Source organism: Phaseolus vulgaris, chromosome 6 (genome assembly GCF_000499845.2).
Source record: "Phaseolus vulgaris cultivar G19833 chromosome 6, P. vulgaris v2.0, whole genome shotgun sequence".
NCBI classification, from domain to species: domain Eukaryota; kingdom Viridiplantae; phylum Streptophyta; class Magnoliopsida; order Fabales; family Fabaceae; genus Phaseolus; species Phaseolus vulgaris.
Window position 1 is genome coordinate 15,991,015 of NC_023754.2, and position 61,344 is coordinate 16,052,358.

The 61,344-nt window shown below is 35.8% G+C and overlaps 4 protein-coding genes, 1 long non-coding RNA gene and 1 pseudogene across 10 annotated transcripts; 3 read left to right on the forward strand and 3 right to left on the reverse strand.

The window, feature by feature from the left end:
* Nucleotides 1-6,438: 6,438 nt before the first annotated feature.
* LOC137831329 (uncharacterized) lies at nucleotides 6,439-20,511 on the forward strand. 4 transcript variants are annotated; one of them, XR_011084409.1, is made up of 3 exons: nucleotides 6,439-6,617; nucleotides 7,504-11,180; nucleotides 11,286-12,971. It is a non-coding gene; the product is annotated as an uncharacterized lncRNA (long non-coding RNA). The 4 variants fall into 4 exon arrangements; XR_011084408.1 differs by lacking the exon at nucleotides 6,439-6,617 and adding an exon at nucleotides 20,272-20,511 and having other exon boundaries at nucleotides 6,629-11,180; nucleotides 11,286-11,634; XR_011084407.1 differs by lacking the exon at nucleotides 6,439-6,617 and having other exon boundaries at nucleotides 6,629-10,690; nucleotides 11,101-11,180.
* LOC137831325 (cytochrome P450 71D11-like) lies at nucleotides 19,050-26,361 on the reverse strand. The gene is made up of 3 exons (XM_068638967.1): nucleotides 26,267-26,361; nucleotides 20,331-21,349; nucleotides 19,050-19,787 (listed from the first exon to the last, which is right to left on the reverse strand). Exons 2-3 carry the CDS (start codon nucleotides 21,231-21,233, stop codon nucleotides 19,164-19,166), a joined length of 1,527 nt encoding a protein of 508 aa, XP_068495068.1. The 5' UTR covers nucleotides 21,234-21,349; nucleotides 26,267-26,361; the 3' UTR covers nucleotides 19,050-19,163.
* LOC137831328 (uncharacterized) lies at nucleotides 22,190-42,628 on the forward strand. 3 transcript variants are annotated; one of them, XR_011084404.1, is made up of 2 exons: nucleotides 22,190-25,882; nucleotides 35,297-37,665. XR_011084404.1 is itself a non-coding variant. In XM_068638969.1 (2 exons), exon 2 carries the CDS (start codon nucleotides 39,375-39,377, stop codon nucleotides 40,275-40,277), a length of 903 nt encoding a protein of 300 aa, XP_068495070.1. In that variant the 5' UTR covers nucleotides 22,190-25,882; nucleotides 37,675-39,374; the 3' UTR covers nucleotides 40,278-42,628. The 3 variants fall into 3 exon arrangements, 1 of the variants encoding a protein (XP_068495070.1); XR_011084405.1 differs by lacking the exon at nucleotides 35,297-37,665 and adding an exon at nucleotides 26,278-26,631; XM_068638969.1 differs by lacking the exon at nucleotides 35,297-37,665 and adding an exon at nucleotides 37,675-42,628.
* Nucleotides 26,685-28,893, reverse strand: LOC137831327 (cytochrome P450 71D11-like; annotated as a pseudogene).
* A 2,695-nt stretch (nucleotides 42,629-45,323) lies between the features above and the next one.
* On the reverse strand, nucleotides 45,324-47,444 carry LOC137831326 (cytochrome P450 71D11-like). Its single transcript, XM_068638968.1, has 2 exons — nucleotides 46,511-47,444; nucleotides 45,324-46,140 (listed from the first exon to the last, which is right to left on the reverse strand). The coding sequence occupies exons 1-2, from the start codon at nucleotides 47,411-47,413 to the stop codon at nucleotides 45,517-45,519; spliced, it is 1,527 nt and encodes a 508-aa protein (XP_068495069.1). The 5' UTR covers nucleotides 47,414-47,444; the 3' UTR covers nucleotides 45,324-45,516.
* A 7,023-nt stretch (nucleotides 47,445-54,467) lies between these two features.
* Nucleotides 54,468-59,541, forward strand: LOC137833458 (uncharacterized). The gene is made up of 10 exons (XM_068641806.1): nucleotides 54,468-54,626; nucleotides 54,723-54,914; nucleotides 55,018-55,154; nucleotides 55,227-55,332; nucleotides 55,426-55,430; nucleotides 55,583-55,715; nucleotides 55,792-55,946; nucleotides 56,138-56,258; nucleotides 56,343-56,437; nucleotides 59,397-59,541. The coding sequence occupies exons 1-10, from the start codon at nucleotides 54,468-54,470 to the stop codon at nucleotides 59,539-59,541; spliced, it is 1,248 nt and encodes a 415-aa protein (XP_068497907.1).
* The last annotated feature ends 1,803 nt before the right edge of the window (nucleotides 59,542-61,344 follow it).

The following is a 61,344-nucleotide window of genomic DNA, read 5'->3' on the forward strand; positions in this document are numbered from 1 at the left end:
AGGTTGATCGAGTGAATGTAGGACAGGAGTGGGTAAGTCAATGTCAATAGTGGGCAAAATACCTTGTAATGGAGGTGAGGATTGTGTCTGTGACTGTTGGCAGAATGAGAAAACACTTTCACAGAAGATGACATCCCGACTTGTAAAAAAAGTGTTTGCATCTATATCAAATAATTTGTATGTTTTAGGTGAGAAAGTGAAGGTGGTTGATTATATAGTAGCTCAAAAGGTGATTTGTTTTTTAGTAAAGGTGATGGCAAGCAATTAATGATATATGTGGCGGTTAAAACGCATTCTCCCCAAAATTCTAATGGTAAATTGGACTGAAATAGGAGGGCTCGTGTTGTGTTTAAAACGTGTCTATATTTGCGTTCTACTACTCCATTTTGTTGAGGAGTGTAGATGCAAGTGCGTTGACATTCAATACCTTTTTTGAGAAAAAAATCATACATTGAAATAAATTTAAGTCCGTTGTCAACGTGGATGGTTTTAATGTCTGAAATTGATTTTGTGCAAATGTAATGAATGACTCTAAGAAATGTTGGGTTTCAGATTTGTGATTCATAAGAAATAGCCAAGTACATCTAGTATAGTCATCGACTATAATGAGAAAAAAACGTTTTCCAAAATGAGTTGGGGTTTTATGAGGACCCCAAATGTCACAATGCAATAGATTAAATGGAGAATGAGATCTTATTGTGCTTAAAGGAAAGTGTAGCCTTGTCTGTTTAGCTTTGGGACAAATACTACAATTATTATGAATGCGAATGAGATTTTTACTGATAGGGATAGGTAGTAAGGAAGATACAAGTTGTAGACACGTCGGAGAAGGATGTATGAGGCGCTTGTGCCATAAATTAGGGTCGGTCGATATTTGAGATGCGTGGGCTTGGTTTGGAAGAGGGGACATGTAGTATAAGCCTGCGTGTTGTTTACCCGAGCCAATCATCCTCCCCGTAGCCAAGTCCTGTAAATTAGTGAACTATAGGAGTAAAAACGACACAACAATTTAGTGAACTGGTTATCTTACTAATGGACATGAGATTTAAATTAAAACAAGGAACACAAAGAACATCTTTGAAAGTGATTTTGTCATTGAATTTAATTGTGCCTGTAGATGAGATGGGCGCAGTTGAGCCTGTGGGCAGATTAACATTTGAAATAAATGATGATGAAGTGTGTGTGAAAAATTGTGACTCAGATGCAATGTGATTGGTTGCTCCGCTATCCAAAATCCATGGTTTCGTAAAAGTAGAATTAGAATAGGAGTTATGGGCAAGCAGACCTGCAGAGCTAACAAACGTGTCACTTTTACCGTTATTGTTGAGCGAGTAAATAGCTTTTGCCAATTGCTGAATTTGCTCGGCACTGAAGCCTTGTACGAGGTTTCTATCGGACTCGTTACTGATGCTTTTTTGCCATACATGATTTTTTATTTAGGGGATAAAAATGGACAGGCTGTCAGGGCACCAAGATCGGTGCTCTGATACCAATAAGAAAATGATAAAAAATGGTAAGAAGAAGAGATGTTTCTTATTGTCTTATGTGTATGGTTACATCACTTCATGTATATGAAATATATATAAGGAGTTTCTCTCTCCAAATTACAATCTAATTAGGTAGGGATACTAATCATGAGATTCTATCATTATTAAATTAATTGCATATAATTGAATACAATATCGTACAATATTACATATAATTTGATAATTATTATTTCCTTAATAATGCTTTCTTCTAACTGTGATTCCAAACTCTTCACTCGTGTTCAATTCTTCACTTATCATTCCACTTGGAAGCTTCCAATCAAAGTGATATAACAACATTGCAAGGGTCACTTCGACAACTCTGGATGCATATATGCTTCCAGGGCATATCCTTCTTCCAGCTCCAAAAGGAATGTACTCAAAATTATTCCCTTTATAGTCAATAGTGCTGTCAATGAATCTCTCGGGATAAAATCTCTCTGGTTCAGTCCAATACTTTGAATTTCTTCCAATTGCTCAAGCATTGACTATGACCTTGCTTTTGGCTGGTATGTTATAACCATGTATCTCACATGTTTTACCATATTCTCTTGGAAGCAAAAAAGGGAGTGGAGGGTGTAATCTCAATGTCTCTTTCACAACTAGTTTCAAATATTTGAGTTCGTTGATGCAATTTTCATTAACCCTTCCTTTCAAGGTTATCAGACTCGTGAGAGTCCAGTAAACTCGCAGACTCGTAAGAGTCTACTTCACATAAAAAATTTAACAAAAAAAATAATTCATGATACCAATTTCATAATATTGAAATAAACAAGTTCATACACCAACAAAATAAGTAAAACAACACAAATGTTATGAAGTTTAAAAGTCTCATTCATCTAATCCTCTAAGGAAATCCTCTCTAAGATCTTCATGATCATCTCATCATCATATTCATCACCATCTTCATCATCATCTTCATCACCATCAACATCATCATCAAAAACTATATTATCAAAATCAGTTGCATCTAGAATTGAATCATTTAAACTTGTTCCTCCAACTAAGTCAACATTCACACCATCATCTTCAACTTGAGTTTGCTCAACCTCAACAACATTATCTCCTTCTTCAGTTATACATTCATTATCGAACTTAATGTCTTCAAATAATTGATCTTATAATTTGTTTGTTTATCAACTTCGAGTTATACATTAAGTCATTCATTTTCTTCTGATGCAAACAATTTCTTCTTTTTGTATGAACCTATAATTAAATATGAAATTTTTGTCAATATATAAATGAAATCAAGAAAAACCTTAAATAACTTCAAGTACTCGAATTACCATTTCAAATGAGTTCCAATTACGCTCACACTCTGAAGAACTACAAGTTAAACTCAAAACTCGAATAGCAAACATCTTTAGTTATGGAGTTCTATCCCCAAATATCTCCCACCATTCTTCAGGGAACATAACTTTCTTACACACCTTTGCATTTTCCGAAGAAAATGTTCCTCTTGAATAGTGAAAAACAGTAAGTTGCAAATTTATTTTTGTTCTTTCTGAAACGTCATTAACCAATCTTCTCATGCATATGTACAACCCTTCCTTCACCTCAGCATCATCATTTCTAGAGTTTGGTTCATAGTGTAATTGGGGGTTTAGGTAATAGGCAATTGCATGCAAAGGCCAAAGGCCTATGAAGCTGATTTTTCCACCTCTAATCAATGATTTTCCAAACATGTTCATAACTACGTACCAATTATGTTATATTAGAAATATTTCACAAATAAATAAGTATTTAAATTTAAAATGGAAGAAAGTTAGAAATGGTACCTTTTTCTTGATATTATTAAAGTTGTTTTTAATCTTCTCTTTGGTGCAATCCATCTCCTCATATAAAAATAATCCATCTCCTTATATAAAAATGCACAGGATTAAATGAGCCTTCAAATAAATGCATAGGATTGAACATTACACTGAACGAGACTTGAGGCGTATTTATGACCTTTTCATTCTTTTTTAAGTAACAAATGGCATATATCAATGCACCACCTTTTAACGAATGATCTAGATTAAAAGGGCCTTCAAATGAGAGCACAAGATTGAACGTCACATTGAACAAAACTCAAATGCATTATGACATTTTCACACTTAGTCAACCTCATAGAGCGCATAAATCAATACACCACCTTTTAATGGATGATCCAAATTAAAATGCCTTGAATGTTACATTGAACAAGACCTCATATGCATTTATGACCTTTTCACACTTTTTAATCCTCATAAAGCATATAAATTGATGCGCCACCTTTTAACAGATCGTCTGGATTAAATGAGCCTTTAGATGAACGCACAAGATTGAACTTAAAATATTCAACTTATAAAGTCAGACCATGTACTTCGACATTCTTTTATATATAGGTTTAATGTTCATGTTACACACTATTTACTTCATAATCAATACTTACAAGCGAACCTAAATTTCACACTTCAACTATATTGTTTGCAAGTTCCTTTAACCAGCGTAATATGTTGTTATGGAAGCAAAAGATCAACCTACATCAGTTCCATGGTAACTTAATCTATGTGTCATTGACTTAATTATTAAATACTTTGACATTTAAAGTTTGGCTAATTTCTTTTGTGAAATTAAGATTTAAAAAGAAGCATTGTGTTGTCTTATTGTCATTGTGTCTGAGTCACACCCTTTAGTAGTTCCTAAACTAGATCGCAAAGTTGATGCATCTAAATGTTGATTATGATTTGGTGACAACTCTAGTATTGGAGGTGGAAACTAGAAACATATAAATTTTATTTCCCAACTAGAGAATGCACAAAATCCTATAAGATGTAGGACTTCAGTTGGGAGTGATTGAATGAAGCCCTAATTATTACACCAACCTATTTGATTGGGAAGATATGTGTGCTACATTTTTTGGCATAACACAAAGTGGAGTCTTTAGTTAGGTCAATGGTGAAGTTGAAGTGGTTAAGAGAGAACATGTTCCCACTTCAAGAACAACCATCTGAAGAGGAACTTAATGCCCATTAAAGGACATATATATTAGGATTAATTGGTAGGGTGTCAATGTCTGACAAAATAGGTAACAAAGTGCCCATGTACTTAATATTTTTAATCAATCTTCGAAAAACTAACGATGTAGTTGAGGATTTACTTGTTTAGTTATTTTGTATAGGGAAATGTGTAAAAGCATTAATATGCGTGCAAAGACATAAGTCGTGGTTGTGCATCCCTTTTGCAGTCATGGGCGCAACATCACATGCCCTTTATGGCACCAATTTCCAAATGTGATTTAATGTACTTGTTGGTTCGCAAGTGGAGTGACAGTAGTTCTGAATTTCCAAAATGTCCCATGCAACAACTTACTACAAAGCTAGAATAGGTAATGTTAAAAGCAACAACTAAATGTTCCTATTCTTGCTGCCCTTATTTATAATATTTTGCTTTCCTGATACACACGAATGTACTTTAATGACTTTTTTTAAGTTTATATGGGCTCCATATGATGGGTTAGAGGCATCAACACCAACTGAAGCCTTTAAGGATCAACACTTGTGGACATCATGCACAATGTTAATTTATTTTGCAGTTGCGGAGTGGCACTAGTCCGACAAGGTGAAGTTACATTTTCGTCTATCACAAGAAGTAATAGAGCCTTCCAACAAGCTTGATCACCAACACAAAATTGACATGAGAGAAAGTCAAGATGAGAATTGGGTGACCAAACATGCCTATTGGGTTGATTTCTGAACAACAAACATCAACTTAGATTGACAGATATTCCAATGCTTGGTCCTCTCCACCACACACATGAGTACATGGGATGGTACATAGCCAATTCATATATCTTCTTTTGGTGCCACAAATGTTGCAGAATTAGAGGCTCAATCATCAAATAAAGAGTTCACAGTGACCATTTCACCATAATTGTTCCTCCTCGCAGAGGATCCACATTAATAATTCAGCAGTTTTTAGCAGTTTGGGACACCCGACAAGAGCCTACCATGGATGAAAGAAGATATTCATTTTTGGCATTCTTTGAACATGACATGCAAAAATATGTTTAGAACATATGTGACAACACCATTATTTGCACAAATCTTCATGTAATCCACTTACTCTGCACAACAACATTATGAACTAGGGTCATCTTCAGCTTCATATTGGGGGTTTGCAAAAATGGTCCATGACTAACCCCACTCCAAGAACACACAATACCACCCGAACAACCTAAATGAAAAAATCAACACATAATAAACATTGACCTCATTGTGATATTTATCATCCGTGACGAAAATTGAAAATATTGTATTTAATGAACGATAATATGTTATATATGTTTCATATTTGTGTCATAATTTTAATAATATTTTTTTAAAAAAATAATGAAAGAAAAAATTAAATGTAGTACCTAAAAATTAAATATGTATCCTAAATAATTGGAAAAAGATTAAATTTCCTTACCCATCACACAATTATAAAAAGATTTCATGAATAAATAAAATATTTATTAAAGTTGATTGTTTAAATAACAATACTCACTCTCATTATTAAATATTCTTAATATTTATTTATTAATTTGTCTATTTAACTTGTATAAGTAAAAAAAATAAGTTTCTTAAGTTTTTCTAAAATTCTTTATTATTAAAAAAAGACTTTAATATATATTTCTTACAAATAATATTATATTTTGGAACTAATACAAATATTTTCATAATTAAAAATATATTTAAGAAACTTTTATAAAAGAATCGTGCCCTTTGTAATTAAAACTATACAAGTTGTCTGTAAGTCGTTTCAAACTCCTTCTATCACTTTTATAATTTAAATTTAACGACTTACGAAATTTGATGATTTACAAAATTTACAAAAAAATTATTTAATTTAAATGCATCCATAATATAAATCTTTTTTACTCTGACAGTAGGTTTTCTCTTCATCCTAGTCTTTTCTTTCTACAGTACAGTGCAAAGGAAGTTTTGTTCATTCAAGCATTTAAGAAGGGTTATAAACCTTTTCTTGTTTCTATCGTTTCAAATTTTTCATTTCAGATTCTCAATATCTTTAGTTCATCAACAAAAGGGTCTTGATTTGAGGGAGTGTTTTACTTCAATTTTTTCTCTGGTCTGCTTCTTTCTTTTCTTCGTTTTCATGGGGTGGTTTCTTTCTTTCTTGTTTTCCCTAAAGTTTTGCTTTTTCTTCATTTAGTTTATGAGTTTTGCATTCTTGTTTTACTGTTTTGTGCTTTGCATGTTTATGTGGAGGGCAAGTTTGTTCTTTCAAGTGTTCTATTGAAGTTTTTGTTTATGTGACTTGTTGAGGTACCATTGATAGATATCTGTAACATAAAGTCTCCTTTTGAAAGTCCTATTGGAAAAGACATGGAGATTGCTCCGTAGCACTTTGCCCCATTTTTCTTTAGTTTTGTACCTTTGGACCCTGTGGTACCTTGGTTTATGAAGGTCAAGGAGGAAATCCTAATGTTAGGAGAAATATTTAACTTCGTGATAAACAAATTGGAACGAGGAAATTTGGTGCTGAAAAATAGCATGCAAGCTATAAGTCCCATGTGGGTTATATTGAAAGTGATGGAAAGTTTGATGGTGCATTCAGTTACAATAGGAGCAGTTCTCATTACTCATATGTTTATGATGGTTTGTATTTGGTGGATACAATGAAAATAGAAAGAGTGAGATATGGAAAGCTTGTGTTCTTGGATTTCATGATTTCATAGGGTGGTTTCTTTTCTTGCTTTTCTTGGTTTTCATGATTTCATGGGGTGGTTTCTTTGTTTCTTGTTTTCCCTAAAGTTTCACTTTTTCTTCATTTAGCTTAGGAGTTTTGCATTTTTTTTTTACTGTTTTGTGCTTTGCATGTTTCTGTGGAGGGAAAGTTTGTTCTTTTAAATATGTTTACTTTTTATGAATTATTTTTCTACTGTTTTGTGGTCGTACTTCTCAAACACCTCTTTTTTCAACCTCCGCTGCTTGGCACTATCTGTGTTTTCAAGGTATGAAGTTCCTCAGCACTTCGACTGGCAAAGAATTAAGGAAAGTGTTTGTGAAACAGTGGACAGTGGACGGTGAATCGAGCATTGGTGACATTTAAGAACTTGTTTGATAAGCTAATGCATCTATACAAATTGTAAGAACCTGGGAATTCTAAAGTAATGGCCGCAAACGCCGTCTTAACGGATTGCTATGATAATGGTAGGAAATCCAGTGGTACCTTGGCTTATGAAGGTCAAGGAAGAAATCCTAATGTTAGGAGAAATATTTCACTTCAGTGATAAACAAATTGGAACGATGAAATTTGGTGCTGAAAAATAGGATGCAAGCTATAAGTCCCATGTGGGTTATATTGAAAGTTATGGAAAGTTTGATTGTGCATTCAGTTACAATAGCAACAATTCTCATTACTCATGTTTATGATAGTTTGTATTTGGTGGATACAATGAAAATAGAAAGAGGAAGATATGGAAAGCTTGTGTTCATTTTTGTCCTAAATAGAATTTTAGGACAACTCCAAACTTGTTTTTCCCTTAAGGATCATGGTGAAAATTCAAGATTTACTTCTAGGAAGAAACGCAACAAACCGAAAGGTTGTGTTGTTGAAAAGGAGGTTGTCCGTGTTAAAGATCTTTAAAATCGTCAGAAGAGGTTTAGTATTAGGGTGGTGACTTCAAGAGATTGTGTCCAGCTACCCACATCCTTTGATTATGTCGTAAATAAAATTCACTCAATGAAGTTCAAGCAGGCAATTCTTTGTGGCTGTGAAGAATGGTAGCAAAGGTTGACGTACAAAAATTGTCTTTCATTCCCTTCTGGAAGCTTTCTATGTGAGTATATTGGAGAAGTCAGTGGCTATAGATAATGACTATATATTTCACATGGGTATGTTCATGATGGATACTTTCTTTTGTTGTGTTTGGACTTTATTTAACAGTTTCAGTCTTCCTTTGTAGGTGTTGAAAAGGTCTTCACTAATGCAAGTAAATGTGTATACGTAGGAAGATTTACTAATCATAGCTGTTCTTCAAATCTTCGTGTCAAAGATGTTATGTATGATCACAATGACAAGAATCTTCCTTACAAATTGTTGTTTGCTGTAAAGGATATTTCGGCTGTTTGAGAGCTGACTTATGATTATAATTCCTTCAGTGGAAAATTGATCAATAGTAGTAGTAATAGTTGCTATTGGGGAACACCGAAAGGCAATGGACAAATCTACATTTAAAGGTGTAAATTATAAACTGTATTTTTTTATTACATTGTTGAATAGAGTACATATACTCACATCATTGTTTGATATGCATTGGTTGTAGTAGTCCATAAGCCTTTGATGTAAAAGATATGTACAATATGCATAGCTTATGTGGCTTGGTCTTGGATGATGGATGGTGGTTTGTAGGTTATTGATTCAAGACTAATAACCTTGGTCTATGAGTTATGCCTAATCATGCGTAGGGGAATTATCAACCTCTCTGTAGCAAAACCAGTTTGTGGGTGTTGATTGCAAAACCTCTCTTCATCAACCTCTCTGGGCTGTGGTAGGTCTGACAGGAGAACTGTTGTCAAAGGAAACGAGGAAAAGGAGGTGCAGGCAATGCAGGTGTCATGGTGGCCATGAGAAGGAAAACGAAGAAGGAATACTCTCTTAGTTATCATCATGGAGCCTGCAGCAACCATAGAAGGGCTGTTGAATGTCTATCTCATTGGTTGAGGTAGCAGGACTAACACCTCTTTCAAGGAGTGTATATGGCCACTGAAACAAGACCCAAGGAGGTCTCCTTGTGTGGAACTTGCGGTTTGTCTGGAGAGGTTTATCTGGTTTCTGTCACGAAGAGCCATGATAGAGTCTCTGGAAGTAAAATCCATGGTAATAGGATGTCTGGAGCGGCTGTCAGTAGTGATGGGTGTTAAATCAGATGGTCTTTAAACCTGAAGTGGCTGGTTTACCTTGTATGGAGCCTCACTTCTCACACCTGATGTGGTGCCAGTATTGGTTTACTGGGTCTTGTTGGAGTTGCTGGCTGGTTTGTTGGTTTGCTGGTGCTGCCAGTACTGGTTTGCTGGTTTTGGTGGAGCTGCTGGCTGGTTTGTTGGGTTGCTGGTTTACCTTGTGTGTTGGAGATGCTGGCTGGATGCAAGTGAAGCTCACTGTTTCACAGTAAAGGGCCATAAAAAGTAGGGGGTTTTATTTATGCTGATGAATTTGTAGCTTGGATTTCAAAGCATTATTCAAGGGGTATTATTTCTTTGGTCCAAGTGGTGCGCTAGATGCAGAGCAGTTTTCAATCAATTGAAGTGGACTGGTGGCCTACGCACGGAGCCCTGGATGGTGCATATGTTGTGATGCCAAAGCTGGGTTGGGAAAGGGTTGCTGGTTGGTGCTTCCAGCGTGGGGCAATCAAGTGAAGCAAGCTCTTTCATCCTATGCTTGGATGCTTTGTTGGTGTGGTGTGGACCTCAAACATGAGCTGCTGGTTCTCTTTTTTATGGTCTGTTGGGTCTGGTGGATTTCTAGTGAGTGGGGGGTTTGTGGGTTAATACTACAATAGGTTTGCTTTGGTAGTAAAATGTGGTCCTTTAATTTAATTAATTCTTTGTCGATAAAAAAAAAAAACTAAAACCATTTTTGAAAATAGAACTTAAACACATCCTTTTTAACTAATTCATTCCACTTTCATATCAAGTATGGTAAGGATTATGATCATAAAATGTATTTGCAAGAGGTTATGATCCATACCAGAATTATAGCCTTGATGTTTTTCCTTGTTAAATAAAAATCTTGCTTGCTAACATCCTCATATTGTATGAGAACATCCACAAGATCTTCTGCTTCCCTTTCGTAATCTTTGGTCTTTGACTTTGCCTCTTTATGTTCATTATGATGTTTTCCATTATGTGATCGGTTTGTTGATGTAACCTCTCAAGCTTGGGCCTCAGGCCAGTGACACGTTGCAGCCAAGTAGCAGAAGGAAACAAATCTCCAATGTTAAAACCTCCTGCAACTTTTATTGATTTTTTAACCACTGATATAAAGTTTTCTTGGTCTTTATATTTCTTGCCAAAGGCAGACCTGGAAACAATTGTATAAATAGATGAAAGTAGAGCTTGAGTGAGATTGATGGGGGATCCTTTCTCCGAATCTATCCATTTGACAAGATTGGAGAGCTCCTCTTCTTTAATTGGCTGGTATGAGTTGATACGTTTTAAAGCTCCAATATGCAAATTTTTTCTAAAATTCTTTATTATTAAAAGAGAATTGAATATATATTTCTCACAAATAATATTATATTTTGGAACTAATATAAATATTTTCATAATCATTACAATATAATTTAAGAAACTTTTATAAAAGAATGGTATCCTTTGTAATTAAAATTATACAAGTTATCGATATGTGTTTTAAAACTTCTTCTATTGATCACTTTTATAATTTAAATTTAATGACTTACAACTAGTGAAATTTGATGATTTAAGAAATTTACAAAAAAATTATTTAATTTAAATGCATCCATAATATAAATCTTTTTATTCTTAACGTTGCATTCTAACTCTTATCAATTTTATATTAATAATCATCACAACTCTGACGTGAACAGTAGGTTTTCTCTTCATCCTAGTCTTTTCTTTCTCCAGTACAGTGCTAAGGAAGTTTTGTTCTTTCAAGCATTTAACAAGGGTAATAAACCTTTTCTTGTTTCTATTGTTTTAAAGTTTTCATTTTCATTTCCAATTCTCAATATCTTTAGTTCATCAACAAATAACAAAAGGATCTTGATTGCAGGGAGTGTTTTACTTCAATTTTTCCTCTGGTATGCTTCTTTTCTTGGTTTTCATGGGGTGGTTTCTTTCTTTCTTTCTCTCCCTAAAGTTTTGCTTTTTCTTTATTTAGTTTGAGTTTTGCATTCTTGTTTTACTGTTTTGTGCTTTGCAAATTGCATGTTTCTGTGGAGGGAAAGTTTGTTCTTTTAAATATGTTTACTTTGTATGAATTCTTTTTCTACTGTAACTGTACTGCTCATACTTCTCTTGTTTTTCAAGTGTTCTCTTGAAGTTTTTGTTTATGTGATTTTTCAACTTCCGTTGCTTGGCACTATCTGTCCTTCAACTTTTATCACTCTAAAGCTTCCAAGGTATGAAGTTTCGTCTTCATGGCTTTTCAATTTTCATTTTGCATCATTATTATTTTATACTCCAATCTCCCATTATTCTATTTTCTACCTTTGAACGCTTACATCACTGAAAAAGCTTTCAGCATTTGAATTCTTGGTTGAATGTTTTTTTTTATAGTTTGGTTGTTGTTATTTGTTCATTCTAGATGGTTTGTAAACTGTTGTTTGACTTGTTGTGGTACCACTGATGGATATCTGTAATACAAAGTCTCCTTTTGACAGTCCTTTAGGAACTTGTTTGACAAGCTAATAATACTTCAATACAAATTGTAAGAACCTGGGAATTCTAAAGTAATGGCCGCTAACACTGTCTTAACGGATCGCTATGATAATGGTAGGAAATCCATTGTTACCTTGGTTATGAAGGTCAAGGAGGAAATCCTAATGTTAGGAGAATTTTTTTTCTTCGTGATAAACAAATTGGAACGAGGAAATTCGGTGCTGAAAAATAGCATGCAAGCCATAAGTCCCATGTGGGTTATATTGAACCTTATGGAAAGTTTGATGGTGCGTAGCAACAATTCTCATTACTCGTATGTTTATGATAGTTTGTGTTTGGTGGATACAAAGAAAATAGAAAGAGGGAGATATGGAAAGCTTGTGTTCAAGTTTGCACTAAATAGAATTTTAGACAACTCCAAACTTGTTTTGCCGTTAAGGATCATGTAAAAAATTCAAGGCATCTTACAAGATTTACTCCTAGGAAGAAACACAAACCGAAAGGTTGTGTTGTAAAAAAGGAGGTTGTTCGTGTTAAAGGTCTTTCAAATGGTCGGAAGAGGTTTAGTATTAAGGTGGTGACTTTAAGTGGTTGTGTCCAGCTACCCACATCCTTTGATTATATCGTAAATAACATTCACTCATTGAAGTTCAAGCAGGCAATTCTTTGTGGCTGTGAAGAATGGTAGCAAAATGTTGAATGGTTGACGTATAAAAATTGTCTTTCATTCCCTCTGGAAGCTTTCTATGTGAGTATATTGGAGAATGGAGAAGTCGGTGCTTAAATGGAGGCTAGATAATGACTATATATTTCGCATGGGTATGTTCATGATAGATACTTTCTTTTGTTGTGTTTGACTTTATTTAACAGTTTCAGTTTTCTTTTGTAAGTGTTGGAAAGGTCTTCACTAATGCAAGTAAATGTAGAAACGTAGGAACATTTACTAATCATAGTTCTTCAAATCTTCGTGTCAAAGATGTTATATATGATCACAATGACAAGAATCTTCCTCACAAAATGTTGCTTGGTGTAAAGGATAATCTTGCTGAGAGCTGACTTATGATTATAATTCCTTCAATGGAGAATTGATCGAGAGTAGAAGATATAATGGCAATGGACAAATCTACATTTAAAAGTGCAAATTTTAAACTTGTGTTTGTTTTATTGCATTGTTGAATATAATTTAGATATGCATTATAGTACATATACTCACATCATTATCATTGTTTGATATGTATAAGGTGGTTCTGAGTATGTCAAGGATGCAAGTATATCTAATGAAGTGTCAATTATAAACATACTAAGGAACATAGAAATAAACATACAAAGGGAACTTAGAAATAAGAATTCTGGTTGATGATTTTACATATAAAGTTGTCATTGACTCTTGTATAATGGTTATGTCCAATTATCTTGACACTTACACATCATCTTGTATGGTTGGTTGATGATTTTTGCTCTAATGGCCGAAGTTTTTTCTATTATTCTTGCTCTTGAAAGAGCAAAATGAAAGATTGGGCTAGAAAATTTTGTGCCTCGTAGAGTGAGTCTTGCTATATCTCACTTCTCTCTAATAGATTATGTTTCGACTCCTTCTTATGGTTTCCTTTCCAACATACCCACCTCCTCCTGTAAGTGAGGTTTGGGGCCAGGCCGAGCCGAGCTACATGATGTGAGTTGAATCAAGCATAAACACTTTAGGAACACAATAAGAAGGCTTAAGGACAATTCAATGGAGGACATTGCCTTCCAAATGAAGAGTCAAACTCATAATCATGAGTGACATATCTTTATACACATATATATGGCGGAAATGGAAAGGAAAGCAAGATCAAACACATGAACACAAGTAGAAACACAATGTAGAACAATTAAAAACAGCAACTAACACATGATCTGATTGAAAGGAGAATTAAGTGTTGGAAATAAAAGGAAACACAAAAGAAGCAAGAACCATCGGTGGAAAATGAAGAACAACACTAAAGGGACAAAAGCAATCGATTGGAATTGCTAAAACATGAGTCTAAATGGAAATGGAGATGGAAGGAAGAAGGAACATAATTGGATGAAGACTTGAAGGAGATGGACACGCCACTTGGATGGTGAAAGGTCCAAGATGAGTGCTAAATGCCGCCACTTGAAGCCCTCCAAAACTCACAAGATAAGAATTAGAGAAGGAGATCAAATCTCTCACAATTCTCTCTCATTTTGTGTAGAGTTTCCTTTCTTCTATTTTTATATTCTGGATTACATGAGCAATGCCTCTCTATTTATAGTAGAAGAGGGCTGAAAAATGAAAAGACACAATTGAAATTCAAGAGATAATTGTTTTCCTACTTTCGCACCTGCTAAAAATCCTATCTACACCTACTCGTATGTCACATGGAAGGTGTAACTTGTTTTGTACATTAGTACCCCTTATTTAATATCTACACCTCCATTTTAAAGTTATACTAAAAAACTATACAAAAGTAATTACAAAAAATCATCAAATGTTCATCTCCCAAAGCTTTAGCCATGTTTCTAGTAATTCTTTGAGGCAAGAAAGATGTTGAGCTCATGGATTGGGCTTTGGTCCCCTCTTGGGCTTGGGCCTCATACGCCTCCTCTACTTGGTCTTCATCACTACATATCCCGCAAACTCTTCAATTGAAGGTAGGATGAACCTTCTTAGCTACCACATTTTCACCTTTGTCACCTTTAACAATGATGTTACTAGTACCACCCTGCTCTCTTCATCTAACAAATGTAGTCAACACAATCGATCTGGGAACCTTATCCTCATTGACCATGCCGCGCTCCATATATGTTAATAAAATTAATATTTAACAGCTAAAAACAATCATACATAGAAAAAAAAAAACCCAAAGAAAAATCATATTTCTAGAACAAGCTTTCCAAAATAGTTTTTTAGAATAGTCTTTTCAGAATATGTTTCTAAAATTTCCAGAAAGTCTATTTCGAACAACTATTCAGAAAATATGTTTTAGAAACATATTTTGGAAACCTAATTTCAGAAGTAATCACATTATGCACACCTCCCCCTTTTCTCGAATCCAAAGTCTATTTTTTTTTTTGGATTACCCTTTCCAAAAAGAAAAAATACGCGAACCTGTAGTTTTTTAATGACGATTTACGTACCATAGCGGTGTCAATAACCATTGGAGACAAGACAGAAACGAATGTGAATCACCAACCAAATGCAAGTACTATAATTGCAACAAATTGAACGAACCACAGATCAGAACAGTGCAATAAAGATAGGGGAATGTGTACTTTTTAATTATAAACCCCGACATTGATGTCATTTTTTAAGGTGATGGGGTGAAGGTTCAAAAATTGAAGGGTGTAGGAAGCAAAAGCCATTAAATGGTATCAATAATTCTACATCATGAATTCAAAAGCCATAATCTTTACTTCCATGACTTTTATCCATTCTAGAACTTGTATAACTTCTTTATAGGATTGTGGCTTGGTTCGAGATAAAGGAGGGAGAGTGTATCTAAGTTGTTTATTGAATAATATTCTATATGATAAAACTAGGTTAAAAGAATAACATACCTTATTGGAATTCTGTAAGTTCTCTTCTCAAAGTGATATTATATGTTGATAATGATAGTCTTCTACGAAAGATAGAGATTTGTGTATCCTATAAGACCTTCTTAAGTTCTCGGTCTCAATGTGTTCATTATTTTCAGTGTTACTATCTTATGTAATAACATGATTTTCATCATGTGTGTAATCATATATGTGTTCAAAGTAATTCTCACGATGTCCTGTATCAGTCTAAATGGTTGTATCAACAATTAGACAAAAGCCATACTTAAGAAAAATGACATTTCAAGATACAAAAATTTCTAGTATTTGTATCAATAACAACATATCTTTTAGTTCCAGCTATAAAACCGAGATATATACAACGTTGAGATCAAGCTTATTTATGTTATTTTCAAAGGTTAAAACAAACCATAATCATCCAAAATTTCTTAATTTGTAGAGGTCAGGAACACATTCAAAAAACATTATGAAAGGACTCTTATTATGAATAACAAGTAGGGGGTGCAGGAAGAAAAATATAGGGGTGCAGGAAGAAACTGCCATAATACAATACGTAGAAAAAGAAGAAAACAAAACACTACTTATATTATCTGCATGCATATGTTCAGTATATATAAACTTATATAGACGAAGGGACTGTTTCTTCCTGCACCTCCATACCTTCTTCTCTCACCTTCATAAGTTTTGAAATTTCCAAAAATGCCCCTTTATAATATTCCGAATTACGTAATTCGGAAGTCATTTTTCAAATTTGTAATTAGCTACCGGATTACGTAATCCAGAAACCATTTTTCAGATGCATGATTATTCTTTGGATTACATAATCTGGAAGTCTTAACTTCCAGATTATGTAATCCGAAAGTCTTTTTTTAAATGAGTTTCCAAATTACATAATCCGGAAACTACTCTATGGGGGTGACACAAGAAGGACAAAAATGTATTTTCATGTTGTGTATGGAGGTGGCAGAAGAAGATATGGAGGTACAGGAAGAAACAGACGAAGGATGAGAGGAAAGCCCAAATATAGTGGACTGGCAAAAAAAAAAACTCAAGGCATTAATTATGTATTCTTTTTGTAGTTTATGTTTGGTTGTTTCTTGCATACCCATAGTTTCTCTAGGCTTTGGTTAGGCGAAAAGACCATGTTGTCCTTAAAAAATTACTTCTGGATTTTGCAAAATGAAAATGTTATCTTTTCTATTAACACCTCATGGATTCCACAATCCATTCTAGATTACAAAATCTAGAAGGTAATCCCGGATTCAGCAATAGTTTCCGAATTGTACAATTTGCAGCATCCTTTTACTATAATATGTATTTCTTTGGATTATATAATATGAAAAGTATACAATTCAAAATGTCTTTTAGATTATACAATCCAGAAGATATTTCTAGAATGAAAATTATCTTCCAGATAGTACAACCCGAAATACATATTATAGTAAGGGGGTGTTACGAATTTTACAATACAGTATACACAAAAAAAATTGAAAAAAAAAGAAAGAGAAAAATCCTAACATATACTCATAAGAGTAGGGTTTGAATTAAAAAAAATATGAAGGTGTAGGGGGAAGATATGGAAGTATACGGAGAATTTACCAAACATGAAGGTCCATGTTATCAATTGCTTGTTTTAATTGTGGGATAAAAATAAGAAAATTCCCCCTACACCTCAACGGGTTCTTCTTGCACCTCCATATAATTTTTAATTATCAAATCTACAATTGGCAGTATATGTTATGGTTTTAGTTGAGTTGATGAGTTGTTCTTCATTTTGAAGGTTTTCATTAATTGCGGTGAGTGTTTGTGGGTGATTCTTGAGGGTTGTGGTTGGAGGTGGTTGTTGGAGACGGTGAAGGTTAGTTGGTGAGTTAAGTTGTGCGTTTCTTTATATGGTTTCTGATATGGTGATGGAGCAGGGAAAGGGAAGAACATAGAAAAAACTAGAAAAATAAGTGTTGGGATAGAGATATATCCGAATAAAAAAACAACTTTTTAGGATAAAAGTAACATAACCAACAACATGCCTACTCTCCTAGTCTAGTGGGGTATATAATACCCTTTGAAAAACTATTTGTCCTAATAGACAGCTGTGCTGAAAATACTGAAAAGCTATAACAGAAAATCCTAACAGAAAAGGGGATCCAATCCCTACAAAAGACAAAAGAGATCCTTCTAGATATAATCCTTTAACCAAATGGGCCTAGATATCCTTCTAATGGGCCTTGTGCTTGTGAGTCCCGTATCAATAGTTGGCCCCTGCAAAGCAACCTTTTCCTCAAGGTTTTGGATGGATGAACTTGGCAGAGGAGTTGTGGTGGATGACACGGTGGTATAGGAACTAGGGGTGCGGGAGGTAAAACGGGGTGGTCTGGTTATTGTAAAATGTTGGACTATTTGATGTGGGTGGTGGTTGGTGGGCCAAGGTAATTTTTGTGGTGTGGGGGTGGATGTGAGAGTGAGAATAAATTGGGAAAGTGTGGTGCGGGCTTTTGGGCCACGTTGGGGTGTGGTGTTGGCAAAGGGGGTTGAGAGTGGGTTGTAAATTGGCATGGGAAACCCAAAGGGCAAGGTTTGGAAAGAGATTGGTTTTGTAACGTTGGAATTTGGTGTGTGTCAACTACTTGTATTGAATGCGACACAGAGTCACGTGAAGGTGTTGTAGGGAGTCGGTGATGTGACACAATATGGGTCATTGATGGAAATGAAGTGGTGTGGGTAGATGGTTAGGTGCATTTACTTGTGGAAGTAGATGGGTAGGTGAAGGTAGGTGTGAGAGTAAATGGGCACGTGAAGCAGAGGTTAGTGGTTGGTGAAGGGGTTTAATGAGGGCTGCTGATAGAGGACACGTGGCGTGTGTGGATGGCATCAGAGCTGTGTTACGTGAGTTTGAAGTCTCACTTAGGGTTTCACTTAGGTTTATGTTGGGAGGGTGCAAAAGGTACGGGTTTATTTCCTGGTTGGGAGGGTGGTGGGGTAGAGGGGGTTTTGGTCCATGATATGGTTTGAGGAGAGATATGTGAAATACTGGATGAACTTTGGAATCTGGTGGGAGAGCTAGTTCATAAGTCACTTCACCAATGCGTTTGGAAATAGGGTATGGGCCATAGAATTTTCGGGAAAGCTTGTGGTGAGGGGAGCCGGTGAGGGATGTTTGGTGGTAAGTCTGTCGTCAGAGGAGTACCCAGTCGTAAGGAGCAAACAGGGGGAAGCCAAAGACAAAAAAGAAGCGAATGGAAGATGTTGCATTGAAGTGATTAATTCGGTGACAAGTGCTACAATCGTGCCACTGCAAGCTGGGTAGAAGGAATGTCAATGAGGTGGTAGAGATAACGAATATTTTGGTGTATTTTGATGGTTTTGTAGCTGCAGTTTGCAGTGCTTATAGCATTTCAATACGAGCACGGTGCTAGTTGGAATAAGATGTCTAGGTTATGCACTTCTGGGGTGTTTGGTCATCTCTTTATTCTTGGAGATTCTTAATGTGGTTTGGTTTATGTAAAAGGGTTGGATACCCTTTTTGTATCCCTCTTAATTTAATGTCATTCTTTGCTGATAAAACAAAATGAAAAATAATATAAAAACTTAAATCATCCACTAAACGCAAAATGACGACTTTTATCTCAAGTTATTCAAAGATTAAAACTGCTACTATAGCATTAGAGTGCACAATCTCAGCATCACCAAGGGTTTCAATTTCTCAGTCTGAAATTCATGGGACAGGCAAAGGAATATAAGGAAAAGGAACCAAGAACAGATCATGCTTTCTTCTAACTGTGATTCCAAACTCTTCACTCATGTCCAATTCTTCACTTATCATTCCACTTGGAAGCTTCCAATCAAAGTGATATAACAACATTGCAAGGGTCACTTCGACAACTCTGGATGCAAATATGCTTCCAGGGCATATCCTTCTTCCAGCTCCAAAAGGAATGTACTCAAAATTATTCCCTTTGTAGTCAATAGTGCTGTCAATGAATCTCTCGGGATAAAACCTCTCTGGTTCAGTCCAATAGTTTGAATCTCTTCCAATTGCCCAAACATTGACTATGACCTTGCTTTTGGCTGGTATGTTATAGCCATGTATCTCACACGTTTTACCACATTCTCTTGGAAGCAAAAGAGGAAGTGGAGGGTGTAATCTCAAGGTCTCTTTCACAACTAGTTTCAAATATTTGAGTTCATTGATGCAATTTTCATCAACCCTTCCTTTCATGTTGAATACCTCTCTAACCTCAGCTTGTGCTTTTTTCATTACTCTTGAATCATTCATTATTTCAGCCATCGCCCAATCTATGGTTGTTGCTGATGTCTCCCCTCCAGCACCAAAAATGTCCTTAAAAATATCAATAAAAAAGGTTACAAGTAAAGAAACAAAGAGACTGCATGCTTCTAGAGTTATTAGGCAAATGTTTCACTACTTCAAAGATCTAGTGAAAAATAAGATATAGAGGGAAAAAGTGTTAGATATTTATTACCATTTTGATTTCCTACTCTCTTTTTGGTTTAAAAATTGTTTTCCAACATGCTATTCAATAATCAGTTTCTCCCCCTGAACGTGTTATGTTTTCAAAATTGCTTCCAAAAAAGAGGGTTTTAAAAACATAAAACAGAAACATCTAGGAGATGTTTTCTCATTAAGTTCTCCTGTTTTGGGATCCTAGCTCATAAGAGCGAGTCCTCTGCAGAGGTACTGTTTGTGTTGAGGTATGAACTTGGTGTGAGTGTCTAGTTTCTTCATATTTTTAAAACTAAAAGCATTTTTGAAAATAGAACTCAAACTCATCCTTATTAACTAATTCATTCCACTTTCATATCAGGTATGATAAAGATTAATTCATGATCATAAAATGTATTTGCAAGAGGTTATGATCCATACCAGAATTATAGCCTTGATGTTTGTCCTTGTTAAAGAAAAATCCTGCTTGCTACCATCCTCATATTGTATGAGAACATCCACAAGATCTTCTGGTTCCCTTTCGTGATCTTTGGCCTTTGACTTTGCCTCTTTATGTTCATTGATGATGTTTTCCATTATGTGATCGGTTTGTTGATGTAACCTCTCAAGCTCGGGCCTCATGCCAGTGACATGTTGCAGCCAAGTAGCAGAAGGAAACAAATCTCCAATGTCAAAACCTCCTGCAACTTTCATTGATTTTTTAACCACTGTTATGAAGTTTTCTTGGTCTTTATATTTTTTGCCAAAGGCAGACCTTGAAATAATTGTATAAATAGATGAAAGTAGAGCTTGAGTGAGATTGATGGGGGATCCTTTCTCCGAATCAATCCATTTGACAAGATTGGAGAGCTCGTCTTCTCTAATTGGTTGGAATGAGTTGACACGTTTTAGGCTTAAAAGCTCCAGTGTGCAAATTTTTCTTAGCTGCCTCCAATAGTATCCATAAGGAGAGAAAGCTATATCTGTGCAATTGTAACTGAATACATCCACAGTTGGGAGTTTAGGCCGTGTGGCAAAGTTAATATCATGGGTTTTCATCACTTCCTTAGCACACTCAGGGGTTGAAATGACAATAGTAGAAACCTCTCCAAGTTGAAGATGCATCAAGGGTCCATATTTTAAGGCCAGGTCTCTTAGTTTTCTATGTGGCTGAGAGGATAGCAGATTGTGTATATTTCCTATAATAGGTAGCTTTGTTGGGCCAGGAGGTATTTTAGAAGTTGTTTCATCTCTTTTCCTGGGTTTGTTTCCAATTTTTTGTACTATAAGGGTTAAGAAGATAAAGAAGAGAAGAGCTGAAAAATAGAGAACTAGTTGAGCCATGGAGAAGAAGCAGATTTCTAATGTGAGTATGATGCTAGTAGTGTCTGTTTATATTTACACATTACTCAGCATTCTTAACTACGTCATCATCTTGGTTTGTCCTCTGGAAGTGCCTGCTGTTTTAAATTTCACAAAGAAAGCATTTAACCTTAGTTTGGCACAAATGGAGTTGGTTTCGTTTAGTTCAATGAAGTCAATAGCTTTGAACCGAAGATGTCCTTTTCATGAATAATTAATTGGAATCAGTTAATTTAATTGACTTTTATCCATCCAAGGACACAAAATACCTGTTGGGAACTAACAGACTAAATCACTTCGCCTAAGGACTCAAAATAGACATAAGAAAAAATATGAAAAGATGCAGAAACATTACCAACACTTTAAAGATAGAAACCTTTTTTTTTTTTACATTTGTCTGGATAATTTTTTCTGTAAACATTTTTATGAAAAAAATGAAATAAATTTCTTTAAAAGATAAAACTACCTTGTAAATAAATTAAAATTCTAATTTTGAAAAAATATTCAACGAGATAACTTGTACAAGTTAAATCATAGATAATAAAAAAATCATTGAAAGCATAGTTGTAACGTGAAAAGAAAAAAAATATCAGAATCTAATTTGGCAAAATATCAGCGCTACTAAAAATAGACTATATTTAAGGCTGAGAATAGACTATATTCTGGTTCAAACATTTGGTTACATTTTTTCTCTACTGCCAAACTTCTTATAGTTGAAGTTAAAGAAAACAATTTTTCTTATAGTTGAAGTTAAAGAAAACAATTTTTTTTCTAACATAGCACTGTTTGTGCTTTTATTTCCCCCATATATGGTTTTGCATACAAATTCATTGAATTAGTTGAGTTGAAGTTTTATAATCATAGTTTACAGTTATGTAACAAACATAAGAGTTTAGATAGTTATAACTTTAAAAGAATACAAAAATAATGAAAGAGATAATCATAACTAATAATTATATTATGTCTAAAAATTCTAATAAGAATAACATTAAATCAAAACATCACAAATTTCAAGTTCAAAATTTAAAATAACAACAAAACACAAAAGAAATTGTCTGATGTTTCTAATCATCTGACTCTCCTTCAATCCTAACACAATTGTCTTCAATATTATCTAATGGGGCATATCACCCATCCTCTTTCCCTTCAAAGAAACTCTTATCAAAGTTAAATAATTTTTCAAATTTAGAATCAGAGCTATCATGTAATTCATTCTCAACCCCAGTTTGAATCTTCTCTTTACCCTTCCTTGTTAGGATGAAGTTTCAGTTGGACCTTTCTTAGAAGTATGGGAAGATCCAATGACAATACCACCACCACTTGATGGTAGTTTTATTTTACTAGGTGCTTGTCTCCTTATGTAATTTATTGGTTCTCCAATACGTGAATCATCATAAACAACTGTCAATTAAGAGTGAGATCTTCATAAAAAAAAACAACTCATTTTCCCCTCTTTAGTATCATTATCATCATCAATTTGTCCCATTAACCACTCATTACTCATCATGTCATTGAGTACAATAGGGTTCATTTCATTCCTAGTATTGTATCTTTGAGCAAGTTGTTGGTTATACTACGTAAACCAAATCATGCAACATTTTGTCTTCCATCTTATTCTTTTTTTTAATAAATTTGCAAGTATAATGTGAATAAATTTCTTTCTACATTCTACAAGATAATAATGAAATGAGTTATGTCATGAAAAATAATTATTACTTGCTCAAATACCTTCAACTACACTCCCATCTCAATGAACTACATGTCAAACTTAAAATCTTGATTGTTAACTTTTTACAAGTTGGGAACTACGTACCCATAATTCATCCACCATTCAACTATAAAGAAAAAAAAAAGTAACTTATGATGTTATCCGGATAAAGATTGTCGGTAAGTCTTTTAAAACTTCCTCTATCACCTTTATAATTTAAATTTAATGACTTCGGACTAGTGAAATTTGATGATTTACAGAATTTTTTTAAAAATATCTAATTTAAATGTATCCATAATATAAACATTTTTTATTCTTAACGTTGCATTTCATTCTAACCCTTATCAATTTTATATTAATAATAAATAGTAGAATTGTGCACAACTCTGACGTGACAGTAGGTTCTCTTTTCATCCAATTCTTTCTCCACTACAGTGCTAAGGAAGTTTTGTTCTTTCAAGCATTTAACAAGGGTAATAAACTTTTTCTTATTTCTATCATTTCAAAGTTTTCATTTCAGATTCTCAATATCTTTAGTTCATCAACAAATAACAAAAGGGTCTTGATTTCAGGGAGTCTTTTTCTTCAAATTTTCCTCTGGTCTGCTTCTTTCTTTTCTTGGTTTTCATGGGGTGGTTTCTTTCTTTCTTGTTTTCCCTAAAGTTTTGCTTTTTCTTCATTTAGTTTATGAGTTTTATATTCTTGTTTTACTGTTTTGTGCTTTGCATGTTTATGTGGAGGGAAAGTTTGTTCTTTCAAGTGTTCTATTGAAGTTTTTGTTTATGTGACTTGTTGTGGTACCACTGATAGATATCTGTAACACAAAGTCTCCTTTTGAAAGTCCTATAGCAAAAGACATGGAGATTGCTCCGTAGCACTTTGCCCCATTTTTCTTTAGTTTTGTACCTTTGAACCCAGTGGTACCTTTGTTTATGAAGGTCAAGGAGGAAATCCTAATGTTAGGAGAAATATTTCACTTCGTGATAAACAAATTGGAACGATGAAATTTGGTGCTGAAAAATAGCATGCAAGCTATAAGTCCCATGTGGGTTATATTGAAAGTGATGGAAAGTTTGATGGTGCATTCAGTTACAATAGCAGCAATTCTCATTACGCATATGTTTATGATAGTGTGTATTTGGTGGATACAATGAAAATAGAAAGAGGGAGATATGGAATGCTTGTGTTCAATTTTGCACTAAATAGAATTTTAGGACAACTCCAAACTTGTTTTGCCCTTAAGGATCATGGCGAAAATTCAAGATTTACTCCTAGGAAGAAACACAACAAACCGAAAGGTTGTGTTGTCGAAAAGGAGGTTGTTCGTGTTAAAGATCTTTCAGATGGTCGGAAGAGGTTTAGTATTAGGGTGGTGACTTCAAGTGATCGTGTCCAGCTACCCACATCCTTTATTTATGTCGTAAATAACGTTCACTCAATGAAGTTCAAGCAGGAAATTCTTTGTGGCTGTGAAAAATGGTAGCAAAGGTTGACGTACAAAAATTGTCTTTCATTCCCTTCTGGAAGCTTTCTATGTGAGTATATTGGAGAAGTCAGTGCCTATGGATAATGACTATATATTTCACATGGGTATGTTCATGGATATTTTCTTTTGTTGTGTTTGGACTTTATTTAACAGTTTCAGTCTTCTTTTGTAGGTGTTAGAAAGGTCTTCACTTATGCAAGTAAATGTGGAAATGGAGGAAGATTTACTAATCATAGTTGTTCTTCAAATCTTCGTGTCAAAGATGTTATGTATGATGACAATGACAAGAATCTTCCTCAAAATGTTGCTTGGTGTAAAGGATATTCTTGCTGGAAGAGAACAGACTTATGATTATAATTCCTTCAATGGAAACTTGATCAGGTGTTTTATTGCATTGTTGAATATAGTACATATACTCACATCATTGTTTGATATGTATAAGGTCGTTCTGAGTATGTCAAGGATGCAAGTATATCTAATGAAGTGTCAATTATAAACATACTAAGGGAACATAGAAATAAACATACTAAGGAAACTTAGAAATAAGAATTCTGGTTGATGATTTTATATATAAAGTTGTCATTGACTTTTGTATAGTAATAATTATGTTCAATTATCTCTTGACACTTACACATCATCTTGTATGGTATGGTTGATGATTTCTGCTCTATCGGCAGAAGTTTTTTCTATTATTCTTGGTCTTGAAAGAGCCAGATGATAAATTGGATTAGAAAATCTTGTGGCTCGTAAAGTGTCTTGCTAGCTTTTAGATTCTCCATATCTCACTTCTTTCTAATAGATTATGTTTTGTAGAGATAAGAATCATCTCCTTTACTTTGGATTCTCCTGGTTTTGGGGTTTTTCTTTTTTATCATGAGTTTTAGCTTAGTCCACTCATGATTTGTATTTCTGTATTCTTAATGTGGCTTTGCATGTCAACCCTGTTTAAAAAAATCATATGGGCCACGGTAAAAAAATGTTTGTAAGGTCAAAAGGCCCAAATAAAAAAAATTGGTAGGGCTAAAACGCCCACAAAAGCCCCATGGGTGAGGGCCAACCCATGATCATTTTTTTAAAAGTGAGTGTATAGTTAAATATATGATCAATCCAAATCCAAAAAAAATATGGAGTGTAGGAGAAGGTATGGAGGTTTAGGGAGAATTCACCAAACATGAAGGTTCATGTTATCAATTGCTTGCTTTAATTGTGGGATAAGCGTACACAAATTCTCCTTGCACCTCGACAAGTTCTTCCTGTACCTCCATATAATTTTTAAATACCAAATCTATCCTTGGCAATATATGTTAGGGTTTTGGTTGAGTTTGTGAGTTGTTCTTCATTTTGAGGGTTCTCATTCATTGCAGTGGAGTTTGTGGGTGGTTCTTGGGGGTTGTGGTTGGAGGTGGCTGTTGAAGGAGGTGAACGTTAGTTGCAGAGGTGAGTTGTGCATTTCTTTTCATGGCTTTCGTTCGCATTTTTAATTTTCGTTTTCTTCTTGTATATTGGATTGCAAAAGTCATAAGTCATAACACCTCCAATTATCTGCTGAATTGTGCAATCTGGTATACAATGTTGGATCCGGTTGGTGCTTCCGAATTGAACAATCTGGTATTCATTTGCTAATAACATACCAAATTGTTCAATTCAATTTGTATACCTTGAGTCCAGTAATACATATACAATCTGATATGTTATTGAAAAATGAATACCAAATTGTACAATTGGATATGTATACCATCCACATTCATACTGAATTATACATTACTGTTTAAACAAAATAAAGTTAAGCTACCACCAGAATAGAAAAAAAAATGAACTTACATTCACTGTAGTGCTTCCTTCAACCTGTGTCAAACCTCGCCCTCCATCAAATTGACTTGAAAAATGAAAGCTCTTGGACAACAATGGAGGAGGTGTGACATCTGTGAAGAAATAAAGGGTGCGCCGGTTCACAACAATAGCAAATAAAAGGGTGCAGTGTGAGGTTAAGAGAAAAGTAAAGTTTTTAAAATTTTAAATAAAGGCAAAATTGGAATATCACATAGATGAATAATGGAGCTGCATGAGCACCCATTGAGGTGCAGGGAGAATTTGCCCAAAAATAACAGCAGTAACTTGTATTTTTATATACTGCAATTCATGTTTAAACACACTTAAATAACAGAATAAAAGATCATGCTTCTTGACTTTATGAACTCCTACTGATCATGAAAAGTAATATAAAAACTTAAATCATCCACTACACACAAAATGACGGACTTTTTTCTCAAGTTATTCAAAGATTAAAACTGCTATGATAGCATAAGAGTGCACGACCTCAATATCACCAAAGGTTTCAAGTTCTCAGTCTGAAATTCATGGGACAGGCAGAGGAAGATAAGGAAAAGGAACCAAGAACAGATCATGCTTTCTTCTAACTGCGATTCCAAACTCTTCACTCATGTCCAATTCTTCACTTATCATTCCACTTGGAAGCTTCCAATCAAAGTGATATAACAACATTGCAAGGGTCACTTCGACAACTCTGGATGAAAATGTGCTTCCAGGGCATATCCTTCTTCCAGCTCCGAAAGGAATGAACTCAAAATTATTCCCTTTGTAGTCAACAGTGCTGTCGATGAACCTCTCGGATAAAACTTCTCTGGTTCAGTCCAATAGTTTGAATCTCTTCCAATTGCCCAAGCATTGACTATGACCTTGCTTTTGGCTGGTATGTTATAGCCATGTATCTCACATGTTTGACCACATTCTCTTGGAAGCAAAAGAGGAAGTGGAGGGTGTAATCTCAAGGTCTCTTTCACAACTAGTTTCAAATATTTGAGTTCGTTGATGCAATTTTCATCAACCCTTCGTTTCATGTTGAATACCTCTCTAACCTCAGCTTGTGCTTTTCTCATTATTCTTGAATCCTTTATTATTTCAGCCATCGCCCAATCTATGGTTTTTGCTGATGTATCACCTCCAGCAGCAAAAATGTCCTTACAAATAGTTTATCAATAAAAAAGGTTAAAAGTAAAGAAATAAACAGACTGCATGCTTCTAGAGTTATTAGGCAAATGTTTTACTACTTCAAAGATCTTTCGAGTGGAAAATAAGATATAGAGGGGGAAAAGTGTTTATTAGATATTTAGGAACATTTTTATTTCCTACTCTCTTTTTCGGTTTTAAAAATTGTTTTCCAAAGATGCTATTCAATTATCAGTTTCTCCTCCAGAGTGTGTTAAGTTTTGAAAATTTCTTCCGAAAAAAGTGTTTTAGAAACATAAACCAGAAACTTCTAGTTTCTTTCATATTTTTAAAACTAAAACCAGTTTCTGAAAATAGAAATCAAACTCATCCTTATTAACTAATTCCACTTTCATAGCAAGTACGAGAAAAATTATGATCATAAAATGTATTTTCAAGAGGTTATGATCCATACCAGAATTATAGCCTTGATGTTGTTCCTAGTTAAAGTAAAATCCTGGTTGCTACCATCCTCATATTGTATGAGAACATCCACAAGATCTTCTGTTTCCCTTTCGAAATCTTTGGCCTCTGACCTTGCCTCTTTATGCTCATTGATGATGCCTTCCAATATTTGATCGACTTGTTGATGCAACCTCTCAAGCTTGGGCCTGATACCAGTGACATGTTGCAGCCAAGTAGCAGAAGGAAACAAATCTCCAATGTCAAAACCTCCTACAAGTTTTATCAATTTTTTAACCTCTGCTATGAAGTTTTGTTGGTCTTTGTATTTCTTGCCAAAGGCAGACCTCGATGCAATTGAATAAATCGATGAAAGTACAGCTTGAGTGAGATTGATGGGGGATCCTTTCTCCGAATCTATCCATTTGACAAGATTGGAGAGCTCGTCTTCTCTAATTGGTTGGAATGAGTTGACACGTTTTAGGCTTAAAAGCTCCAGTGTGCAAATTTTTCTTAGCTGCCTCCAATAATTTCCATAAGGAGCAAAAACTATATCTGTGGAATTGTAAGATATGATTTCACTAGCTAGGATTTTAGGCCGCGTGGCAAAGTTAATATCATGGGTTTTCATGACTTCCTTAGCACACTCAGGGGATGAAATGACAATAGTAGAAACCTCTCCAAGTTGAAGATGCATCAAGGGTCCATATTTTAAGGCCAGGTCTCTTAGTTTTCTATGTGGCTGAGAGGATAGCAGATTGTGTATATTCCCTATAATAGGTAGCTTTGTAGGGCCATGAGGTATTTTAGAAGCTGTTTCATATGTTTTTCTGGGTTTGTTTCCAATTTTTTGTACTATAAGGGCTAAGAAGATAAGAGCTGAAAAGTAGAGGAGTAGTTGAGCCATGGAAAAGAAGCAGATTTCTAATGTGAGTGTGATGCTGCTAGTGTCTGTTTATATATTATACTCATTACTCAGCATTTCTTAACATCGTTTTTTGGTACCTTGTGATCATCTGGGTTTCTCCTATATTGAGATTTTTGTGTATGAATCCTTTTCATGAATAGTTAGACTAATAGACATAAGTGCAACTTGGTGGTTTTACATATCACTCTTTGTGCTTTTATTTCCCCATATGGTTTTGCATGCCAGATATTTGAACTAGCTGACACGTTATGTGAGTGCCATAAGAGTTTACGTAATACTGTGAATGGCAGAGAATCATGTGTTTGACATAAGAGTTTAGCGGTGGCACACTTTTGCATACAAATCAGAATTTAGTTTCTAGACAACCTTGGATTAGCTGACTCGAAAATCATTCAGAATTTGGGTTCTAGAGAATCGAATTTTGAGCTAGGTTTTTATTATTTTTTTACGTTTTGATTTATTAAATAATATGAAGAGGAAATTTTTTGTGGAAAATGTAAAAATAATTAATTGAAAATAATTTTATTTAAAGAAAGTTTTAAAATTAATTTAATAATAAGAATTATTATTATATACTTAGTAAGTGTATAGAATTTAATTATTTAGAGAAGTAAAATGTGAGATAAACAAATATTTAGAAATCTATATTTTAAAGAAATATAAAATAAGCAAATTTTTTAAAGAATTAGAAAAAGTAATGGAATGTATGTTATATAATTGCATTGGTTGAGTTAAAAAATATATATTAATTTAAAATAATAAGTGTATGTAATATATTACTTTAGAGAAAGATAGTAAACTAGTAATTATGTAGGTTTATTTTATATGTAAACTAATAATATGAGTAATTCTTTGTTTATATATACAAAATGTTATTTAGGAAATATTGAAAATTATAAAATATAATTGGATTTGTTTATATATACAAAATGTTATTTAGGAAATATTAAAAATTATAAAATATAATTGGATAAAATTTGGAGTTGATAAATGAATGAATTAATTTTGATTAAGGGAATAAAGTGTTTTATTTCATGTCTAGGAGGGTTTTCTACATATAGAAATGTGGAAAAATAAAAATTGTATGTGAAACTAAAAATTGTAATATTTATTTTTGAAGAATTTGAAGTTAAAAAAAATGATAAAGAATGCTAATTTGTAGAACTTTTCTTCATCACAAAGATGAGAATTTTTACATATTATTTTAAGGATATTGGTCTGACCCGATTCTGGGTGCATCAAGGTTGGCCATCGATCATGATAAGGCGGGCGTTATGGCATGGGACTTGGGATTTAGAGTAATTAGTCTTAAATACTCAATTAAGACAGAATCATAACAGTAAGGTATGAAAGTTAGGAATGCATCCATATATACTATGTAATATGTTGCTGGAAGGAGATCACAAATTAGGTTAAGAGCACACTTGTTCTTGACTACCTTGAATGTTCTGGGTTTAGGTCTCCAATTGGCCTGTCTAGAACATTTTGGCGCCCACCGTGGGGCAGACAATTTTTTCCTGCACCACAAATTAAGACAGACAAAAAATGAGGGGAGGAAGAAGAGCAGTAGTAGAGGAAGAGGTAAACGTTGTACCAAATGGAGAGCATACTCCAGATGTAACTAGAACTTTGATGGAGACCATGAGGAGACAAAACAATCAATAAGCGAAGGAATTCAGGAGGAGACAAGGATGAGAATGGAGGAAGCATTAAGGGGTCAAGAGCAACTCGTGAGGCAAAATGAGGAGCTTCAAAGGCAGATGGACGCTCGGAGTGTGGGGAAACGAGTAATGAAGGACGTGGAGCCAGATTTTCAATCGTTTTCGTTGGAAATTTTGAACGAACAAATTCCGGCAAATTATGTTTTTCCTAAGATTGGCTCGTTCAATGGGAAACAAGATCTAAATGCCCACGTAAAGAATTTTAGGACGCAAATGCTGATATATGGAGGTTTGGTGATGTGAATGTAACTACAAGAACACATGATTCTTGACATTCTTAGGAACAACTTGAGCTGGATTTAAAAGACACTTTACTTTAGAATTGGACCAATGTTCTAAATTCAAGAACTCACCAAAACTAAGCACCAACCAAGACTCATATTGAAGTCCATGTATTGTCAAATTGAATCAAAACAAAAGGAAAGAAGAACAAGAATTAAAACTGGACAGAATTTAAATGATAGCTACTGAACCAAAACAGAATTAAGAACACAATGCTGGAAACACAAAAATAAACGGTAGAAAAAGAAGTAAACTCTAGGAATCAAAACTACCGAATGGAAAATTGAAGAAAAGGGAAGAAGAACACTTATAGAAGAAGATGCTTGCTGGATTTTGAGAATTGGAAGAAACCATTCACGCCACTTGGAACCTTGAACCAAGATAAGTGATGGAGTGCCACCACTTGAAGCTCACCATAGCTCACAAGATAAGGCAAAGAAGAGGAAGACTCAAAACTCACAAATTCTCTCCAAAATTGAGTATAGTCTCTCTACTATAAAATTCCAATCTGAATTGTGAAGGACCTAAGCCCTCCTTTTATAGGAGTAAGGGCTGGTCATTTACATAGCTTATTCCCTAAGCTACCCAAAAAAGTCCTAAGATCACACCCCCCTTACTAAGCTCACTCCCCAAGCTTCTAGAATTTGCTAAACTAAAGCCTAAAGATGCTTTTACAAAAGAGGTGTCTCATGTTTCCCTCTAAGCACCTTTCTAAACACTATTCTATATTATTTACAATTTAAAAGAAACTATAAAGAGAGATATTTAATATGAAGCCTATTATTTGAGAGTTTGTAGACTTCTTTATCTTTAGGCTTGATCTTCTCTTTGACTTCTTTTAATTTGTGAGAAGACTAGAAGGAAGAACTTCAAATGTGTAGGTGAAAATCCTCTTCCTTCATTAATAAAATCCTCTCCTAGTGGATATCCATCATTTGGACTCTGTCCGATGTAAAATGCTGGCGAGATCCTTGACAAGTACGACATTGGATTGGTTCAGTAATCTGCCAGAAAGATCGGTGACATCATTGGAGGTTTTTGTTAGGTTATTGGTCGCTCATTTTGCGGCAAATAAAACTAAACCTCTAGACACAGCAGATTTATTTGATGTAAGGCAGGCTAGGGGAGAGACGGTAAAACAATATTTGCGTCGATTTAACGAAGTGGTAGTTCAAATTTCCCAGCCTAATGTGGAGGCTTTCATTAGAGGATTGAGGTTAGGATCGTTTGGAGAATCTCTAGTGAAGAAAAGACTGGTGGATATGGCGGATGTTAATCTTCGGGCGGTATCGTATGTTAAAGTGGAAGAGTTTTCTAGGAAGAAGAAAGAGGAGGAGAGAAGGGGTGAAGATGGGTCGCGTTCAAAGGCGGAAAAAGAGGTATGGAGCATATGGAGGAAAAAAGAGGTATTGAAGATACGAAGGGAGGAAAAATCAGGAGGAGGTTCATATGGAGGAAGAACTGCAGGAGGGTCTTATACGTATGGAGCAGGAAAGCCTTATGAGAGGAGGGAGGAAAGAGCGTGGTTTCCATCGAAATTATCGATATCTCAATGGGATATTGTGAAAGACGTAAATACAACACGACTTCTGCGTTTTCCTGAGAAGGCCACCATGAACATGGGAAAAAATTCGAGTGCTTGGTGTTGTTTTCACAATGCCAACGCTGAGTTTCACTAGGGAAGACTTGGAAGATGTCTTTCCCCATGATAATGATCCCATGGTTATTTCGGTTGTAATGAAAAGTCGACGTATACACAGGGTGTTGGTTGATCAAGGGTCTTCAGTTGATGTACTTTTTTGGGATGCTTTTGTGGCTATTGGTGGATCGTTAGAGGAGCTGGAGCCGTATGAAGGGGTTTTGGTTGGGTTCTCGGGCGATCCAGTTCAGGTGCGAGGATACATACAAGCGCGGACCACTTTTGAAGATGATAGCAATACCAAGACATGTAATAAGGGTGGATCAAAAGACAGCAAGGAAGTGTTATGAGGGGAGTTTAAAAATAAAAAAAAATGTTGGCAGGTAGAGAGGGTAGATGAGGAAGTAAAATTGGACCCACAGGTAGATTATGAGGGGGAAAGACCACAACCAATGGAGGAAGTAAAAACTGTAGTAGTGGGGGAGCATAGGTCGTTAAAGATAGGAAGTTGTATGGATTTGGAGCGGGAAAGGGAGTTGATAGAATGTTTGAAAGACAATTTAAATGCTTTTGCATGGTCGGTCTGGGATATGTCAGGGATTGATTCTAATGTCATATGCCATAGGTTATCAATGAATCCAAACGCGAAACCTGTGGTACAAAAGAAACGAAAATTAGGTGAAGAAAGGCGACAGATAGTAGACGAGGAAGTGGAGAAATTGAGGAGTGTTGGGTATGTTCGTGAAATACAGTACCCATCTTGGCTAGCCAATGTGGTTTTAGTGCAAAAGAGTAACAAAAGATGGAGAATGTGCACGGATTTTACTGATTTAAATAAAGCATGTCCTAAGGATGCTTACCCTCTGCCTAATATTGATGTCTTGGTAGATGGGGTGTCAGGTTGTGAATTATTAAGTTTTATGGATGCATATTCGGGTTACAATCAAATTCGAATGCATCCTGATGGAAGAGGCCCCAACACCTAAAAGAGCGTCTAGGACCAACCTTGCATGAAAGGCAACCAAGAAAGCGTCTAGGACCAACCTTGCATAGAGGGCACCCACAAGAAGCGTATAAGAGAGTTGACATCCAAGAAAGTTGGCGTCCAAGAAGGCCCAACAAAGTGTAGCTTAGTCTTAATTGTGGTATAAATAACATAGCCTTGTGAACCTTTGTTTAATTTCTGCAAATTAGGATCAAGGAGGAGTTAACCTAGATTAGCTACGGTTTCTAGAACCTCCCCACTAATCTAGGACCGGTCATGTGCAAGTTAGAAGGCCATGTGCACCCATGTGCCATGTGCTCCATGTGCTACTCTTTTACATTTCATTTGGCTTGCATTTGCTCATCATTTAGGTCATCATTTACGGTCCTCCTTAGCCTATAAAAGGAGGAGCCAACCTCATGTATTGTAAGATTAAATTGAGTATTGTTATGCTGTCAAATTTGAGTCATACATTACTCCTTGCCTAGAATCTAGGTTTTAGTCTTCAATCCTTACACCTTCAAAGGGGTTGGCCGAACCTCCCTAATCTCACACTCTTCATGCACCTTCAAGGCATCCACACTTCCTAGGAAGGCCTTGTTCCATCAACAACCATAAGCTTCCGCAAATTCACCCCAATTTCCAACAAGAAGAAGACCTCAATGCCATCATTTGGTATCATGAGCTATGGTCTTCAAGAGATAAGTTTCTCTTCTCATTTTTGTGTTTGTGTTCTTCTTATTTCTGAGTTGTTCATCTCTATTTCAAGTTATCTTGCTGTTTTTTTTTTTAATATGATTTGAATGCTTTTCTATTCAATTCAATCGGTAGTTTGTGTTCAAATTGTGCTTGAACATCTAATTTTAATTTTGTGTAGGATTCTTGATACTTTGTGTTGCTGTTTTTAATTTTTTAGGTTGCTTGAGTCTTGTTTGCAATATTGTTCGGTTCATATTAATGAGTTTGAGTCTTTTCATTTTATGAATCCATAAGTTTTGTCTAGTCATGTGTTTTCCAAATTTGTTAACAAATTCTAGTAGTACTCTTCTTGATTTAATTGTTTCTTGTTTTGGTTTGAATGCTTGATCTGAAATCTATATTGTTTTGATCCTTTGGTGCATTTTTCTTTTAGTTTGAGTTCATATTTGTGTGTTAGATCCACACAAATTCCATTACACTAATTCCATTATGTTTTTGAAGTATATCTTTCTGTTTTGACTTTAGATTTCAGAATCCTCTGTTTTTCACAATTCTGTTTTGGCTGTTTTACTTTATGAAAATTAAATACATCATAAGAAAATTATGAGCCTATGGATTTCACTAGTTTGAGGTGCTAGCAAAAGAACAAAAAAAAGAATTAGTTGAAAAAAAAGAAATAGAAAAAAAAGACAAATCACACAAGAAAAGTGTGTATTCTAGCGCTGGAACTGACAGTTTTGGACACTGATTTTAAAAAAATTATCATAATTAAATGGCGCATGTGATTTAAGTGAAACCAACGCCAAAAGTTTGTTCAGAAATTGAATTAAGTGTGTTTAAATTTTCGGAAACAAATACAAAATAGCCAGCTCAAGATAAATCTTTGAAGTCACGCATTCTGGATCACAATATTTTTCAGTGGTGTTGTTTTTTGTTTTTAAATCAAATCTAGTACTATTCCTTAGTTTCGTTTTGTGTGCCATCCATTATTTGAGTGCCTATTTTTATTTGCTTGTCCATTTCATTCTGAACTTCTTCTAGTTGTGTCACAATATTAATTTCAATTGTAGTGGTGCTGTTTTCAAATTTTATTTGTTTTCTTGCTTTATTTTCTTAACCTCTAAGCTTTGTTGGTGGATTATTATCAATTGGTGTTTGTTGAGTGAGATTTGACTTGAGGAGAGTCTAGCTTTACTTAATAGGTGCTGTATTGAAGAATCTAATTACCTAATTCCAAGAGGATCAAGGCAAGGAACAACAACAAACACCATATCAAAAATACACCATACACTTTTGAAGGTCACAAGCAAGAAAATCAACAACAAGGCAAGGGAGTGCACTTTAACTTGTGCAACTTAATTTCTTTGCAAATTACTTTTGTTAATTAGTAGCTTAATCACACAATTAGACGGTGAGTGTGTCTTCGAAGGCTCCAAGTGTCTAAGAAGCCTCACCTAGGATCGCCTAGTTTAAACTTTCTAGCTTAGCATTTGTTAATTGCTTTAATTATGCCATTTGCTTTTGTTTAACTTCGCTTAATTGCTTTTGTTTGGTCTTGTTTAAAGCTTTGATAATTTGCTAGATAGCTTGCATTGTTTTTGTTGCATAAAAATTTGATTTTGACATCTTCATGGTGTTTTAAGTGATTTACCTAAAGAAAGATTTGTGTGAAGATCTTGAGGGATAGTTTTTGGCTAAGGCAAAGACTTGGTATTTAAGTAGTCCATTGTGACTCACCTCTCTTACCTGGAAAACTATCTTCATTAACTTCCCTCATCTTTCTTAAAGTAAAACATTTCTATACACAAAGTTCTAGTCATGTCTTCTAATTCTGCAAAGTCTATGGAAAGTGATGTGAAATCCATCAAATCCCTTTTGAAACAACTTGCAAAGGATGTTCAATTAATTTCCTATAGACAATTGGAGAATGAATCTAAAATCAATGAATTAACTAGAGCAAAGGAAGAGAAATCTCAAAATTCAAAAAAGTCACACACTCATGCATCTCACTCTAAATATAATGAGTCTATAGGGGAGGAAAGCCTTAGAATCAATGATTACTACCAACCACCCCCTAGAAGAAATAGGCAAAGAGAGCAAGAGAGCTCAAGGGAGGTTAGGGTAGACCTACCCCATTTCTATGGTAAGGAAGACGTAGAAGTATATCTAGATTGGGAGATGAAGGTTGAACAACTTTTTACTTGTCATGGGGTAAGTGAAGAGAGAAAAGTGCCCTTAGCCACCCTTACTTTTCAAGGGAATGCCATGTATTGGTGGACCTCTTTAGAGTGAGATAGACGTCTTCATAGGGAGCCTCCCATAGAATATTGGAATGACCTTAAGGGAGCCCTAAGACGTCGTCACATACTTTCCTACTACAATAGGGGGTTAATGGACAAGCTCCAAAGATTCCAACAAAGAAACATGAGTGTGGAAGAGTATAGGCAAAAAATGGAGCTTTACATGATGAGAGCCTCTATTATAGAGGAAGAAGCCACTACCATAGCTAGATTCCTAAGTGGGCTCAATCTTGGGATAAGAGATAGGGTTGAACTTCTACCTTATCAAGACTTGAATGATTTGGTTCAACTTTGTATTAAAGTTGAACAACAAAATTTAAGAAAAGTTTCAAGTCTAAGGGAAGGTTCATATCCTAACTCCTATCCCAAGAGAGATTATAAAAGGGAGGAGAGTACATCTAAGGAAACACCAAGAGAGGCTCCTAAACCCTTAGTCAAGGATACCTTCACTCTACCCATTCACGCTAGGGATGTTAAATGTTTTAAATGCTATGGAAGAGGACATGTGCAAGCCCAATGTCCAAACCAAAGATCCTTGTTTTTAAAAGGTAAAGATGAATATACTAGTTGTGAAGACGAAGAAGGGGAAGAAAAACAAAGATTGTATCCTTTAGAGGGGGAATTAATGATGATTAAAAGATCCTTCAACAATCAATCTAGTGCCACCATAGAAACACAAAGAGAGAACATCTTTCACACAAGATGTAAAATTTTAGAAAACATATGTTCTCTCATTGTGGATAGTGGTTCAAGCTGCAATTGTTGTAGTACTAGATTGGTTGAAAAATTAAATCTACAAGTAGTCCTACATCCAAAAATTTACAAACTTCAATGGATAAATGATGATGGGGAACTAATTGTAGATAAACAAGTGAAAGTCAAGTTTTCTATAGGTAACTACCAAGACAATGTTTTATGTGATGTAGTACCTATGGAAGCTTGCCACATTCTTTTAGGTAGACCATGGCACTTTGATAAAAAAACCTTGCACAATGGTCTAACTAATGAGATAACTTTCACTCACCAAGAAAAGAATTTTATACTTTATCCCTTATCACCTTCACAAGTGATAGAGGATGAAGTACAAATGAAAAAAAAAGAGGAGGAAAAAATAACAAAAATTGAAAAGGACATTCAACATGAGGAAAACATTCAAAAAACAATTGAAAATATGATTCTTGTTGAACAACCTTCAATTTTAGTTAAAGGAACATAGAAAAAATAATTTTCAAATTAACACCTCTGCTTTGTTTGATGATTTTCCTAGGTGGATGTTTGATCCGGGAGGGCAAGCCTAATTGAAGAAGCAAGAGGCTGCTATCCGAGATCACATCTGTAGATCTGAGGATAGATTTTCTCAAGAAGGAAGAGATGATGGACACCATCCAGCCATAAACATCCATCTCCCTAGCCATGAAAAAGAAAAAGCATTGGATTTGAGGACAAATCCTTTTTAAGAGGGAGGGGATGATGGAAGAGGCTCCAGCACCCAAAAGAGCGTTTAGGACCAACCTTGCATAGAGGGCACCCACAAGAAGTGTCTAAGAGACACAAGAAGCGTCTAAGAGAGTTGACATCCAAGAAGGTTGGCGTCCAAGAAGGCCCAACAAAGTGTAGCTTAGTTTTAATTGTGGTGTAAATAGCATAGCCTTGTGAACCTTTGTTTAATTTCTGCAAATTAGGATTAAGGAGGAGTTAACCTAGATTAGCTATTGTTTCTAGAACCTCCCCACTAATCTAGGACCGGCCATGTGCAAGTTAGAAGGCCATGTGCACCCATGTGCCATGTGCTCCATGTGCCTCCATGTGCTACTCTTTTACATTTCATTTGGTTTGCATTTGCTCATCATTTAGGTCATCATTTACGGTCCTCCTTAGTCTATAAAAAGAAGAGCCAACCTCATGTATTGTAAGATTAAATTGAGTATTGTTATGCTGCCAAACTTGAGTCATACATTACTCCTTGCCTAGAATCTAGGTTTTAGTCTTCAATAGGGGCTGGCCGAACCTCCCTAATCTCACACTCTTCATGCACCTTCAAGGCATCCACACTTCCTAGGAAGACCTTGTTCCATTAACAACCATAAGCTTCCGCAAATTCACCCCAATTTCCAACAAGAAGAAGACCTCAATGCCATCACATCCTATGGATGAAGACAAAACAACATTTAAGGGAGGTTTGTCAAATTTTTGTTACACTGTAATGTCATTTGGATTAAAAAATGCAGGAGCGACATACCAACGGTTGATGGATCGAATTTTGGAGGGAATGTTGGGCAAGAATGTGGAGGCATATGTAGATGATATGGTGGTGAAATCTGTAAAAGCTGATAGTCATGTGCGAGATCTGAGGGAACTTTTCAGGCGTTGGACAAATTTAAGTTGAAGTTGAATCCAGAAAAGTGCGTATTCGGAGTAAAAGCAGGAAAGTTTCTAGGCTTTATGTTGACACAAAGGGGAATTGAGATGAATCCAAAGAAGTATGCGGCAATCCTTAACATGCGGAGTCCAACGCCAGTTAAAGAAGTGCAACAATTAGCTGGAAGGATTGCATCCTTGTCGAGATTTATTCCAAAAGAGGGAGAGAGATTGGTTTCTTTTTTCTAATGTCTGAAAGGGAGTAATCAATTTACACGGACACAGGAATGTGAGGAAGCTTTTCAGAAGTTAAAAGAAGTATTAGCATCACCGCCAATCTTGATTAAACCCTCGGTAGGGACACCTATCCATCTATACTTGTGTGTCATAGTGAAAGCGATAAGCACGGTGTTAACACATGAGAAAGAAAAGGAACATAGGCCGATCTATTTTGTTAGTCGGACATTACAGGGAGCGGAAGTAAGGTACCAGAAGATAGAAAAAGTAGCCTTGGCCGTTGTGATGACAGCAAGACGGTTGAAGTATTATTTTTAGAATTTCCAGGTAGTGGTGAAGACAGACTTGCCAATCAAACAAGTCTTACAGAAGATGGATTTGGCAGGAAGGATGATGAAATGGGCGATTGAATTGTCGGAGTATGGGTTGTTGTTTGAAGGCAGGGGTCTGGTAAGGCCTCAGGCACTTGTAGATTTTGTGGCAGAGTTGGCACCCTCAGGTGGAGAGGATGTGAAGGGAGGTTCGGGAGGATGGATCTTATCTGTGGATGGCGCATCAAATGTGAAAGGGAGCAGAGCAGGGATAATCTTGGAAGGGCCGGATGGTGTCCTAGTAGAGCAGTCATTAAAATTCGCATTTCAAGCAAACAATAATCAAGCAGAATATGAAGCTTTGTTGGCTGGAATGAGATTGGCGATTGATATGGGGGTCAGTAGGTTGGTGGTAAGAAGCGATTCCCAATTAGTGACCGAACAAGTATCAGGAAACTTCCAGGCACGAGACCCGCATTTGGCTAAGTATCTGGAGGAGGTACGAAATATGGCAACCAATTTTGAGTTCGGTTTGGTACACGTACCACGGGACCAGAATGCTCGAGCATATTTGTTGTCTAAATTAGCAAGTACAAAAAGATGGGGTAATCATAGATTTGTCATTCAGGAGAGCTTAGCAGCACCAAGCGTAACCATTGGGGAGATGATGGAGCTTCGTAGCAGGCATAGTTGGATGGACATGTATTTAAAATGGTTCAGATATGGAGAAGAGTCTGTTGGGTTGGAAGCACAAGCCATTTTGAGAAAAAATATAGCTCAATTCCAGATGGTTGAGGGAAAGTTATACAGAAGAGGATTTTCAACGCCATTGCTGAGGTGTGTAGATGAATTTGAAAAGGAAAGGATAATGCAAGAGATTCACGAAGGAATTTGTGGGAATCACATCGTAGGGAGATCCTTAGCTATGAAGGTACTAAGGGCAGGTTTTTTTGGCCCACATTAAGAGGGGATTATGCAGAATATGTTAGGAAATGTGATAGGTGCCAAAGACATTCGAATGAAATTAAGATTCCAGCGGAGCGATTGTACTCCTTGATCGCCCCATGGCCATTCTTTAGATGGGGAATTGACATCTTGGGACCTTTTCCCATATCGGTAAGACAATTCAAATTCATAGTAGTAGTTGTTGAATATTTTACGAAATGGATAGAAGTGGAGGCTTTAACCACCATTACAGCAGAGAAAATTACCAAGTTCGTATGGAGATCAATAATATGCAGGTTTGGTGTACCTAAAGAACTGATATCAGATAATGGTACCCAGTTTATTAGTCGAAAGATGAAGCTCATGTGTGAAGAGCTGGGAATCCGACACATATTTTCGTCTGTGGAACATCCGCAGACTAATGGACAGGCGAAAGCAGCAAATAAGGTAATTTTACAAGGGTTGGAGAAGAAGTTGGGAGCAGCCAAAGCCAAATGGGTGGATGTTCTACCATAAGTAGTTTGGTCGTACCACACTACGGTGCAGTCAATGATGAAGGAAACACCTTTTGGTTTGGTATATGGTGGGGATGCAGTATTACCGATTGAGGTGGAAATGATATCAATGAGGGTAGAAGATTTTTCGGAAGCGACATCAGAAGAGGGCCGATTATACCAATTAGATACTATTGAGGAGTTAAGAGAAAAAGCGAGGATACGAGAATCAGTGCAAAAATGGAGAATCGAAGCAAAATACCTAAGCAAAGTGCATGCAAAGGAGTTCAAAGAGAGAGACCTCGTCTTAAGAAAGGCGGGAGAAGCAAACATAAATAACAAATTAGCACTGCAATGGATTGGACCATACAGGATTCGAGAAGTATTAGGGAGAGGAGCGTACAAGTTGGAGGCCCTAGATGGCGGGGAAGTCCCTCGGACATGGAATGTAGCTAATTTAAGGTTTTATTATAGCTAATCCTCATGTTGGATTTTTCATTTACTTTATAGTTTGAGACATGTTACAACAATATTTTAATAATAAATTACCAGTCCAAAAGGATTGGCATTTGCAATGATTTATTAAACTATTTTCAAAGTCAGGTGTATCCAATAAAAACCATGAAAAGGTGTTCACCGCCCATGGTGCCGAGCCGGAGTTGCTCAGTCCAATAAAAAACCATGGGAAGGTGTTCAACGTCCATGGTGCCAAGTCGGAGATGCTTGGTTCAATAAAAACCATGGGTTGGTGTTCATTGCACATGGTGTCGAGCCGGAGATGCTCGGTTCAATAAAAACCATGGGTTGGTGTTCACTGCCCATGGTGTCGAGCCGGAAATGCTCGGTCCAAGAAAAACCATGGGAGGGTGTTCACCGCCCATGGTGCCAAGCCGGAGACATTTGGTCCAATAAAAATCCATGACTTGGTGTTCACCACCCATGGTTCCGAGCCGGAGATGCTCGGTTCAAAGGAGAAGATGGGCATTCCCTACTTTTAGTGCCAGGTTGGAAATGCTAAGTCTTTGTAAGTTGCATTTATAATTTATTTTAGAAAATTCCGTTTAAAGTTCGTTGTCCTTTAAGTTTGAATTAGAATAATTTATTTTCAAAAATTACGTTTAAAGTTCAGTGTCTTTTAAGTCTGAATTAGAATACGTTTAGTTTAGTTGTATTACGAATAATTTTTGTTTAAATAAATAAGAGGTAAGACATAAACTTAGATATCATAGGAGTCGTTCAAATACCAGCAGTCTAGTTGTTCAAATACTAAATATGAGAGACATTTGTAAACTTGATTACATGAAATATGGTTAAGTTTTCAAAATGGTACCGAAATTTAAAGTTTCTTTGTTATATTCATTCTTCATCCGCAATCCAACCATCCACAACACTCTTAAAAGGGCCCATACACGAGATATCCAAATCTGGTTGGATTAATTTGATTTGCTCCACAGCTCCTTGGAAACCGTCCACAAAGGATCGAGATATTTCATTCTTAGCTACTTCCAATGCATTCTCCAATATGTTTATTTTATTATGCAATGTGGCTTCAGTGTTCTGCCAAGCTCGGTTGGTGGCCTGATGATCATCTCGATGGCGAGCATAATCTTCAACAGTTCTTTGGAGCTTAATAAGAGCATCGTCGCGGTCATGGACTAAGGCTGTTAATCGTTCTTCCAGTTGAGAATTTGTGGTACGAACACTCTCTATTTTAGTGGTCAGTTGGTCAATTTTTTCTTTGTCTTGTTTCAGCAGTCGGCGGGCCATGTGGTCAAAAGCGTTTAGCAGTAACGTTCATCTCAAAGGAGATGTTAGCCTCATTCTGTGAAGCTCAGGCTCTTGATGATCCTTGTTGACGTGAGGAGTGATCATCTAGGTCGAAGACACCTTCTGGAGGGCGACCTTCGACATTACGCTTCTTTCGTACGGGTAAGCTAGCGGTGTGCTCGGAATCAGCGACAGTTGGTTCGGTACTAGGTTTCAAAGAAGCCTCCCTCAGCCGGCGAGCCATTTCAGCTTTAGTAAGAAGCATGGCGTTATCTGAAAAGGAAAGTATTAATGAGACATCAATAAGCAATATGAGGAATAAGGAGAGTCAGTAGAAGTATGTACCAATATTGACTTTTAGGTCATGTGGTTGGAACTCTAGCTTTAACAGTATGGAAGTTTCAAAGACAATCCCTAAGTCGTCAAGATTTTTGTAGTCATTAAATTCATTACGCTCAAGGTTGTCAGGAGAACGAGTTTGTTGACTCTGAGGATTGGATGACCAGTAAAGGGGAAACCCTTCAAAGAAATCTGGGTTTTGATCGGTCTTTTGGATTTTTATGAACCTACCTTTAAAAGATTTATAGGAAGACTGGAACAAAGTTAGTATGGCCCGACCTTTCGCTCCGCTAACAGAAGCCCAGGAAGTTCGTTTGGAAGGTTTATATTCAAAGAAGTAGAAGAACATAGTTGCGCTTGGCACAAAGTTAAGCTGACAGCAAAGGATATAGAAGGCTCGTACAAAAGCCCAACTATTTGGGTGAAGTTGTGCGGGAGCTACATTCATGGCACTAAGAACCTCTTTCTCGAAGGCAGTCAAAGGCAAGCGGAAATTGAGCCTGGTAAACAACATTTCATAGAAAAAGCAGAAGGGTGGCTCGCCTGAACAACAACTACTACAAACGGGTTGTGTAGGATTACAAGGAATAACAACAAGATCTTGGTCGGAGTGAATACGACTCAACGATTGAGCATGGCGAAGTTTTCTAATGCGTTTAAGGGAAGTAAATACATAAACCTCACGCAACACATCATGTTTTGCCCAGAGATAAAGAACACTGTAATCCATGAGCAAGAAACTACAGGATAGAGGGTCAAGGAATGAACACCGTATAAAGAATAAATCAACCTCAGACCCATACCTTGATAAAGCCTCATTGGCTTACGCTTGAAGCTGGGGGCATGTAAGGATATGGGTCTGTGAGAATTTGGGTTGTGTGCCTAACCATTATAAATTCTTCATATTGTGAAATATATCCTATGAGTTTTCATTATTCTCTCCAAACGAAAGGTTTTCTCATTACATTGAGAGGTCTTGATCTCAAGGGGAGATTAGGACCTTGTACCTGGAGAGGTTAGAATACTTTGTGTACCTGGAGAAGTTAGAATACTTGGTGTACCTGGAGAGGTTAGAATGCTTGATGTACCTATAGAGGTTGGAATACTTAGTGTACCTGGAGAGGTTGGAATACTTAGTGTACTTGGAGAGGTTAGAATACTTGGTGAACTTGCAAAGGTTGAAAATACTGTGTGAAAACTTCTCTTCAATTGGTGAGACTCTGATTTAGATGTGACTTGAGTCATTCTTCAGCTTCAACCTGCTAATGAAAAAGGAAAAACGCAAATGAACATATTCAATATCATCTTATTAGAACCCCCTTTTTCCAAACAGCTCATAAATTGTAGACAAATATGTATACGAATTCTCATGGTCCATATCAGTAAATTGATGAGTACGTATCAAACTAAGGAATGTTGGTTTCATTGCCACTGTCTTAGTAGCACGAGGTATTGCAATGTTGGAAAATTGTTGTAGTCCCTATTGCATAGCATAATCACCAAGTGTTCTTCTCAGTGACAATTGTCTTTCTTCAACAATGTTGTTTTCTTCTTGAATTGGTTCAATGTGATTAGTAGACGTGGTTGAAAATTCTTCAATAGCTTCTCTTTGCTTTTCTTAATTTTGTTCCTCCGAGTTGTCTTCTCAATTTCTAAATCTAAATTTCTAAATCCAATTGCAGTTGATCTCTAGAAACTTGTCCTCTTAATATCATATATCATAAACTAGCTCATGCAAGGATTAACACAAAAATAATAATTTAAAATACAGAAAAAATAACTAATTTTTAAAAATAAAAGAAAAAAATTAAAATAAAGAAAAAAAAACTAACATAAAAATAAATAAAAAAAGTAATGAAAAACAAACAAAAAATAAAGAAAAAAAACCTATTAAAAAACAACAAATTTAAAATAAAGAAAATATAAATATTTTTAAAAAATAAAATAAAAAAATTTAAAATAAATAATTTTTAAAAATAAAAGAAAAAGAAAAAAATTAAAATAAAGAAAAATAAAAGTATGCTTTTAAAATAAAAGAAAAAGAAAAAAATAAAATAAAGAAAAAAAGAATAAATAATTTTTTAAAATAAAAAGAAAAACAAAAAAATTAAAAATAAAGAAAAAAAACTAATTTAAAAAAAAATAACGAAAAAAATATAAAAATAAAGAGCGTTGTAAAACTTATATATTTTAGAAATATATTGTGAATAATTAAAAGAAATATAGAGCGTTGATCAATGAAATTTTGTTATAATTAATATTCACTCTAAGAAATATAAGATAACATTTTATATTGTACCATTGACATATATCAAAAAATTTATATGTGAAAAAAAAATTGTACTCAAGTACAGAAAGTTTCTCATTTATTATGTTTTTTTTGGAGTTTATGTTTCTATGGTACGCTATCTCTCAAAAAGGAAAATTCATGTTATCAATTGCTAGTTTTAATTGTGGGATAAAAATAACAGCAGAAACTTGTAATTTTATATAGTATAATTCATGTCTAAACACACTTAAATAACAGAATAGAAGATCATGCTTTATTGACTCTAGGAACACCTACTCATCATGAAAGCTGCTATGATAGCATCAAAGTGCACGATCTCAACATCACCAAGGGTTTCAATTTCTCAGTCTGAAATCCATGGGACAGATTTATGGGACAGACAAAGGAAGATAAGGAAAAGGAACCAAGAACAGATCATGCTTTCTTCTAACTGTGATTCCAAACTCTTCACTCATGTCCAATTCTTCACTTATCATTCCACTTGGAAGCTTCCAATCAAAGTGATATAACAACATTGCAAGGGTCACTTCGACAACTCTGGATGCAAATATGATTCCAGGGCATATCCTTCTTCCAGCTCCAAAAGGAATGTACTCAAAATTATTCCCTTTGTAGTCAACAGTGCTGTCAATGAATCTCTCGGGATAAAACCTCTCCGGTTCAGTCCAATAGTTTGGATCTCTTCCAATTGCCCAAGCATTGACTATGACCTTGCTTTTGGCTGGTATGTTATAGCCATGTATCTCACATGTTTTACCACATTCTCTTGGAAGCAAAAGAGGAGCTGGAGGGTGTAATCTCAAGGTCTCTTTCACGACTAGTTTCAAATATTTGAGTTCAGTGATGCAATTTTCATCAACCCTTCTTTTCATGTTGAATACCTCTCTAACCTCAGCTTGTGCTTTTCTCATTACTCTTGAATCCTTCATTATTTCAGCCATCGCCCAAACTATGGTTGTTGCTGATGTCTCACCTCCAGCAGCAAAAATGTCCTTAAAAATAGTTTATCAATCAAAAAGGTTAAAAGTAAAGAAATAAAGAGACTACATGCTTCTAGAGTTATTTGGCAAATGTTTCGCTATTTCAAAGATCTCACTGGTGAAAAATAAGATATAGGGGGGAAACATCTAGGAGATGTTTTCTCGTTAAGTTATCCTGTTTTGGGATCCTAGAGTCATCTGCAAGAGGTACTGTTTGTGGTGAGGTATGAAGTGAGTGTCTAGTTTCTTCTTATTTTTAAAACAAAAACCAGTTTTTGAAAATAGAAATCAAACTCGTCCCTATTAACTAATTCCACTTTCATAGCAAGTATGAGAAAGATTATGATCATAAAAGGTATTTGCAAGAAGTTATGATCCATACCACAATTATAGCCTTGATGTTGTTCCTAGTTAAAGCAAAATCCTGCTTGCTACCATCCTCATATTGTATGAGAACATCCACGAGATCTTCTGCTTCCCTTTCGTAATCTTTGGCCTTTGACTTTGCCTCTTTATGCTCATTGATGATGTTTTCTATTATCTGATCTGTTTGTTGATAGAACCTCTCAAGCTTGGGCCTCGTGCCAGTGACATGTTGCAGCCAAGTAGCAGAAGGAAACAAATCTCCAATGTGAAAACCTCCAACAAGTTTTATTGTTTTTTTAACCACTGATATAAAGTTTTCTTGATCTTTGCATTTCTTGCCAAAGGCAGACCTTGAAGCAATTGTATAAATTGATGAAAGTAGAGCTTGAGTGAGATTGATGGGGGATCCTTTCTCCGAATATATCCATTTGACAAGATTGGAGAGCTCCTCTTCTCTAATTGGCTGGTATGAGTTGACACGTTTTAGGCTTAAAAGCTCCAATGTGCAAATTTTTCTTAGCTGCCTCCAATAATTTCCATAAGGAGCGAAAGCTATATCTGTGCAATTGTAAGTCATTAAATCCATAGCTGGGACTTTAGGCCGTGAGGCAAAGTTAATATCATGGGTTTTCATGACTTCCTTAGCACACTCAGGGGATGAAATGACAATAGTAGAAACCTCTCCAAGTTGAAGATGCATCAAGGGTCCATATTTTAAGGCCAGGTCTCTTAGTTTTCTATGTGGCTGAGAGGATAGCAGATTGTGTATATTCCCTATAATAGGTAGCTTTGTAGGGCCATGAGGTATTTTAGAAGTTGTTTCATCTCTTTTCCTGGGTTTGTTTCCAATTTTTTGTACTATAAGGGCTAAGAAGATAAAGAAGATAAGAGCTGAAAAGTAGAGGAGTAGTTGAGCCATGGAAAAGAAGCAGATTTCTAATGTGAGTGTGATGCTACTAGTGTCTGTTTATATATACACATTTCTCAGCATTCTTAACTTAACTACGTCTTCATTTTGGTTTCTCCTCTATAAGTCAATAGCTTTGAACCGAAGATGTCCTTTTCATGAATAATTAATTGGAATCAGTTAATTTAATTGACTTTTATCCATCCAAGGACACAAAATACCTGTTGGGAACTAACAGACTAAATCACTTCGCCTAAGGACTCAAAATAGACATAAGAAAAAATATGAAAAGATGCAGAAACATTACCAAAACTTTAAAGATAGAAACCTTTTTTTACATTTGTCTGGATAATTTTTTCTGTTAACATTTTTATGAAAAAAAAAATGAAATAAATTTATTTAAAAGATAAAAGTACCTTGTAAATAAATTAAAATTCTAATTTTGAAAATAAAAATCAACGAGATAACTTGTAAAAGTTAAATCATAGATAATAAAAAAATCATTGAAAGCATAGTTGTAACGTGAAAAGAAAAAAAATATCAGAATCTAATTTGGCAAAATATCAACGCTACTAAAAATAGACTATATTTAAGGCTGAGATTAGACTATATTCTGGTTCAAACATTTGGTTACATTTTTTCTCTACTGCCAAACTTTTTATAGTTGAAGTTAAAGAAAACAAATTTTTTTCTAACATAGCACTGTTTGTGCTTTTATTTCCCCATATATGGTTTTGCATACAAATTCATTGAATTAGTTGAGTTGAAGTTTTATAATCATAGTTTATAGTTATCTAACTGACATAAGAGTTTAGATAGTTATGTAAGTAATGTTAACGGATGACATTAAAAACATCTCATAAATCTTTTATAAAGTTATATCGGAAATTATAATGGGTTATGACGGAAACATTGTGTTTGAAAGAAATATAATATATACATATAGATAATTTTAAAAGAATACAAAAATAATGAAAGAGATAATCATAACTAATAATTATATTATGTCTAAAAATTCTAATAAGAATAACATTAAATCAAAACATCACAAATTTCAAGTTCAAAATTAAAAATAACAACAAAACACAAAAGAAATGGTCTTATGTTTCTAATTATCTCACTCTTCTTCAATCCCAACACAATTGTCTTCAATATTATCTAATGGGGCATATCACTCCTCCTCTACCCCTTCAGAGAAACTCTTATCAAAGTTAAATAATTTTTCAAACTCAGAATCAGAGCTATCATGTAATTCATTCTCAACCCCAGTTTGAATCTTCTCTTTACCCTTCCTTGTTAGGATGAAGTTTCAGTTGGACCTTTCTTAGAAGTATGGGAAGATCCAATGACAATACCACCACCACTTGATGGTAGTTTTATTTTACTAGGTGTTTGTCTCCTTGTATAATTTATTGGTTCTCCAATACGTGAATCATCATAAACAAATGCCAATTAAGAGTGGGATCTTCATAAAAGAACAACTCATTTTCCCCTCTTTAGTATCATTATCATTATCATCATCAATTTGTCCCATTAACCACTCATTACTCATCATGTCATTGAGTACAATAGGGTCTATTTCATTCCTAGTATTGTATCTTTTAGCAAGTTGTTGGTTATCTATAAATAATACAAATGGAAGGCACTCCCAGGGTAAGTTTTAAAACAAAATCAAAAAGAAAAAAAATTTCAAATTTTAACTAAAAATAGCAAGCTAAAACGCATTCTGGGAGTGACAAGTGGCACTCTATATGACTTACACGTGTGCAAAACCCCATTTCTTTAAATACTCCCTTTCTTTATATACACTTTCAACGTTTCTCTCTCCTATTACTCAACTTTTCCGGTCTCTCTTTGTTTTCCCTTGCGTTTGGTTTCTTCTTCTCTGGGTTTCCTTTATGGTTCTTCATTTCTGGCTTCTTTATTTCATTTATGCCTTCTCCTTCTCCAGGTGACTATTTCTTCCGTTATGTGGATTTTGTTCATCTCATTTACGATTTCTTTGTTCCACCGCATAAAAATGAAAACTTTTTTTGTTTTTTTTATCAAAGTTTCGTTCTTTTCATGTTTCTACCGTTTATTTGCTTCTTTGTTGTTCACATGGTTGATTATGTGTTTTTTTGTTACTTTTGACAGCATAAAAATGATATTCATCTACATTTCAATTTAGGCAGCAACCGGTAGTGGAAGTGGAATGAATTTTCAACCACCAAGGTGAGATCTTTTCCTTCTTCTATTCGTCTGCCTCATGGTTTTTTTCCATTTTTCACTTTTTTGCTGTTTTAATCTTTTCTGGAGTTTTAGCATCTACATTTCAGTTTCTTCAGCAACTGTTAGTGGAAGTGGAATGGATTTTCAAGCACAAAGGTGAAATCTTTTCCTTCTTCTGTTCGTCTGTCCTCATGGTTTTTTCCATTTTTCACTTTTGTGCTGATTTAATGTTTTTTGGAGTTTTTTCCATCTACATTTCAGTTTTAACAGCAACTGGTAGTGGATGTGGAATGGATTTTCGTTCATATCAACCATGTTCAAGCATCAAGGTGGATTTTGTTCATCTCATTTACGATTTCTTTGTTCCACAGCATAAAAATGAAATATTTTTTGGTTTTTCTTATCAAAGTTTCGTTTTTTTCATGTTTCTACCGTTTATTTGTTTCTTTGTTGTTCACATGGTTGATTCTGTGTTTTTTTGTTACTTTTGACAGCATCAAAATGATATTCATCTACATTTCAGTTTCTGCAGCAACCGGTAGTGGAAGTGGAATGGATTTTCAAGCACCAAGGTGAGATCTTTTCCTTCCTCTGTTCGTTTGTCCTCATGGTTTTTTTTCCATTTTTCACTTTTTTGTTGATTTAATCTTTTCTGGAGTTGTTCCATCTACATTTCAGTTTCTGCAGCAACTGGTAGTGGAAGTGGAATGGGATTTTCGTTCGTATCCATCTTTTGTTTCAGCATCAAGGTGAAATCTTTTCCTTCCTTAGTTCTTATTGTTGTTTTCATTGTTCATTTTTTTTGGTGATTAATCGTTAATTGATTTTTTTTGGGCTACCTAGGGTTTGGACTTCTACTCAAAGAGATATCTTTTTTGTTGTTAAAGTTTCTTTGGAAAATTTTCAACACCTTTTTTCCATCTACATTTCAGTTTTTGCAGCAACCTGTAGTGGAAGTGGAATGCGATTTTCTTTCATATCCATCTTTTGTTTTAGCATCAAGGTGAAATTTTTTCCTTCCTTTGTTCTCATTGTTTTTTTCATTGTTTATTTTTTTTGCTGATAAAATCTTTAATGGTGTTTTTTGGTGTGCTACTTAGTCTTTGGACTTCCTCTCAAAGATGTGCAGAAACCGGTAGTGGAATGGCTACTTATTATGTCCCTTATTTGATAACTCTTTTAAGTTTAGTTAGTTTATTTCATAAATCTCATACATGTGTTTATTTTCTTTTAGGATCTTTCTCTTTTAAGTAAATTGCAGAATTCTGATAAGGCCACCAAAGCTTCTGTTAAATTTGGTTGTGGATGGAGGGAATTTTTTCAGATACATGCACTGTGTGAAGACCACAAATTGATCTTTGAAAGTGGAGTAACCCCAATTCATATGATGATGTTGTTAGTGCTTCAAAATTCAATATTGTATTCAGAATTTATTTTTCCAAGAACAATGTTCTAATTATATAGATTCAAATACTATTATAGATAGATGTAATTTGCAAACGGTTGTAATGTCCAGTATAGAAAATTAATTGTTTACTTTATTTTAGTTATCAAATTTGTTTTAAATACATGGTCAAATTTTGTAATCTAATATTAAATATTCTTATGGAATGTTATTTTGTATAGTTTACTTTTAAAAGAGACATTTATTTAATGTATTTAATTTTTTATTCGCATTAATGTATTTTTCAGACAAACTTTAACGTTAAGATTATTCGCATTATATTATTCTTCAAAATTCAAATTCTTCAAAATTTAGAAGTCCAAGATCATTAATTACCTTTTTTATTCATATCTTCTTCTGAATCATATCTTCTTTTTCTAACTTATTTTGTTGTTGCCGCACACTTATTTCGAATTCCAAGATTATTATTATTATTATTAATCTTCAAATATTTAATTTTTGATATTTTCAAATTGTTTAATTCCAAGATCATTAATTGCTTCTGCCCACTTATTTCCAATTCCCAGATTATTATTATTAATAATCTTCAAATATTAATTATTCATATTTCCAAATTTTATAGTTCCAAAGATCATTAATTATCTTTCTGATTCATATCTTCTTTTTCTGACTTCTCTGCTTCTGCACACTTATTTCCAATTCCCAAATTATTATTATTATTAATAATCTTCAAATATTTAATTATTCATATTTTCAAATTTTACAATTCCAAAGATCATTAATTACCTCTTTGATTCATATCTTCTTTTTCTGACTTCTCTGCTTCTGCACACTTATTTCCAATTCTCAGATTAGTATTATTATTAATATTTTTCAAATATTTAATTTTTTATATTTTCAAATTTTACAATTCCAAGATCATTAATTACTTTTTTATTCGTATATTCTTTTTCTGACTTTTTCTGCACACTTATAATTCCAAGATTATTATTATTACTAATAAACTTTAAATATTTAATTTTTTAGATTTTCAAATTTAAAATTTTTAAAATTTAAAAATTTCAACAACATTATTCACATTAATTACCTTTTTTTATTCATATCTTTTTTTCTGACTGCTACACAATATTTCTAATTCCAATATTATTATTATTATTATTACTAATAAACTTCAAATATTTAATTTTTCATATTTTCAAATTTAAAAATTTAAAAATTTAAAAATTTAGAAATTTAAAAATTTAGAAATTTAAAAATTTAGAAATTTAAAAATTTAGAAATTTAAAAATTTAGAAATTTAAAAATTTAGAAATTTAAAAATTTAGAAATTTAAAAATTTAGAAATTTAAAAATTTAGAAATTTAGAAATTTAGAAATTTAGAAATTTAAAAATTTAAAAATTTAAAAATTTAAAAATTTAAAAATTTAAAAATTTAGAAATTTAAAAATTTAAAAAATTTAAAAATTTAAAAGTTTAAAAATTTCAACAACATTATTAACATTAATTAGAATTTTAAAATTTTAACAAATATCATTAGAATTTAAAATTTATAAATATCAAATACCATTAAATAAATGAAGTTTTCAGTCATTTAGATTTTTCAACTCATGATTGAGGTTTTCCTATACTCCTTTGATTGTTTTTTCAGCTCCATGTGAAGCTCATTAATTCTAATTTTTATTTCCTCAAAACAGCAAATCCTAAACCCTAAAAGAGTACATTGAATGGAAGTGATTCTTTTTGTTGGATAAAGAACTTGTTTTGATGTTCATCCTCTACACCATAAGACCTTTATTTTTGTTTGAGTTTGTTTTCTTAATAGTCAAGGTAGGATCATAGGTTTGTGGTAAACAATGAGGCTGAAAGGGAATAAAGGTTTCATCTTTTGTCTTTTTTCAGAGAAAGTGTTAAGAAAGATTGTATTATAGATAGATTCAAGTCAAACATTTATTTGTTTCTTCATTTTCATGTTTCAACATGATGTGTTGATAAAGTTTCATTTTTACACACATATCCAATTTCGTTCAAAACTTTTCTAAAATTTTAAGATCTGACATTCCCATTTTTTCCTAAATCCTTAATCTAACATGTTCCCACATAAAAATGAGGGGTACATAATAATAGTCAAAGATTTTCATTCCTTGAAGTCATCTTTATCATCAAGGGGAATTGGTCTGTTCCTCCAAAACACAGCAAGAATACTCCCATCGAGCTGCATGAAACCATACTTTCAGTAAACTTAGATCTGATTTTAAACCTTTACCCGCGTCCGTTGCATTGGTTTTTTTGTTTCTATTACCTTCTTGGCTTAAGTCATTAATGTTGTTTTGTGCTCTTTGTATCCAACCTTTTCTCTTCTTTGATTTTCTTTCCTTTTTCATGAATCTATCAACCCCACAGCTACTTTCAGAGGTTTGTATCTTCATTTTCCTGTTTTGCAAAGTATTAAAAAGTTTTCGTTTTTTCAAATATCATTTTGCAGAGATCTGATTTTATACTTCTGCCCACTTTCTTTCATTTGGTTCTTTTGTTTTTATTACCTGATTATGTTAAGTCATTATCTCACTTTTTCTCCTCTTTGATTTGTTTACGATTTCAGTAATCTGTGAACGGCACCGCTACTTTTATAGGTTTGTTTCTTGATTTTTATGTTTTCAAACTGATTCCCCAGTATATCAAGCACCAAGGAAAGATTTTTTCATTCTTTCATCCGCATGCAAAAGCAAGAGTCTATGGTTATATGAAATTGGTAAGATTTCTCTGTTAGGGTTTCCACTTTCTGTCTATCTGTGTATTATTTCAGAAATTTCAAAGTAAGGGTTTTTTTTGTGCTAAACAAGAATCCTCTTTTTCAAATTTCCTTTGAAAACCTACCTAAAATTCCATTTATTTGCATATTAGGATTTTCCGATCATGCTAGGAATTTCAAATATTGTGTACTTTCAACCTTACTTTTCAAAATTCAAACCACAATTTCATTAATCGCAATGCTGGAAGTCGAAATGTTTGCACTTTTTACAGTTTCGATTTTTTATAGGCTTAATCTCTTATGTATGAAACCTGACATGCTTAACTTCGTTTTTGTCATTCATTGAACATTTTTAAACCTAATTTTGTTGTCATTACCTGTATATTTATTTAATGTTATATATGATTATTTTTGTCTTATGACATATTTGAACTAAATCCATCTTTATTCTTAGCTAAAAAACTATATCTGATTTGAAAATTGGAATGTTTGTTTTTGTCTCACAATATTGTTATACTTTATTATGTTTTCTTAATATTTCCACCTATTTCACTTTGAAATTGTAAATTTGTTTTTTTGATATTTTTGAAAATAATTCTGTATCACCTCCTCAGTATATATATACGTATATGGGTATTTTTGTGTTTCACATTGACCATTGCATTCTACATTTTCCTTTTACTCAAAGGTCACCCTTATAATGTCTGTGTCAAGACAAAATACAAATTGTGTGAAAGATGTTAATCCACAAAGTGAAAATTGGATCCTGATAGCAAGGGTTATATGTTTGTGGTTTGTTTCTGATTTTATGAAAACAAAGTTTCCATTCTCCATGGAAATGGTCATACAAGACAAAGATGTAAAATACTTTATCATTTTCTTTCATATTTTTTTTTGTATTACAGTTTAATGTAATTTTTATTAATCATGCTTAATGTTTGTTGCTATCTTTTAGGGTGATAGAATTCATGTTTCCGTTAGAAGAACTCTAATTTATAAATTTCAAAATGATATTTTTGAGGATAAAGTTTATTCCTTCAATTTCTTTAGTGTGTCTACTAATTCAGGATCTTATCGCACTACCTGTCACCAATACAAAATCAATTTTCAGTTTGGAACCAAAGTAACCTCTGTTGGTAATGATCTGGTCTCATGTCCAAAACCTCATTACACACCAATTTTTGTGTTAAAGGCGCCTGGTTTTGATACAGACTACTTAGTCGGTTAGTAATATTCTTTTACTTGAACAGATTTCTTTGGACATGTTTTTAAATGAATATGTTTTTACAGATGTTATTGGAATATTAACTGGTATGGGAACTGAAAGAGAGCTGAATAGATCAGGGTCAACAATTAAGTTAAATGTGATTTCTATTGAAGCTGATGGGTAAGCTAATATTTTGTACCATAACGAATCCAAAATATTTGTTCTTACAATTGTAATTTTAACTTACAACAGCTACCATATTGAGTGTACTTTATTTGGTAACTATGTTGATGAGCTCAATGCATTTCTGTCATCTGGAGAGCTGGAAAATATTGTCATCAGTGTGCATTTTGCTAAAGTAAAAATTTTCAAAGGTATGTGAAGTGATGAATTTCTAATTTATTTAAATTTTTTTATTTGATTATTTTATTTACATTATATTTTAATGTAGACAAGGTTTTTATACAAAAATGCTTGGACTGTACGAAAATAATATATAATGATAAGTCCAAAGATGCAACCGAACTCAAGAAAATGTTAGTTTAATATATTATTTTTCGATAATTAAAATGTATGAACCTTTCTAACTACAACTTTTACATGTGTAGGATGATTGAAAGTACAGATTCTCCTACACAGGGACTCAGTCAATTGTGTGACTCTGGAAAACAGAATGTTGAGGATGAATTCATCAGCTTCATTCATAGAAATACTATTCAAGGCCCAAAAGATTGCAAAGAGGTATTACTAATATTTTTTAACAGTTTATTGAAATGGATTATTAATATTTTAAGATCATTTTTTTTTCTTTTTACAGGAAAGCACTTTTGTTATCTTAGCTACAATAAAACATATTGTGGCTGATGTCAATTGGTGGTACAGAGCTTGCTTATGCGGTAAAGTTGTTTACCCTGATTCCAAAATGTTTTTTTGTGAGAAATGTAACAAACATGTTATCAAAGTCCAACAGAGGTAGTGTTTGTACTTGCTTGAATTTATTTTTAATTACATATTACATATTTCTTAATACTTATTACTTATTATATTATTATATTAATTATTTTTTACTAATTTTAATTAATAATTTGTTAATAATTAACTATTAATTATATTCGTTAAATTATAGATAAAATTTGTTAACCTTTATGTATTTTATATTTCAGGTATAAGCTGAAGCTGCGAGTGATTGATGAAACGGATTCCACGACTTTCGTTCTATTTGACAGGGATGCCACTACACTTATCAATAAATCTTGCACCGAATTATTTGAAACTCATGATAAGGTAAATTATTGAACCATGCATTTGTTTATTTATGCATATAAGAAAAGGTTATTATATTAACTGATATTTTTTTTTAATATTTAGAATGGTGATTCTAGTGTACTACCAAAAGACTTTGATCTTTTGATTAACAAAGTTGTGTTGTTTAAAGTTGGTTGTGTTAAAGATCAATCTCTTAGGTTTGATCAATCATTTCGTGTCAAAAAAGTTTGTATTGATGATAGTACTAAACAAAGGTGTTCCGTCCTGTTGACCGGGACGTCTTCGTGCGTGGCCTCAATCGTCAGCTAAGGACTCCTTCCCACTGAATGCCTGCAAATTCCCTGCAAAAAGAGGGCAAAGTGGCGCCCTAGCGGCCGTTTGCACTCCGACGCTCAAGTCAGCCAGCAAGAAACACCAAGAAAACTGTCCACCCACGTATCTGAGCACCGCGTGTGGCACTCTGAAGGGTGGCAAAGGAACTGTGTATATGTGTGTGTGTGTGTTGTCCCCTTCAGGCAAAAATATTCTCCAGTCACTTGTACGTAATCCTCAAGCACGGGCAAGCAACCAGAGAGTTTCTCCTAAATTTGTCGAAGGTTCCAACCCTTTTTCCGACATTCCCAGCGCTATTTAAACTGCCCCAGCATTTAAAGCGCCTTAAAGCGCTTTTAATCTCAAACGTAACGCACTCATTAAAGCGCTTAATTACGAAACGTAGCGCATTTAAGACGTTGAAACGCTCGGGAGCCCTAATAGTACCTGAATGCTCGAAAGGGAAACTGTATTGAATATCTTTAATTACCTGGCACCTGACTAGAGGGTGTTTCTATTCTGGCATGGCTGTCGTACACGTGGAGGGCCTCACGACGCCATGACCCCATCTGGGGGCGTTTCTGCCCACCTGGGGACGTCTCTACGTGTGAGCCCTCCTGCTTGGGAGTGCTACTGCGCTAGGGGTGGCTTTTTGGGTGCCAACTCATGCCCCCAAGTATCTAGCCACTTACTCTGAGAGCGTATCTGCCTTCCTCTCGCACCCTGCACCCGGTTATCCTGGGCGTGACCTTCCTCTTGGGTCGTATCTGTCCCGAAGGCGTCTCTGGGGCGGCAGGGGTACTTCACGAGTCAGGCTGCCCTTTACTGGTACTATCACTATGGCCTTGAAGCCACCTTTTCCTTCTCTTTATCACTTTCCCGAGATATCGGGTCCTGAGGCTTTCCCACGGCGTCGCTCCCTCCATGGTCTTTCCTACCCATGGGTATCGGGGAACCACACCGTGATTGCCTTGCTTTTACCCTGTTTAATCTGGCGACGCCCTCACCTGGGCGACGCCTTCGCCTAGGCGACGCCTCCTCTTGGCGTCTCTACATCTGGGCGACACCTCGAGCTGACTTTGACTTTCCAGTCGTTGACTTTGACCTTGACTTAGTCAACGCCCTGATACGGGACGGTACACAAGCCCCCCAGTCTTAAGCCGAAGACTTGTCTTCAGCGCAAAGACTAAAGCCTTGCCCCCGCCATCCACGTGCCTTCCTGATGACGTGCCATTCTCTGCTGACTCAGCAAATTTTCGAATTACTGACGCGATATTATCTGAACCACAGGGGTATTCTTAATGACCGATTGGACATTCCCTGCAATGGGGATGATTACGCCTTTTGGGCTACCCTTTATCGCGCGCCACGTGGCCCATCGCGTGGCCCTCCTTTAGAGACCTTTGCGCTTCCCCTGGGCAATCGACCTTCTGACGCGTGGCTCGATCCTGCGGCCCTCAATTTGTGCCTCTTGGGTTACGAAATGTAACGTTTAAGTTACCCCAAACCCCGCGCTCACCCTACTGTTACATTCATTCGCTCTGCAACTCCGCACTGTTCATCGCCTTCGAAAACCTTTTTTCTCTGCGACTGCGATTCTCTCCTTCCTGTGCCTTCTGCTGCCTCCATTCCAATAGCAAAGGTATGATCTCAGATACCCACGACCTTTCCCCTTCGTCGCATTAGATTGATTTATTGAACTGCCTGGGACTGTTGTTATTCACGTATTACTGCATTTCTCCGCTTCTTCTTCCTCCCCTGATTTTTCTCGCGTGGGTGACGCTTCCTGGGGTTCTTTCCCCTTCTTGCAATGGTTAAACTTGCTAAACCCTTTTTCCTCTCTTCTTTCTCCAGCTATCTATTTTCACCATGACGCGCGCGAACGCGAAGCCTGATTCTTCCCCTACGACTCCCAAATCCAACTACAAAGCCTTCTACCCCTGGGCCTCCGATGAGCTCCTGAGTGAATGCACCAGCCTGACTTCTTTCCAGGACCTGGAAGCTCACCGGGGGGGATCCCCATTTGTACAGCTTTAACGCCTTCTGCCGCACACACGACGCCCACATATCCGTCCGTCCCGGCAGGCCTGGGGAACCTGTTTGTTTGGACGACAGACCTAGGAAGGGGACACCCTTCTTCTTCATGTACCAGACCGTGTTCAAGCGCGTAGGAGTGCGTCTCCCGTTCACTCCCTTCGAACGGGAGCTTCTTACTGGAATCAACACTGCCCCCGCCCAGCTTCATCCCAATAGCTGGGCATTTGTGAGGGGCTTTCAAATTCTTTGTGGATACCTGGGCATTCCTCCTTCCGTAGATGTCTTCCTGCATTTTTTTGAGGTGAAAAAACTGGGGAAAAGCTTTTGGGTAAGCTTTTCCGGGATCGCTGGCAGGATCCTCCTCTCCCTCTTCCAGAATTCTTACAAGAACTGGAAAGGGAAGTTCTTCAAGGTGTGCTGCGCCAAGCATGATCCCACAGCTTTGGATGGCTTCCCCCTTTACTGGACGGAACGCCCCAAATTGCTCAGGGCCAAAACCCTGGAAGAGCTATCCCCCGCCGATAGGGAGGTAAGCAAAGCCTTGGCGGGGTTGGGGATCGTCTTTGATACCTTGAAGCTGGTCGCTAGCGAGTACAATGCCCACGCCCTGACCACCTATTTTGGTAAGGGGCTATCCCCTCATCTTTTTTGCTATAAACAGCCTGCTATCGATCGTTTGTTTCCCCATACTATTATGCTTGTTTTACACTTGTACCATGTTACTTGCATTTCATGTCCCTTCGCGTATCGTGAATTCGCGTAGCTGTTTTAGTACTAACCCTTGCTGTTTGGTCTGCCTTGGTGTAGGATCGGTGATGGGCGTTTCCAAAAGAATGATGTTGGCGAAAGCACTGAAGGAGGCTCGTGTCGCCAAGGCAGGCGCCTCCTCCAGCCCTACTGCCAATCCGATTCTCCCGCCGGCTCCGACACCGCCGCCGCCGATCACTGCTGAGGGTGCTTCTGGCCCATCTCCGACGTCTCCACCTGGCTCTGACATGCTTCCAACTCCCAACTCTCCTTCGCCTATCGCCGCTGTGCCCCTAGCTGCGGCCTCGTCACCGGCTCCAACCCCCCTCGACAAAGGAAAAAGGGTTTTGGAGATGCTGTCAGATGATGAGGAAACAGAAGGCGTGGCACCCTTCAAGAGGAGAAAATCCGCGCGGGTTCCTCTTTTGGCAGGGACGCCGCCGCAGGGAGGGAACCCCTTTATGGACAACCCTCCAAGCGCAACCTCACTCCCTCCTATGATTCTCCAAGAGGAAAGGAGCGAAGGTGCTGAATCTGCTCCGCCTCTGCCGCCGCCAGAAACCACTGCTTCCCCGGCTCCCGATGCTGCCGCCCCCGACTTCATTGCCATTCCCCTCCAATCATGCATCTGATGAGGGGTTTCAGTGGCGGGACTATGCCGGAAGGTACTGACAGGAGGGAAGGTATGCCTTTCTATCTGGGGGCCTTCTTGGCGGTGGCCCTTAAATGGCGCTCCCAGGCCAGAAACGCTGTCTTGCAAACCCAAACCCTCTAGGCCTTGGAAACGAAAGCAACCACCCTGGAGGAGGAGATGAAGATCCTGGGACGCCAGAACGAGGCTTATTGTTCCTCCCTGAAACAAGCACAAGAGTCCAGGGCAGAAACTGAGAGGAAACTGGCAGAGGCCTTGGAGCTCCAGGCTGACTTCTACGCTCGTGAAGTCGCTCTCCAAGTACAGGTGGCGGGTCTTCAGGAAGTGGTCAAAGCGGATGCAGAAACTCACAAAGACCTGAAGGACCGTTGCTGTGAACAGGCTGCCAAGGTGGAGCGGATGGAGGAGGAAATGGCCACGCAGGCCAAAGCTATGGACCTTCTCCGAGTTGACTACGACAAACTGCAGGTTGAGGTTAGCCGGCTTCGCGTGGAGAAAGAGGCTCTGGAGAAGCAGGTGGCCTCTGGAGACGCCGCCATTGAGGAACTGGAGAAGGAGAAAAAGTCCCTTATCCAGGAGATGGCGGGCACCTTCGAGGAGGGGTTCCAAGAGGCCCTGTCCCAGGCGTCCTGCGAGAATCCTGGCGTCAACCTTTCAAACTGCGACCCCACACACCACGTAGTCGACGGAAAGGTCGTGCCCATGGATTTGAACGACTGAACTGCTGCCCCTCATCCGCCACCTTCCTCTTCAAGCTTAACTCTTCATTCTTTACCTTCGCTTTTTGATTTTATCTGCCAAAACTTGTAATTCTTTGAACTATCCGCACTCTTGTTACTGACTTAGGACATTCGCACGGTTGTCTTTATTTCTTTTTCACATACGATTCTGCCTATGCGATCTCGTTCTCATCTTTTCCCTTCATACGCTTCAATTATTTTATCCGTGTTCTGCCCATTTCTCACACTTCGTTGGGCGGTTTGGTATGATTGGGTAAGGTCGCCCGCCAACCCTTACACCCATGGAGAGGCTCACTAAGTGATGCCGTATCGTCCACGGGACGTCTCTGATACCGAAAGGTTCTTTCTTTGATCTTTTAACGCTCGGCGCCCACGCCTAAGGAGAGGCCTGCTAAAGCAGCACCGTATCGTCCCCGGGTGTCTAAAACGCTGAGTGCTGTGGGGTTTTTGTTCCCTCCATGGTCTTTCCTGCCCATAGGTATCGGGGAACACCCTGCCAGTAACCCGCTGGCGTTCGGCGGTTTCGCCTCCCTCCATAGTCTTTCCTACCTGTGGGCATCGGGGAGGCGACGCCTGTGACTAACTTTGCCTTTCTTGATTTCTTCTCCCTCCTCAG

Bases quoted from the DNA above. Each gene is read 5' to 3' on its own strand.
- LOC137831325 (XM_068638967.1), bottom strand. From the start codon at position 21,233: ATGGCTCAACTAGTTCTCTATTTTTCAGCTCTTCTCTTCTTTATCTTC. The intron at 19,788-20,330 runs GTATGGATCATA...GATATTTTTAAG, and splicing joins ACATCAAGGCTATAATTCTG to GACATTTTTGGTGCTGGAGG.
- LOC137831328 (XM_068638969.1), top strand. From the start codon at position 39,375: ATGGATTTGGCAGGAAGGATGATGAAATGGGCGATTGAATTGTCGGAG.
- LOC137831326 (XM_068638968.1), bottom strand. From the start codon at position 47,413: ATGGCTCAACTACTCCTCTACTTTTCAGCTCTTATCTTCTTTATCTTC. The intron at 46,141-46,510 runs GTATGGATCATA...ACTATTTTTAAG, and splicing joins ACATCAAGGCTATAATTGTG to GACATTTTTGCTGCTGGAGG.
- LOC137833458 (XM_068641806.1), top strand. From the start codon at position 54,468: ATGTCTGTGTCAAGACAAAATACAAATTGTGTGAAAGATGTTAATCCA. The intron at 54,915-55,017 runs GTCTCATGTCCA...TTACTTGAACAG, and splicing joins CCTCTGTTGGTAATGATCTG to ATTTCTTTGGACATGTTTTT. The intron at 55,155-55,226 runs GTAAGCTAATAT...AACTTACAACAG, and splicing joins ATTTCTATTGAAGCTGATGG to CTACCATATTGAGTGTACTT.